A 60,948-nucleotide genomic window follows, 5' to 3' on the forward strand; every position below is an offset into this window, starting at 1 on the left:
GCCCACATGGAAGCCTACAATTTAAAGTGAGTGGCTTTTCATTAAACTTTTGAACTTGCCGTTTGCTTTTGCATGCCATCTCTCATTTGGCCTATTTTGATGTGACGTTACAGGCTATATATATATATATATATATATATATATATGCTTATATCGTTGCAGCATGGCCGACATCTATACGTTAACATTGGGAAACACATTGCTGACAAACTTTACATTTAATGTGGCTCGGCCAACTCCATTCGGTTGTCTCAAATGGAATCACAGCAAACACCACCATTTTACTAATAGCAAGCACAGTCGTCGCAGTAGGAATGATCAAATTTTCTAAGAAAAATTTGATGCAAGGTATTGAAGTGATTTCTCTATACACATGTCTCAATCAGCTGCTAACACCCAATCCTCTTTAATACTTGAGAAAATCAAATACCTCCATCGAATGTGAACTTGGCCTTGTACTTGACTCGTCGAATGGCCTTCCATCTTATTGCTCCCCTTATTTTCTGATGCGTCGGCTGAGGAGCCGAATGGTTAAGAAAAGAATTTATTTATTATATATATATATTTGAACAAATGAAAATAAAAGTGGCCGAACCATAAAGTGGAGGAGGCCAACGATGTTTTATTCCGAGCCGAGATCTTTTTACATCAAAATTCTCAAATTGATTTCGCTCTAGGCCGAAAAAAAAAATTTCTCCAAATATTTTTGACTCGACGGAATATTTTTCATTTTCGGCCGCCGAATGTGTTGAACAATTATTATGCCCCCCAGGCATAATAATTTCGCCCATTTCGGCTTTTAACCCGAACAACTGAGCCGAACGGGATTGCGCCATATCGGCTTTATCACCAATAATCATATCAATTGGCGTGGTTTGTTTGACTGAAACCATGAATTGGTCTTGTTTGTCATTGGAACACTTTTTTGACGAATTATTTTTTGAGTCAATATTTGGCTCAAAAACTTGAACATTTTCTGCTAGGCCTACCACACTTGCAGCCTCAACCGAAAAAATAGGTGGCATAGGTTTTTCTTCTTGGCCGACCATATTTTCAGTCTTGTCCGAAAAAATAGGTGGCCTTTGTTCTTCGTCTAAAGTAACAATTTTCTTAGGTTGATGTCTGATTACGGTCGGAGCAGGAAATTGCCCCCCGGTCTTTTCAACTAACCATTCCTGAAATGGAATCGATTTGTAGTCGAAAACGTAAGGAAAATATTTTCCATCTAGCCAGGTATTAAATCGAGCCCTGTCTTCGTTTACCCATTGCTCTTGCAGGGTAACAGGAGCTTTTATTCTCAACATGTAAGCGAATGACTTTTGCATCTCTGTATGACCACGAAGAATTTTTTCCACTTCCAAAGATCTTTTTCGTTCCTCATTGTCTTTTCTCAATTCCTCTAGGAGCTCGTACGATCGGCTACGTGGACCCGGATTGGAATCTTGATATATCATATGAACTTCGTAGTTTTAGCACTAGGTCCCACTGGGCGTGCCAAAATGTTAACCCTAAAAATTACAAAACCTACGTGGCGCGCAGGCCAAGTAACTAATAAGCTAACTACGTCCTTCGGTCGAATGCGGGGCGTGCCAACTCGTCGGCCGAGCTTGGCCGAGGAGTAAAATTTGTTGATGTAGCTTTGAGCGCGTCGCTGACTTCTCTGTCTTGCGATTGCGACCGAGGAAGGAACACTCTCGGTCTCTGGGTTCTACAGCCTGAAGACAAGGCTGCTAATTCTGCGGAGTTCACAAATCGTCCGAGCCCGATTCGGTCACTGTGATTATATTCGTAAGAGTATAAGCACGTCGAATCGAAACCAAACTATATGGGCACAGGTACTCGAACGTGATGTATGTCTTGATGGTGAACGTAGTTCGGCCGTCAGTATGCCGAACCTTGAAACTTACTTGCGAGTATCCACTGGGCGTGCTGGACACCGAGTAATGCAATTCGTAACACCTAACTATGCCGAGAGGGCTAGTAAGGTGACCTCTGCCAACAAAGGTTTGAAAACCCTTCTCGACCGAGACTTAGATAGATAACCGGTCGACCTCGATGCAGTGCTGTTTATACAAACTGAAGGCGCTTCTTGGTCTGCTGATTCTACGGCAGCAGTGCTGTTTATCCAAACTGAATATGCTCGCCGGGTGCTTCCACAGTGCTGTTTATCCAAACTGAAGGTGTGTCGGCAGGAAAAAGAAAAGGAAAAATCTCAAGGTGTTTGAGAGGTTTAGCGCAGGGCAATTGTATGCTGATTTGAAGGGGTTTTTCTATTGCATGATCTCTCGTATTTATAGTGCCCCATTCCTTGAAACCAATTCTGATTTGGATTGGGAGTCCTTGTCCCATTTCACCTCTAACTCGAACAAACCTACTCCTACTGGGATTCTGAATTTTCCTTCTTTTCGGGACTCCATTCCTTGCCGGTCGAGAATCCTGGTTGCACTAGGACTTCCTCGACCGTTTCTATTCATCCGGACTACTTTGGGATAGGATTTGGCCGACCCTGCCAGCTTGCCCAGGAATCATTATTCGGCCCATAGTATTTATCATCACCTTGGGCCGAGCACATCCTGCTGCTCGGCCCAACAATAATATTTTGGGCCCAAACAACATCACAACCATTCGCGGTATAGAAGCCCACAATGTGGCCAACCCTATGCCTGAGTTCCAGGACACTTTGTTGCTTTAGCATGACTGTTTGGGACATCCTAGATATGACATGATGCGCCGTATCTTCAAATCTTCACACGGGCATAAGTTACACCCCTATGTAGGACTCTCGCCATGCAAAGCATGTTCTTTAGGAAAGTTGAATACTCAACCCTCATATACAAAGATTATTCACGACCCCCCTAAGTTTCTTCAGAGTATTCAAGGGGACATTTATGGACCTATCTAACTAACATGCAAACCATTTAGATACTTTATGGTGTTGGTTGATGCATCGACACGATGGTCACATGTTTGCTTATTGTCCACACGCAACGCTCCGTTTGCTAAACTCCTAGCTCAAATCATTAAGCTAAGAGCTCACCACCTTGATTATCCGATTAAGTCGATTCAACTGGATAACACTGGAGAGTTTACGTCACAGATTTTGGACGATTATTGCATGTCAGTAGGGATTGATGTGGAACATCTTGTGTTCACACCCAAAACGGCCTAGCAGAAGCTTTCATAAAGCACCTTCAATTGATAGCTCGGACTTTGGTTATGAGAACCAAACTACCGATATCTTCCTGGGGCTATGCAATATTGCAGGCAGCTATGTTGGTCCGCCTGAGGCCCACCGCTACGCAACCACATTGATCGTTATAGTTGGTCACTGGATACGAGCCTGACGTCTAGCATTTACAAGTGTTTGGGTGCGCCATTTATGTGCCAATAGCACCGCCGCTACGTACCAAAATGGGTCCTTAGAAAAAAATGGGAATCTATGTTGGTTATGATTCGCCATCAATTGTTCGCTACTTAGAACCCTTGACAGTAGATCTCTTTACCCCACGTTTTGTGGATGGTCACTTTGATGAGACAGTTTTCCCATCGTTAGGGAGAGATAAGCATGCTAACATTCCCATAGAAAGCTGCGAATTGTCATGGTATGTTCCCACTATGTCTCATTTAGATCCCCGCACTGCCCAGTCTAAAACTAAGGTGCGATGAATTATAGATCTTCAGAGCATTGCTCAAAGTATGCCGGATGCTTTTAATGATCTGGCTAAGGTGACAAGATCACATATACCCGCTGCAAACACATCTGCAAAGATAGATGTACTTCACGTACATCCACAACCTGACTGGGAAGGTCGACCTTTCCCTGAAGGTAGGGAGGCCGCACCTTCCACGCAACAAAGGATTCACAACCCCGAAAGAGGAAAATGGCACCAACTAGTGACCCTAGTTTGAATCCGACCATCGCTCACTCATCCGTTCCAACGCATGAGGTTATTCTAGATTACGGTGATGCTCAGACGAAACATGTTGGCCTCTCAAGAATCGTAAGATTTCGGTCCATTACACAGTATTGGATGAGGTTTAGAATAGGAATGAGATGATCATTGACGAGGCATTCGTGTACTCAGTAGCTACTGACATCATTCTTATCGATGACATTGAACCACGTTTCGTCGATGAATACCGACGTAAAACTGATTGGTCAAACTGGAAACAAGCAATCCAGGTTAAACTCGATTTGCTCGCGAAACATAAAGTGTTTAGACCTATAGTTCCTGCACCACCACGCGTGAAGCCTGTTGGCTACAAGTGGGTTTCCGTGAGGAAGCGTAATGAGAAGAATGAAACAGTGCGATACAAAGCACAGCTCGTAGCGCAAGGCTTCTCTCAGTGTCCTGAGATTGATTACGATGAGACGTATTCCCCCGTAATGGATGTTATAACATTCCGTTACCTAATCAGTTTGGTAGTTTCCAAAAAACTGAATATGCAGCTTATAGACGTGGTAACTGCGTATCTCTATGGGGTTCTAGATACAGAAATTTATATGAAAGTTCCAGAAGGACTTGCATTGACTGGTTCAAATAGTTCTAGACCACAAAACACTCTCTCAATTAAGTTAAGGAGGTCACTCTACGGGTTGAAACAATCCGGGCGGATGTGGTATAACCGTCTGAGTGAATATTTGACAAGTCAAGGTTATGTGAACAATGAATTATGCCCATGCGTGTTCATAAAGAAGTCACATTCCATATTTGTAATCGTTGCAGTTTATGTCGATGATATGAACCTCATTAGGATTCCCGCAGAGCTTGAGGAAATTACTGCACACTTGAAATCAGAATTTGAGATGAATGATCTTAGGAAAACTCGATATTGTCTCGACCTGGAGATCGAGCATTGTTCGGATAGAATCCTAGTACATCAATCGAATTACACCCAAAAAGTGTTACATCGTTTTAATGAGGATAAAGCGAAGCCTTCGAGTACATCCATGGTCGTTAGGACTCTAAATGCTAAACGAGATCCTTTTTGTCCAAAGGAGGATGAGGAAGAGATTTTGGAACCCGAAGTTCCTTACCAAAGTGCAATTAGGGCTTTATTGTACTTGGCTCAGTGCACTAGACCTGACACCTCATTCGCTGTGAATCATTTGGCAAGATATAGCAATGCGCCCGCATGCAAGCACTAGAATGGTGTTAAAGATATTTTCCGCTACCTCAAGGGTACTATGGATTTGGGCTTGTTCTATACCCACGAATCTCTAAGTGTTGCCACCCCCTATGGTCCTCGGATTGATTCTCGCCTTGTTGGTTACGCATATGTTAGATATCTATCTGACCCACATAGGGCACGTTCTCAAACGGGCTATGTCTTTACCATTGGAGACACCACTATATCTTGGAGGTCTACCAAGCAAATGCTAGTTATGACATCATCAAACCATGCTGAGATTCTCGCCCTGCATGAAGCATCGCATGAGTGATTTTGGCCAAGAGAAGTTATAGGACATATTCGAAGCACTAGTAGTCTTACATCAGTCATTGACCTTCCTACGATGATCTTTGAAGACAATGAACATGTATCAAGCAGTTGAAGAAGGGATACATCAAGGGAGACAACACCAAGCACATAGCACCAAAGTTCTTTTACTCACACCAGCAGTAGCAGCAGCATCAGAACATTGAAGTCAAGCAAATCCGTTCCCAAGACAACCTAGCTGATCTCTTCACCAAGTCATTGCCCAAGTCTACATTTCAGAAGCTCATCCAAGGAATCGGTATGCGTAAATTATCTGAGTTGGATCGCTTGTAGTTCTTTTATTTAGAAGTTATGTCTAACTCAGGGGGAGTGTCTAGAAGCATACTCACATGATCTTAATGTACTCTTTTTCCTACGATTAGGAGCACTTTTTCCCACTGGGTTTTTGCTACCTAACGAGGTTTTAATGAGGCACACATCCTGGGATGATCATGTTCCTTAAGTTCACTACCTTCATCCAGTTTGACGTTTGTTTTAGACATTATGCATACTTCCCACTTTTCTCCTTAGTCTATAAGTTTTCCCCATGCCTTGGGTTTTACCATAGCGAGGTTTTGTGAGTTTTACTACAAATGTATACTTCACTTAAATTTGAGACTCACGATCACCCGTTGTGCCAATGACTTCATCAACTATTCTACCTTATCTGCTAAAGATTTGATGCAATGGTTTGTTAAGTATATACACACTCAAGGGGAGTGCTGCAGTCATATTTAGAATAGGAATGTGATTGTGTAAATCCTAGTAGATATGGGAATGTATCTTATATTCCTATTAGGAGCAGATTACCTATTAAATGTGTAATCCTAAAGGGAAAGGTTTTTACCTATCCTACTCTATAAATAAAGGCACAATGGAGTGAATCAAACACACCTCACAATTAAATCATTCTCTCTTCTCTCTAACCATAGGTAGCCCCCCTTCTCTCTCTAAACCCTAGATCGTTCAATCAAATAGGCCTACAACATATAGAACATTATATAATACTATTTTGGTACTATATACTATTGGTAATAGTTTTAAATAAAAATACCATACCAAATATGTACGGTTCGATACAAATCCAGCAGCATTACCAATTGGCACAAATTTTTAGTACAAATTAGTATGATACAGTTGATAATTTGGTTAGTATAGTAATTTGGTAGAAAATTTCATCCAAGTTGTGCCATATTCAGAATGACTAGCATCTAACTTATCCAGGTTGATTTTCAATCTGATCATTTTCAAGCCGATCAGATTGAAAATAAAGCTTTTAAGTTTAGTTAAAAAAATTCAGAATTAAAATTTCATTATAGTTTTGGAATATTCAGATTTTATTAAGCCAAGGTCAATTTAGAATTTTGAAATATATGTTGGCACGCATTAATCATTATGTGAAATTCTATGGTACCCTTCAAAAAAAAAAAGGGTAGTGATACTCTTGATTATAAAAAAAGTTATACTATAATAATTTAAGTTTACACAAGGTTAAATAATAATGGTTGTTGATGCATAACCGTAGCGAGACTTTGGAATAACCTAAAGTGTCAAGTTTGTGACATTCGCCCAGTTGCTCCGGTCACCTAGTGATGATAATGTGTGATGAGATAAAGATAGGGAAGCCAGCACAAGATGTACGTGGTTCACCCTAAGTTTGACTACATCCACAGGGTAGAGGAGTTCTCATTAATAGTGAAGGGTTTATGCAAATACATAGTTTCAAGCATAATCATCATTAGTGGATTCTAATAACTAGTTTAAGTATAATTGTAACAACCAGTCCCTAATTTTACAATTTTATTAATTTTAAAGGAGTGAATTGACAAAAATGCCCCTAGAGGCAAGGATTTTGATTTTTGTTGACCATCATTTAGAGAGACGTATGACTAATTTTTTTTTTTTTTTTTTTTTTAGCATATTTGTGTTGTACTCAACGGTATAAACGCGTGGGCGCAAACAGAATTCAATTTGGAGTTATAACGAAGATTTTACGAAACATCGAATACCAAAGGTAAAATGGTAATTTTATATTGGGAAGATATTTTGTGTCCTGTTTTGTGAGCCACATGGGGTTCACACACCACTTCTCCCTTATCCTAGGTCCCATTCTAGAAATTTTTTACAACTCTCTTGCTGCCACGTCATTCCTCTCACTAGTTTTATTATTTTTTTAAAACACTTTGTCTTTCTCTTAGTCTCTCCTGCTATCATATCCCTCATATTCTTTCTCTCTCCACTCTCTCATTCCTTTTATTCCTCTGCAAGTGCAGACATTAAACCATTGTCACCATCCCGGTGAGACTTCAACGTCCACATCCTATCATCACTACCTGTTCGTATGACCAGAAACGAAGGGCCAAGCCTGGTGCTTGCTTCTCTATCTGAAGAGTGACAATCACTGTTCATTGTCTTCCCTAACGAATCATGGTGAATTATCGCTATTCTTGACGGAAGGTAAAGTTTTAGACCATTCAAATTGTCTTCCACTAGCCTTTTGATGAAGATTAACTCATTTCATGAGTGTTTTGGCATGATTAGATGTAGAAAAGACACGGGATTAGCAAACCCAATTTAAGACGAGGGATGCTGCGAGTTGCAGGCCTTTTTTTGGCCAACTCCGACCACAACTAATCCAGGGAAAGGTATAATCCTAATCTACACTCATTTATCTTCATTTTGGTAGGTGGAAAGTGAGAAATGATTGAGTTTTGAGCTCATTTGGAGCTTTGGTTTGCTGCCCAAATTCTAACGATCGGTCCTGCAACGGGGACCGAATTGACCTGACCAAAAAAAAAAAAGGGGCCTAACCCTTTGGGCCAACCCGGTCCAAACCTTTGGGCCGATGTTCCAGCCCAACCCAGTTCCAAAATGGGCTCATAATATTTGGGAATATTCTTTATGTTGACTTTTCAGAATTTTCTCAGAAACCCTCCTAGGCTAATTTTGATGCCCCAAGTTCGTTTTTGACATGCATTTAGTGAAATTCCGAAGATTTATCATAGTTAGCTGGCTCAGTGTCTTGGTTGACTTTTTCGTTGACTTTTTAGAAAATTTACCCGAAACCCCCCTTAAGGCATTTCGACACCCTAATTCCAAATCTGCCATCAATTTCTCCAAATTCAAACATTTTAATTAAGTTTTACTAATGAGTCTCTATTATGTTTAGGTATGATTAACATCGACTATCCATATTTACTCGTCCGAACTACGACTTTGCAAGTATTTGTAAGTAGGTCTTTTCTTTTATATAGTATATATATTATTTGAGTTTCCATACATAGATTAATAATGCATTTTTTAAGTGATGCCATAATTAAATTGACGTTATAAGAATTGTCAAGATGATAAATTATGAGATTATTATGAATCTTATGGGATGCACAAGTATGCATATTATTACAGGATGCCTTATTTATATTTATGGTAGTGAATAGTATTATGTCGACGTAAATTATTGATTTACCATTGTATGATTTTATGTACATTATCTGTTCATCATTGCTACACTAGTGTTGGTACTCGACCAGGCCAGGGCCAGTCTTTTATGTGTATGTTCACATCGCACTGTATGCTCACTTTGGATCCATTGTAAGTGCCAGTCTTATCCTAGATTGCTATAGGCAATTAGGACTTGTATGTGATGTGCATAGCGCCAGTCTTCACGTGATTGTAGTACTAGAGTATATATCATTATTACACCCAATCTGCTCATGTCAGAATATCTCTGCATGAACTAGTGTGTCAGCATATGTCGATGAGCACTCGATATGATATGTTTGTTTATGCGAGATTATGTGATTACCGAACGTTAGATGTTTATTTACGTAATATTGTGATGTATTGAATTGTTGAGATATTGCAGGTTACAGTAAGTATTTTCATACTATACGTAGTATGTATATTTTGAAAACTATACTTGTTTTACGGCGAGGGCTTATTATGTTTTGAAAAGGTATTACAAAGCTTTATTCTTAGGCCCACTCATCTTTTTTTTTTTTTCGGCCCTCCAGGTTTTAGTAGTAGAGCTTTCACGTCGACAAGGACTTTTCTGGTAAAACGTTGTTATGGAAATACTCTCGACGGTATAAATCTTATCCTACCTTACTGTACTTTACTTATGCTCTGACATCACATGTGAAATGGGTTCATTCCTGCTCACATGCACACTCCTACCTTTAGGCACTTTTACGTTTAAATTTATTCACATTTTCCACATCACTACACATTATGGCTTTGTCACCTTCCACTGTTGACCAGCACAGCTCGATTCGGAGTCTAGGTGGACATTAAGGGTCGGGGTGTGTCAACAATAATGACATTATGGATTAATTGTAGAAGAATGGTCTTCTTTTATAGTTGAGGAGAGTCTCCAGCTTTTGTCCACGATCGATGTAGGACTCTATGAGCTTTTATTCCGCTGTTGACATGTATCGTGCTGTAATTGGCCTTCTAGGTGGAGGGAAACTCTTGTGCTTCAATAGGGTGCCTCAGCATGAACCTCTCAATAGGTAGTTGGTATGAAGTTGATTGGTGCTTGGTAGTTTCGAAATTGGGAAAGTATGGTACAAAAATTGGTAAAATTATAATTTTTTTTTAACAAACGATATTAACACAAAATGAAGTTGTTAATAATGTTGGTGTTTACGTTGTGGACGTCCTTAATACACTGTCAAGTAGGTATTATACTTGAATGTGATTGCATTACATTACCAACGTTGATGATTACACCATGAGTAAATTATAGCAATGGTCCCTCAACTTTAATCAAATTGGAGCAATGGTCCCTCAACTAAAAATCCATTACCACTGGTCCCTCAACTCATCAAAATGTGTAGCTATGGTCTTTTTCGTCAACTTCGTCAGAATTTTGTCAAAATGAGTTATGTTGGAATGACCATTGCTACAATTTGGGTCCCTCAACTCATCAAAACGTGTAGCTATGGTCATTTTCATTGACTTCGTCAGAATTTTGTAAAATGAGTTATGTTAGAAGAACCATTGCTACAATTGGGTTAAAGTTGAGGGACCAATGCTCTAATTGGGTTAAAGTTAAGGGACCATTTCTCCAGTTGGATCAAAGTTGAGGGACCAATGGTAATGGATTTTTAGTTAAGGGACCATAGATGCACGTTTTGATGAGTTGAGGGACCAATGGTAATGGATTTTTAGTTAAGGAGCCATTGTCCCAGTTGAGTTAAAGTTAAGGGACCATTGCTACGATTTACTCATACACCATAAACATCTTATTATAGTATAAATGTAGGTTATTACAAGTCCACATCATGACATTACAATATAAATGTAGGTTAGTTTTAGATTTCTATAAATTAATTTAATTCCACAAGCCATGAATGACACCTAATCACATTTCTTGGCTACTCAGATCAGATATATATATACACACACGTGATTAAATCATGAAATAATGTCAAATCAAATGTGAATATTGATGAGTCACTTTCATATTATATATTTTATCCTATTCATAATACATTTAGGTGAGGTGTTGATACTTTATTTTGTATTTCTAATGAAGAACATGTGACCTTCTTCTGAGCAAAAAGTGATCAAATGGATGAATTTTGAAGTAATTCCAATTGAATCATGGTCATGAGTCTTTCAAGTTGTTTGTGTCAAAGTTTCACATTTTTATGACAAGCCGTTGAATTATGGTAAATAAATAAAGGACGAGTGTGCAAAACTACAAAAGTGTTGTTTCATGATTAATTAGGCTTTTTAACAATCAAGATGACGTTTTCTGGAGTTGAGCCCTTCCACAAAGTTGTTCAGGACGTCTGAATCTTTAACAAGACCTTTGGACCAGTTTTGGAGCTGGTTTAACCCATGAACGTGGCAGATCTTTGAAGTGGTTGATTCTCCATGTTTGATTAGGATTTTGTTTCCTAAGTTATCTTAATTTATTTAATTTTTTGGTTTTATTCTAAGACCTTTTCTAGGAAGAATTTTTACTGTAGAATAAATAAGCTTGGCCGACCTCAAGGTTCCTCTCTATGCGATTTGGAGAGAGAATTCAGTTATTGCTTTTAAGATTTGCAGATTTTATACAAGGTGTTTTCAATCCTTTGCTTCTTATTAATATTTTCTTTGGACTTCAATTATGAATATGTGTAACTTTTTTTTGTTTTGCTAGGGCGAGGCCACGAGTCTTAACAAGAATATGTAGTATCTTTTCAATTTGTTTATGACCTTATGCATACATGTTTTGAATTATTAATCATCGTGTTTAAACTATCTATTTACCTTTATGCTTGATCACCATTAGGATGCTTAGACAAGTAATTTAATGCAATTTTGGTTGGAGAGTTTGCCTGAAATTGGCTAAGGCTTCTTGTGCTTAATAATTGTAATTTGACTTAAAGCGAATACCATGTCTTAAGGGTTGCCTAGTTTTTCAAAAGGTTTTCATAAAAATTAATGAGCCTTACATTTTTAGATTTGATCCAAACGTCCGGACAGGTTGCATGTTTGATATATGTTCTAGTTTGGGGCTAGAATTTGCATTAGGAAAAACCTAACCTTCAAAGTATGCATATATAAGTCATAAGCAATTGGGAGAACTACATATGATTGTTAAGCTAACAATGGAACCCTAGTGTCTTTTAAACTTGATTTTTCAAAACGTGTTTTTATTTTATTTTCCATTGTTGCCGATTTTCATAAACTTTTGTTATTTCACTTCACAAATTCAAATCTTTTTCTAAACTATATGTTAAATAATCAATTGAGAATTGTTTATAAATATAAAATGTATTAACAATCCTTGTGGAGAATGGTCTTACTTGAGTTGTTCTACTACAACTAACTTGTACTCTTGTAAGTATATTTATGATTTTAACCCTATTTGCGCAGGTGGTAAAAATCATATCAAATATCTTTAATCACTATTTGAAAATTGAAAACTCATTTGCTAACTATTTTTAGTTCTAAAAATGAAAATTGAAAACTAAAAGCCAAATTTTGAAAACTCAAAATGCCCATTTGAGTTTTTATTTTGTTCAAAACTGAAAACTAAAAAAACTAAAAGTAGTTACCAAACGAGTTTTTCATCTTCTAGTTAAAAAAAAAAAAAAAGTGAAACTGAAAATGAAACAGTCATCAAATGGCACACAATTTTAATTTATTGAGTGTTGCAAATGGTGGATTGATCTGGTGATTAAAGCTTACTCTTCAACCTACGGCATCATGGTTTTAAACCTCCCCCCCCCCCCCCCCCTCTTTTCTAGTGTAAATTAAAGTAGTATAATACTTGTACTAGAAATTTTTTCTATTGATAGTTGGATTTTGCATGAATTTCATGATTTTCCAACTTCTAGGTGTTAAGAACGATATCAAAGGTTTATTTAGCTCGTTAACTAGAACATTTTAATCCATGAAATTTGAACTTCGAGCGTTCTAAAAAAACATACAATTATATATTTGTCATATCACATAACTAATACATAAGTCGAACCCTCAAGCCTCTACCTTTTTAAGGTGGATATTTTGGAGCATACAACATCATGTTATTAGGCTTAAGTTGCATATTATATTATAAGAGAGCTTGACTAACTATCATATATGTAGAATGCATAAGTTGGAGTAAAGTCCTTAGGGGCATTTTGGTCCTCCTCTCTTGGTCTTCCAGTTATTGTAGCAAGGGCAAACTTGTTTGTTTCCATATGTTCCAGGAGGCACACACAAGCACTTGGCGCAACACTTTTGGCAGAAAAACAAACAAGGTTTCTTGTATGCTGTAGCCGAGCACCGACTTGTACATCGCGGTGCGCACTCTGATTAAACACAATTAATTAAACAAAACATTTGGAAAATTAATTAGATTGTGAATTTTTAATAAGATTTAAACTCCATAAAACCAAAATATTATTTACTAGGACTTGTATTAGTTCCTTGCCATTGCCAAAAGTAGAAGATCTATATGAAGGTAACATACAAAAATTTATAACCCACCTTGAGGACGAAGGCTGCCTTGGGTAGTACCATACTGCAATATAATAAAGAATAAATTAGAAATATTAATTAACCATGGAATTAAGGTCCACATAGAGGAGCCCCTTCTTAGCAAATACTCTTTTACTATAGCAAAAACAGACAGCTATAAAACTGTCATGGAGATTATGAATTCACCATATAGAACCTCTTATACATTTAACTATTTCTCTCCATTTTGTCTAGTATGCGAGGGTCCTATACGGTAAAATACATAAACTCTACGGGAGCCTATCGGCTCGTGATTGCTACAGTGAAACGAGATCTCTGCTAATAAAGTGGGATATATTTTATAGAGTGATAGAACCATCGTGGACAATATATTCACCATATATATGTATATAAAATTATAAATAGTCTCACCGGTTGGTAATTCCCTTGGTGCTGTTGTTGAAATGCCGATGTTTCTACGGTGGAGGCGCCCTAGAAATTCAAAGGAAAACACACATTATCGTAAGTACTCAGAAGAGAGAGAGAGAGAGGGACAGATTACCTGGTTTGGTTCAAGTAAAACAAGTATCAAAGCCACACATAACATGAAAATGCTTAGTAATTTAGTAGCCATTTTCTCTGCGCTGAAACTTGGAGATAAAAGTAAAGTTCATACAGCAGCACAGAGAGAGAGGTTGAGGTTATGGGAGATTTGTGGTAGAGTGGAGTGACATATTTATAGGCAGATGCAGTAGGCATTAGAATTTAGCTGTATATATTTTTGAATATATTTTTGCAGTTTTTCACTGTATGATGCTTTTTGAGGACACAGGGCAATGACGAAAGGATAGTTTTCTGCTTCAGTGTCTAACCAACAAGCACATGCGCCTCACATCATCTTATCTATACAACAACAACCCTTCAGCTCTTTGCAGAAACATGAAAAGCCCAAAAATATCCTTGCAATTTGTTTAAGAATGAAGCCCTTCATTCACGGAAATGATAAGTGCTCACCCTTTATTTCTGTTTTCATTTGATTTTTTTTATTTGATATAAATGCCAAAAATCAAATAAGAGGCATGTTAACCGTTCACATAAATGGTTAAAAAAAGAAAAAAAATTGGTTCACATAATGTATCTCTATCAAAAGTGTAATGCTATGAAGACCAGCTATTTAAATCATATGACATAATGTATCTCTACCAAGAAATTAATTGCTTAAGTATTGATGAACGTGTTTATTTCTTATTATTGACACATCACATAGTTCACAAATTTAGTCTAAAAAATTGTTCTACCTAGCAATACTTGTATCAAAAACATTAACTCGTGCAAGGTAATCTCTCAAAATATAATCTCGCTAACATTAATATAGTATCTATACGGATAATGCTATTCACACAATTATCTTTACCTCTTACACACCCTTGTTAATTTTTTGACATTAATCATTTTCCATTCATTCAACCCAACAGCTAAAAATTGAAAAAGGTACGTAAGAAATAAATATGCGTGTGTGGATAACATTACGTTCTTTTCGTAACCGTTGTATTAATTTTGTCACCTTTACGTACGTCTCCGTCTTGTTCTCACAAAATCAGAATTTTCAAGGCTAAAATGGGTAATGCAAAAAATGTGGGGTACATAGTGTCCATGGCCGTGTTATCTCGTCCATGTGAAATAAAAAACAGTTGGGAATTGACAGGCCCCTCAGCATGTGAGAAATGCACATGCTCATATATGCTCACATGGGACTCAAAAGCAACCTTCATCTGCTAAAATTACCGGTGAAAACGACTAATGCAGGTAGACACTTTTTAAGAATGATGCGGACCTTCTTCTTTCTTATTTTCTTTGCTTCAGATGCCGCAAGTTAGCTATTCAATTTTCTTTTTTTCAATCTATAAAAAAAAAGAAATTTTTTCATCTCTCCAGTGTACCACATGTTAATCGTCTATTAAATAGATAGTGCATTGTTGAACACGCGATAAATGTTATTAGACGGTAATGTTATTGAGACTAAATCTTGATTGCATAAGAAAATTTCTCCTATACAAAGGGAGCATGGAGAACTAATATTAACAAACAAGATCTTGAGTACACGGTGAATGCTATTAAGGGCGTGTTCGATACATATCATTAGCTTGGCTTGGACTAATTATAGGGATTGGCTGGTTTGGCTTGGGTTGAGTTGGTTCTGTTTGGGCAGCTCATTTTATCCCACATATAGAAGGTATAATCCCAACTTATCGAAGTTAGATGTTCTTAACCACTTTAGTGTTTTGTTGTTAATTCAAATGTGTGAGTCAAGTGTGGGCAGTGGTGGATCCATGTTTTTAACACAGGGTGGTCCCAATATAAAAGCTCTAAAAAAAATTAGACGAAAATAACATTGAACAAATAAATGGCAAACTACAACTTTTCATTCATAATCTTTGTGTAAACAAACTAGCTAGAAATACAAAATTTGTCCACGACTGGCTTTCATACTTTAAAAACATGTCATGACAGTTTCATTGTCAATACAAGAATAAATATCTTTCTCAATGTAAACAACTAAGCTATCATTTAATTATTATCCCCCATTTTGTTGCGGAGTCGACTCTTGATGATATTCATGGCAGAAAATGTTCTCTCCACTGAAGTAGTTGCAATCGGTAAAACTAAAGTCAATTCAATAAGTAAATACACATTGAAATACTCGATGCAACCCTTTTTCCACCATTTTGTTAGCAAGATCACTAATTCTTCGCAACTGAGAAAAGTCACTTCTCGAACGCGTAGTATGAATATATATGTATTGAGTTGATCTTCAAGTGTTGATAGGTTTTGCTTCGTAAAATATGAGGATGAATTGAGCAAGGCGGAGTAGCTTCTTTGTCAAAAGCTACAAAAGAATCATTTGGACTCAAACTAGCCAAACATGTGAGCTATTCGGTACTTGTCTCATTGAAGCGATCATTTAACTCTGTAAGTTGGGAATCAATGACAACAAAAAAGAGCTCCACTTTGTAACAATGACTGCTGATCTTTTTGTGGGCATTACTGTGTGACCTCCCTTGAGCTACTCATCCATTCTAATATCCTCAACATGATGTTGGCCACAAAAAAATAGAAGAAACACAGACTCAAAAGATTGTATGTCTCTCAATAACCTATTTGTTTCGGCCATACTATCATTGGTGTTATCATCAATAATCATTTCAAGCAGATTGACCATGGACGAGAACCTAGAAATCAAATCAAAATACCATAATGTGAATTTCATCTTGTACCTCTGGTACGTTTTATAAGAGAATCATTTTCTAGAGTTTTCATAAGTTCTTTTTGTTGCATCTCTCTAAATGCATCACGAAGCTTACATGAAACTCCAATATTATTTACCACATTATTAGCCAATAGGAAAAATATGTTACCATCAACATTATCCTTTTGCCGTGATAATAAGAGCTAATTGGAGTTGATGAGCAAAGCAATGAACATATAATGCACAAGGTTGTTCATTCAAAATCTTTATCTAAAGGTCATTGAATTCACATTTCATATTACTGTCACCATCATAACCTTGCCCTCATAAATTAAAGAAGATCAATTCATTAAAATTAAAGAACATATCAATAGACACCTTTAGTGTGTTTGAAGTGGTGTTAGAAACACGTTGAACTCCTACAAACCATTCAATGACTTGCCCATTTTTGTCCACTAACGCAAAACCATCACATTTTGCTCTTTTATGGAAACATCATGTGCCTCATCAACCATTAAAGAAAAGAACCTAGCATTCTTCATATAACTTATGATAGCATTAATGGTTTCAATAGAAAGATATTTTTGAATTGAATGAGCTATTAGCTTGAGATTTCCCAGAGCTTTATCAAACACAACGACATTTATTTTCTCATCATGATTACCTAGGAATTGTAAGGGCTCCAAATAGTTACCTTTGTTGCTTTAAATGTCACTTTAATCATGACTTAGTGCAATCGATTCACATATTCAAGCAAGTGCGGTAACCCATATGAGCTTCTTCTGACTGTTTGACCACAACTATTTCAATGTGTGTCTTTTGATTCATTAGATTACCAGCGGCTTCAACAACTTTATTGTAAAAACTACCAGACATGTTTTTCAAAACATGCTCTTGTGTGCTTCTAATTTTGAAAGCCTACCTATTGTTTTATAAATAGCAATAAAAGCAAAATGCAGCGTCTTTAAATATACTATATTTCAACTAATGAAATTCCTTTAATCAATTATCAACAAACCGTAACTTTTTATTCGAATGCAAAGTGAGAATGGAAAATCATGATCTTTAGCTCTAAAAGGCTCCATCAATATATATGCTCTTCGAACCTCATCTCAAATATTGGAGGATAATCCTTTATTGGAATTTTGTTTCCGGGGTCTCTCTCAAGATTATCCAAATAACTTTTAACTCATTTTGTTGTAGAGTGCAATTATCAGAAATTGGACTAGAACTATTTTCAATTGGAGGTGAACTATCCAGAATAGGATTGAAACTATCCAAATGTGAAGAACTATTTGGAATAGGATTGTCCGAACTAATTGATGATGATTTTCCCTTGCAATATTGTTCCCAATTTGGTTGTACTTTTGTTTATTGAGGATGTGTAGTCTGGTTTTGTATGTCCTGCGAACCTCTAAATTTGAGTTTTTGAATGGTTTAATTAGTGTTTTGATTGTTTGGGCTTTTATTAAATACCATTATCAAAGACCCTTATATGTATTCACTGTTTGGCCCTTTTTTTTAAGTAGTGTTTTTCAGAAGGAAAAAAAAAAACTAAACTAAAAATCTTAATAAATTAACAATAAATATGTATGAACTCACACTAAATCTTACATAAATTCTGAAGTTGTTGTTGGTTACCTTCGTGATTGGTTTGGGTGGAATGGGGAACAGGAATGGCAAAGACAGTTAGATATTATAAATTGTAATTGGTAAAGTGAATTGGATTGAAAGTGGTCAGACTAATGAAAAGCCATTTGGCTTTTATTAAATTTTAAATGGTTTGACTTTTCTATAAAAGATATTACTACTAGCTTAAGTGCTTCATCACGTGAGTTTTTTAATATATTTTAATGACTTAGCTCAAAACGACGTCGTTTTAGCCAAGTCATTTGAAAAAATAATTGGCTTTCTTCTTCCTCCTTCTGTTTTGCATTGTAGCAACTATGGCTGCTGTTCTTTTCCACCACTGCCCAAACTTGGGTGGTCCTCGGAGATCCAAACAACCATTTATCTGAGCTTTCAAATGTTCTGAGACCACCCTGGCCCCTTAATAGATCTGCCCCTGAGTGTGGGTAGATATAAGGCCCTTTAGAATATAACAAGTATTCATAATGAATACTTGTTTTGTGAAATACTATTATGAGATTTCACTTTTTATAGTGGTATTTTAATTTTGAGATTTTATTTTATTTTCATTGGAACAAAACCCAATCTTTATAGTTTGATTTGCATTCTTTTCTTTTAATAGAGCTCTATCCCATGATTGTTTAGGCAAAAATTGTCGCAAATCAGAGTTGAAATGAAGAAGTTATGAGTGTTGACAATGAAAGGCAATTTAGCTTTTTGCACTTATTATAAATACTAATTTATGTTAAGGGATACATGGAATGTTCCAAAAAATGAAAACTTTCAATTTCTAAAAGTCAACCCAAAAACCCCAACCTCTCGACCAATCCTGTTTTCTTCGTGATATTTCTAAGCAAAATCCGACCATCTCTGGCAGAATTAAACCGCAACACCACCACCAACTTGAAGCTCTTATTTCCCTTAATAAAACCCACTCAAGAACCACCTTGATAGACCATCATGTGGAGGTGATGTGAGACCATGAATTTTCTAGGGTTTCAGCAAAACCTTTTCTTTTTTTTTTTGGCAAATTTGCCAAGCGTCGACTGGTGCTGCGACCTAAAGTTGTAGCCTATTATCTCTAACCAACCTTGACCTCATTGGACCATCGTAGACGACGAATTGACACTGTGAAGATTAAGACACCTGCAAACTTTACAGGCGAAATTGACCATCTTTTTAATGCTATAGATAATTGCTCCTACTCTCTGCCTGCAATCTTCGTTTGCATCAAAATGAAAATAGTATTCTCCCGCTTTCTTACTTTTCCATCTCGAAATATTCGCCCTCTTAGAGGCTTATCCATCATCACAGGATTTTGGTTGAAAATCCATCTACACAGGGTTTTGTTCCATCAAATGTGCCTGTGGCGGAATTTTGGTTGAAAAGTCGAAGTTTCATCTGCATCGGATTGCTTCTGGTTTTGTTGCATCAAAATTCTCAAGGTGAAGTTTTAGTTTGATCTCTAGTTCACACTTCAAATTTCGTTTTTAGTTTTGTTTTACCATTGTTGCACAATTATAAATGTTGGTTCGATCTCTGCCCTAAACAGTGGTTTTTGTTTGGTAGGGTTTGATTTTCATTGCTAGTGGTCTAAGCTATAATATGACATTGTTTTTTAATTACTTAAAATGTGATTACAACTAGTGCTCTGAGCTATGATATATTTTGGGTTGTTTGTTTCTTTGGTTTATGTTGTGTTGCCGAAAGAGTTTTGTCTACTTCAAAATTCACTTTAACTTAAAATCCGATTTTCAAACTCCAATTTGCTTCAATCACAATGAACATTCTTGTGGCTTATTTCTTAGGTGTTATCTTTGGGTGTTTCAGTGCATTTATAGTGCTTTTGCTTGGGAAGTTCTACAAGAAAAAGCTACACATAGTCGATTATTTGCTAAACACATGCATTCCAAACCCATTCCACAAAAAGCCTACAAGATATGATATAGGAAGAAACTAAGTCTTAATCACCTTAAGATTTGAAGTTGTCCTACATATGTCAAAAAACTTGATATAGGTAAGCTTGAAATAAGGTCTGTTAAATGCTACTTTAAAGGGTAACCTAACAAACTCAAGGATACGAATTATATCACAATGACGATCAAAAGTTTTGTCTCCAGAACTGTTGTATTCCTTGAAAATAAATTTGTTCTCAAAAGAATGATAGAACTAAAGGAAATTCCTGATGAGCCACAAATAAGCACCCAACAGACAAACAACTTTATTCTTGAACCCCAAGTTCCATGCAGATCTGAAAATGTCAGCAAGTTACTTTAGAGGTATGATATAGCTAATGACTTTGGGAAATTACACTTTATTGGTAACAATGATACAAAGGACCCTACAAACTACACTGAAGCAATGTTAAACATTGATTAAAAAAAATGGCAAGAAGCCATGAAATCTTAAATGGATTCCATGTGTGAAAATCAAGTCTGGACTCTTGTAGACCGTTTAGTGGGTATAATAACAATTGGAAACAAATGAGTCTTCAAATGGAAATTAGGCGCTGATGGAAACATGGAAACTTATCTAGCTAGATTCGTAGCCAAAGGTTACAAACAACGAGAAAATATTGACTACGAAGAAGTCTTCTCTCTTGTAGCTATAATTAAATCCATTCGGATATTCCTTGTTATAACTGCATACTATGATATGAGATCTGACAAATGAATGTAAAGACAACTTTTCTGAACGGCCACCTAGTAGAAATCTCTATATGACTCAAACTAAAGGCTTCGTGTCCAAATCTGAAAAAGTACGCAAGCTTCAGATATCCATTTATGGACTCAAGCAAACTTCTAGAGTTGGAATATTCATTTTGACACTAAAATCAAATTGTTTGGTTTCATACAAAATAAAGATGACAATTGTGTTTATCAAAAGGTCGTCAGTAGTGTAGTCATGTTCCTTGTGTAGATGGCATACTACTATTTGGGAATGAAAATAAAATGCTTTCTTCTGTAGAAGTGTAGCTATGCAAAACCTTCCACATGAAACTTTCTTATGTACTTGGGATACAACTCTATTGTGATGGATCTAGAACATTCATTGGATTATCTCAATATATACATAGATAAAGTGCCAAGGGTTTAATAAGGAAGAATCTAATAAAGGTTATATTCCTGTGAGACTTGAAATTCACCTTTGCAAGTCTATGAGACCTAAGATTCCTGAAGAAGTGCAACAAATGAGTAAGATTCCTTATGCTTCTGTAATAGACAGTCCCATGTATGCTATGGTATGCACAAGGCCAAATATCGCTTCTAATGTCCAGCATTACTAGTCGAAATTAACCTAACCCAAAATTAGAACATAGGGTAGAAGTCAAGAATGTCTCAAAGTATCTAAAAAGAACTAAAGACATGTTCCTCGTTTATGAAGGAGATTCTGAGTTGTGACTTTCTAGTGAAAGCTTATACAGATGCAGTTTCCAATCTAACATTGATGATAGAAGTTCCAACTCCAGATTTCTGTTCACTTTGAATGGTTGGGTGTTGGAAGAGTAAGAAATGGGATGTCATTGTTGATTCCACGCTTAAGGCAGAATATTTTGTTGTAAATGAAGTAGGCAAAGAGACATTATGGATGAAGAAGTTCATTACTAAATTTTGAAGGGTTCCCACCATATAATGACCAGTAACTTTAAACTGTGATAACAATGGGGCTATATGTAATACCCTAGAAATATTTAAAATATATGATTATGTGGAAATTTTTTCGAAAAGTGGAAAAGACGAAAATGCCCTAGTTGGCTAAATTGAACTATACGAGAACGCATTTTATCCTTATATATTTTATCATATTTCTTGGTATATTTGGATAAAGCTCCATCTCACGAACACGTAGGTGTAAACCGTTCGTGAAATGGAGTAATAACGAAAATGATGTTAACGATTGAAGTTGAGGACAAAATGGTCAATTTACCATTTCTGGAAGGCTCCAGATATTTGGAGCCAAATCTGGGATGCCACGTGTGCAGTTGTGATGAAGAAGGAATGAGAGAAAGAAGGGAAAAGAGAGGGGGAACCAGCCAATCAAGGAGAAAAGAGAGGAGAGAAATGAGGGAAGGGAGGAGAAAGAAAACCAGATCCTTCATTGATCCGTCGACCCGACCCGATCGGATCTTCTGAGCTCGGCCACCGTTGACGACAGGATTAGTGTCAAAATGATCTTTACTTCGAACCCAATCGTTCCCCTTCCCATTTCCATCACAAAATTTGATAAAGTTGGTGGATTTCGAGAGAAACCGTACAGAGGGGGCGCATGGGTTTGGCTTCGATTCGCCAAAACCTGAAGCTAACTCCTACCATTACTACCACCAATAGTCTCCCCTTAATGTCAGGAACAAAGCCCAAGCAATGGTTGGGGCGTCGGAATGTGTTTTGAGGTTGAATCGTGAACACCTATTTTAAGGGTTTCCGGCGATCCAAGGCTGATTTCAGGCGTTTCCCAACCGAATTGGACTTAACTCAGGTATAAAAATTACTCCTCTAATTGAGATCTTCGTGCTTGTAAATTTTGATAATTTTGGGAATTAGTCGGAAAATTGGGTTTCCGTTCACCGGAAATCGCCATCTGTGGCGGTTCGGGCAGCTGCGCGTGGCCAATGGGCCGATGTTGCCATTTTGTGCATATTTTGATATTCTAAATATGAATTTGGTACCAAATTGATGTGTTTCGATTCTTAAACCCAAAGTTGGTTATTTCGGTTATTTGCATATTATCGGATATGGTTTGGAAAATGAAATGTGAACTACGAATGACTTTATCCCTTAGTAGGATATGTAGGCAGTCTAATGAGAAGGTTAGATGAAGCCATAATAAAATAACTGAGATTAATAATTTAGGCCTATCTTAGTAATTAGCTTCCGAATTAGAAATTTTGGGTCGTTACACTATAGCTCAAGCCAGGGAAACTAGGGCTCATCAAAAGAACAAGTATTTCGACAAATGCTTCAATATCATTAAATGATATGCTGCCAAAAGTAAAGTCAACATCCTGAAGTTTGCATCAGCAGATAATATAGTCGATCGAATGACCAAACCAATGTCTCCAGCTTGATCGTCACATGGAAAACATAGGCATTATATACATGGGAAGATGGCTTTGAGTGCAAGTAGGAGATCGTTAAAAGTATGTCGTTAAAGCAAGGTTGGGGCTTAGCGCCTATACGCCTAAGTGAGGGCCCAGGCAAATTTAAGTAATTTATTAAATATCATATAAAAAATGTCTAATTGACTACTTACACTTCAAAAAAAAAAAAAAAAAAAAAAAAAAAAAAAAAAAAACCTACTTGTATTTGAAACATAAAATTCAAAAATTAGACATTGTTATGCCAAAAGAGCATCCAACATAATGGAAAACACAAATTAATTTATAACTAAATGGGTCCACTTCATAAACTCATCAACTATATATGTATGTATTAATTGTTTTATTATAAAAATTTTAATTTTGGGTTTTTATATTGATTACTTAATTAACTAAATAGGCCCATGATAGATAAATCTATCAACAAAAGAACCAATATTTCAGATCTGGGTTCTGAAACACTTCGTCTCGACTTAGACTTTTTGGGGGTGGTAGTCATCTAATTGACTCACGAGTTGCCTAGGCTCTGCCTAGACCGCCCAACAGCTACCTAACTCCACCTAATCTCTTCCCATTTCTAGCTTAATCTTGGCGATTGACCATCGCTTAGGCGGCCGCATAAGTCAGTTTTTAGAAAAATGCCTTAAAGTCGCTCATTTGATGTAATAGCTTTTGAAATACTTATGTTAAACTTTTATTTAGTTCAGTGGAAGGGCATGTTTATTGTTAATCATTATTGTAGGGTAAATGTGTTTAATCAATAACAGAAGCCAATGAATGTAACCAACTTAAGAAAGAAGTGATCTAAGTAAGTTAGATCAACAATACTGTTTCTAATGTTCATTTCTAAAATGTTCTTAGCCATAAGATTGTCAATTGGGCATTAACACACGGCTAAGGCTAGTATGTGCTATGTCAACTCAGTTAGGAGTATGACTAGTCTCAAGTCATTAATGTTCGACACTAATATAAATACATAGTTGTTCCAAAGGTTGATGAGTACACTAAACAACAATCAAGAGAGAGTTCTGACATACCTATCATGTAAGAACTTATTAGTTGTAATTATGCAAAGTAGTCATTTGACCTGAACACCATAGATGCCTTGCGGATACGTCTTTATCATTTGACAATGTAACAACATGGAGATACGTGAATAAATAACAAGGGATCTGTAACCTTCTAGGTAGATTAATATTCCATGAGCCCTTGACGATCTATCTTCTGAAGTCCTTGGCCAAAGCAACGTACATGAGATACATCAACGCGATCATATTCATACTTAGATTTTGACAAATCTTCCGAGCTCTAAAGTATATGATCGGAATATAGTAGATAGAGGAGCGAATTGCAGAGTAACCTTATCTAAATATGTGTATTCAAGCATATTATGACTAATTTGGGAAGCCGAAAGCTATTGCTAGATGTTATTTTTAGGTTTGTGGATACTACTACAGGATTGAATAGAATTTTTTCTACTTATGTAAAATTAGATTAATCAAATGATCTATTGTTAGCTTTAGTTGAAACCTACAAGGTCACACACAATAGAATGATATCAAAGGATAAAATTGGTGAATGTTGAATTTGATATAAATTGTTTTTTTTTTTTTAAATTTAATATTTGATTTGGTTTGGGCCTTATATTTATTGTAAGTTACTTGAACTAAAATAAAATAAGGAAGCTCATTTCGAAAGAAAAAAACTGATTTGATTAAATAAATATAATAGAAGTGAACCAGACTAAATGATAGTGACAAAAAGGGTGTGTGGCAAGCTCAAAAGAATTATCTCCTTGGACATGTGGCACACCTGTGTGGTGGAGAATTAATTTGTAACCCTACTCGTTTATGGAATTGTTCTATATATGCAAACCTAAAGGGTCTTTTGACCTAGAGTAGATTTTACACATTGTGGTATCAAAATTTTAGAGAGAAGGGAATTAAGATTTCCAATTCAGAGAAATTAAAAAACAAAACACCACACACCATGCAGTCTCCATAATGGAAGAGAAGAACCTACCAGTTCGTCGTCTTTCTTCTTCACTAAACAAAGATTTATTTATGTGGATACTAGTAGAAGGCTAACACTTAGGAATCGTAACAACGAATTCATCCTCATATGGAATCTAAAGGTTGGAATTCTAAACTTAATTTAAGTATATTCACGTGTTCTAAACAATTGTTTTACATGAACAATAGAACTTAGATTATTATGTAGATTAATTCAATAAGATTAAAGGGAATTCGCTAACCATGCATATAAATTGAAGGTTTTTTTTAGATAAAATGGTCTCTGAGATTTGTATAACTCCTCACTTTAGTCCATGAGATTTGAAATCAATAGATTTGGTTTCTGAGTTTGTCCACCATCAATTATTTTGGTCGTTATGTGAAAGTTCTTCATTAAATAAGAATAAAATAACCAAAATACTCTTACTTTTTGTCAAATTATTTTGGCCTATTGTTTATTAAATTGAGTAAATATTTGTCATTTTGGTCCTTATTTAACATAATTTTGCATTGAAGGACTAAAATGATTGATGGTGGACAATCCAAAGACCATTTCTATTGATTTCAAATCTCAAGGACCAAAATGATGTGTTACGTAAATCTCAGGGGCTATTTTGGCTAAAAAGCCTAAATATTGAATTATATATGCTTACATCACCTTACTACACTACGCACACTGAATATGTATGTCATCAATTATATGTTTATTTCAAGAAAAAAAGATTAAGAAATTGTAATTTGATTCCACCAAATTCCTGAAACCATGAGAGTTGTTATTCAAGATGGAAAAAACATCTTCATCCAAGTTTGAATAAATGACATCAAGTAGTGTTAAAGGCCGGAAGCAAACATGAAAATGGAACCAATTACTATGACAAAGTAAGTGGTTTCACAATTTATTTTAAATATTTAATTATATTACATTTAATTTCATAAATCAATTTCCTTTAATTTTTGTAATTATATTTTATAGGTACGCCATGCTGAGAAATTGTAAATGTAGGATAACTCGAAACCCTTTAGTCATCATAGTTGTTGGGAAAAACAAATACAAGAAGAGATGGATGATAGGAACATGCAAAGAAAACTTCAGATTACACTCCAATGAGTGAGGCATATTTTGATAAGAAAAGAGGGAAATTATGGCCCAACGGAAATTGTTTACATCCGACTATACTGTGACATCCCGTCCCGAAAATATCGGAAACGTGCTTAGGAAATGATCCTTTTACCCCTAGTTGGTTTTCGTATTATTGTTTTTGGTTACCTTGTGTGGTGTTGGCAAGCTTAGAGCCACACACACACACACTGCCTCTCTCTGTCACTCTCCCTCTCCTTCTGTCTCTGTCCCGTGTCTCTCTCTCTCCCTTTCTTCTTCTTCTTCTTCTCCCTTCGACGTACGGACAAACATCAAAAGCACCCAAACCACCACAGATCGAAGGAACCAACTACACCATTCGACTCGTGAGGTCGAGACGAGCTCAGCCATACCATTTTCAGGTGAGAAACACTTCGTTTTCACGTCGTTTCATCAATGGCCGAATTGAGTACTGTTCATGCAAAGTTTATACATTGAGTTTTTGGACTTTTAAAGCTTGTAGATGTGTTCGTGAAGTCCTAAGGAGCGTCGGAGTAGCTCGTTGGACAAATTTGGACGTCGGGAAGGCCTGGTTCGAAGTTAGCCGAACTTGGAGTTTTTGGACAGGTATAATCTCTTAGTTTTAGCCCTTAAAACTTGTTGGGTTATGTTCTACTAGTCTAGGGCTTTCATTTGGTCCAAGAATCACGAAAAACGGTTGAAAAATGAGCGAGAAAACCTAAGTTGTAGGTTTTCCCAGTTTCCGGCGCCGGCGACGTCGCCGGCGATCGAATGAAGAAGGCGACGGAATATTCCGTCAATTCTGACGGAATATTCCTAACGCCGTTAACGGATCCGGTTAGATTTAACGGAATATTCCGTCAGTTTGACGGAATATTCCTGACGGCGTCTGTTGACACCGTCAGTGTGCCTGGCACGTGGCCGCGCGTGGGGGGCGCGTAGGTCCGTGCCTATGCTGGCGCGTGGGGGCGCGTGCGGGGTCCAAAAATTTTTCTAAAAATATGGTTGTGATCCTGAGGTTGTGTAGAGCACGTGGGTATATTCATTTGTCCATTTTGAGCAATGTATGAGAAGTTATTACGAGAAACGGGTTATGTGCTTTAAAGTTAACGTTTTTATAGTTGTTTCGCATCTAGGTGACACGTACCCAAAGGACGAGCGTGCACACGCGAGACAGGGGGGCTACGACCCTTCTACATACCAGTGAGTGGGCTTTTGTTTTCCGTATATACCTATATACATTTATATTCCCAGAAATTGAATTAAAAAGGGTTATTTGCCTTATGCCATGCATGTTATTGTTATCGTTTATGCATCATTGCACGCATTAGTAGTGGCATACATATATATGCATATTGGGTGCTGTGGACGCACAGGTAAGTGCCAGGTAAGTGGTAAGCATATTTACTTTCAGCAGTAGTTTGAGAGACTTAGAGAGCTCATAACCTGCACCCCCGGTGTTAGTGCTCCCGCCCAGAGTAGGGCACAGTCCTTCACGTGATGTTCACCTCCCGCACCACACGCTCAGCTTGGATCCAAGTTAGGTGCATAGGCCTGTCGTACAGACCACATTAGGTGGTTCCGACTCGTAGGTGACCCGCGATTATTCGCACAGCCTTCACGTGATCGTAGCACTAGAGCGTATATATGTATTACACCCAGGCCTGTCGTACAGACCACCTAGAGTGGTTCCGACTCGTGGGCAGGTTCAGTTGTTAAGTTTGAGATTGAGCTCTATATGCAGCCGTACAGGTCACGTTAGGTGACTCCGGCTGCCAGATGTTATGTTATTGATATGATTCATACCTGAGCACATACATTTCATTACGAGGTTTTGACATGGCATATCTTGAGCATGATTGGCATACCCTTGAGCATGTTGGGCATATCTATACATACGTACATATGTTTATATCCTGGGAAGTATACAGGTTTTACGGTGAGGGGTTAGAATGTATTTTATGAAATGGTTTTCAAAGAGCTTTGTTTTTGCCCACTCACGCTTTTGTTTTGCGCCCCTCCAGGTTCTAGTTGCTTAGCCGTTGCGGTGGTTTCCCTTGAGAGCTTTCCGGCGTTCTGACAGACACTCCACATTGTAGGGTCGCCTTCGGGCGTACTACTGTTGTCGTTTTATTTGGACTGCTATAGACCTGCTCTGAATTTGTATCGCACTAACTAGCACTTATTCTAGTACTTGTATGCTAGTTTTTAATATTTCGTACCTTTATATTACTACTTTATTAGCTTCCGCACGTGCACATGGCTACGTCACCTTCGTGTGACGGCCAGCACGCTCCGATCTCGGTCGGGGTGTGTCAGTTTGGTATCAGAGCCTAGGTTTGGCAGTCCTGTGTCTGTGTGAGTATTCTAATAATTTTGGTGTCTTCTGTCAGAACTATGCCGCCTCGTCGGGAACCCCGTCGCTCTTCTGAGCCTAGTTTCCCCGATATTACTCAGTTGGGGGAAGCTTTTGCTACAGCCCTTCAGGCAGTGATGCGCCCTCCCCAGAGGACTCCTCTGGAGACTATGTACAATTTGAAGCTGGATAAGTTTAAGGGAGTGAGGGACCCGAGAGCGCAGAGCGCTGGTTAGAACACATAGAGAAGACTTTCCGGGTGCTGCATAATCAGGGGAACTTGCCTATGGAGAGGTGGGTCGAGACGACCGCTTGGTTTCTAGATACGGAGTCGGCCGCTTGGTGGGAGCAGGAGCTTCGTAGGTTGACTCCGGATCAGAGGGTTGATTGGAATGTTTTTACGAGGTTGTTTAGGAGAAGGTATGTCCCCCCTGAGTACATTGACCGTAAGAAACAGGAGTTTTCCGAACTGAAATAGCGGAAGATGTCAGCGAATGAGTACTACCGTAAGTTTACGGACTTGTCCCGTTATCACCCTGATGTCGCTGGTAATCCGGCGGAGATGCTCCGTCTTTTCCGTCTAGGCACCAGGAAGAAGTGGCGTTCTATGGCGTCTACGGTCCACAGCGAGACTTACCGGGACTTTTATGAGATACTGTTGAGGATCGAGGATTCCAAGAATATGTCGAGCGATACTGATGAAGAGAAGGACGGCAACCAGAAGAAAGATGACAAAGGCAAAGGTCAGGCATCGCTCGGGCCCCGTCAGACTCAGAACTTCAAGAGAGGTGGAGTTAGTTCTAGTTCTTCGAGTGGTGGCTTCAGTGCCACTGGACAGGGTCGTGGAGGTAGATTTGCTGGTGGCGCTAGAGGCCAGAGGCAGGGCGATGGTGGGCGAGGCAGAGCCCCAGTTTGTCGTAGGTGTAACAACCGGCATTTCGGCGAGTGTAAACGTGGCAGCAACGGGTGCTTCACATGTGGACAGGTGGGACATAGAACGGCGAATTATCCCCAGGGTCAGCAGCAGCAGAAACCACAGCAGACCTTTATGCCACCGCCTGCACCACTCCAGCAGATCCAGGGTCCTAGTAGCTACGGCCAGACGGGTCGAGGTGGTGCTTACCACTACCAGGGTGATGCTGTCCCTTATGCTCCGGGGCAGTATCAGTACCCTCAGGATCCCTATTCCCTGGGTGGCTATCCCCAGTATTCGGGCGGCTATATGCCGTATCCTCCAGCTCCAGCGGGTGGTTCACAGTGGTATCAGGGAGGACAATATCAGCAGGGGGAGATTGCCACTAGCAGTGCAGGGTCTTCGAGACAGTCAGGCCAGCCCAGTCAGGGGCGTGGTGCTCAGGGACGCGGTGTTCAGGCGAGCAGAGGCCGCGGTGGGCGTCAGCAGGGATAGGGGCGTCTTCACAATATTTCTCTGCAGGACGCTCAGAACAACCCAGACTTGATTATGGGTACGTTGAACATTCTTGGTTGTTTTGCTAGAGTCTTAATTGATTGTGGAGCTACACATTCCGTAATTTCTCATACTTTTGCTCAAGTGACGCAACCTCGCCCCACACCTCTAGGGTATGATTTAGAGTTTGTTATGCCTAGAGGAGAGAGTTGTGTCGTAGATTGTGTGTACCCAGGATGTCCAGTGATCGTAGAGGGAGTTGCTTTGTCAGCCGATCTTATCCCGTTAGATATTGTGGACTTTGATGTGATTCTGGGCACGGATTGGTTGCACTTCTATCGTGCCAACATTGACTGTTACGGAAAGGTAGTTACGTTTCACCGACCTGGACTACCTGTGGTTACTTTCGTGGGTGAACAGAGTGGGGTGAGATATGGCGTTATTTCGGCGCTTCGAGCGAAAAAGTTGTTAACTAAGGGTTGTCAGGGGTATCTGGCTCATGTGATGCTGGATGAGGCTGTTACTAGCAGAGTGGAGGATGTGAGAGTGGTCAGACACTTCCCTGATGTATTCCCCGAGGATTTACCTGGTTTACCCCCAGATCGAGACGTAGAGTTCACCATTGAGTTGCTTCCAGGTACTAATCCTATTTCTTTAACTCCTTATCGTATGGCTCCCGCGGAGTTAAGGGAATTGAAAGTTCAGCTGCAGAAGTTAGTAAATAAGGGATTTATCCAGCCTAGTACTTCGCCTTGGGGCGCTCCAGTGTTGTTTGTGAGGAAGAAGGATGGAACTTTGAGGCTGTGCATCGACTACAGGCAACTCAATCGGGTGACGATTAAAAACCGTTATCCATTGCCTCGTATCGATGATTTGTTCGATCAGCTGAGAGGTGTTTGTGTGTTCTCTAAAATAGACTTGAGGTCTGGTTACTATCAGCTGAAGATCAGTAGGGATGATGTCCCTAAGACGGCGTTCAGGACTCGTTATGGTCATTACGAGTTTCTGGTTATGCCATTTGGGTTGACGAATGCACCAGCCGCCTTTATGGATTTGATGAACCGAGTATTCCAGCCTTACTTGGATAGATTTGTCATTGTCTTCATTGACGATATTCTGGTGTATTCTAAGTCGAAAGCGGAGCATGTTCGACATCTTACTTTGGTGTTGAAAAGGTTGAGGGAACACCAGTTATATGCTAAGTTTAGCAAGTGCCAGTTCTGGTTAGATCAAGTTGCATTCTTGGGGCACGTCATTTCTGCTCAGGGTATTTTGGTTGACCCTCAGAAGGTTGCAGCGGTAGAGAGTTGGGAGCAACCGCGAACCGTCACCGAGGTGAGAAGTTTCCTTGGATTGGCAGGGTATTATCGGAGATTCGTTAAGGATTTTTCGGTGATTGCCTTACCACTGACGAGGTTAACGAGAAAGGATGTTAAATTTGAGTGGGATAATAGGTGTGAGCAGAGTTTCCAGCGGTTAAAGCATTGTCTCACTCATGCACCTGTTTTGGCACTCCCAGACGATAGTGGTAATTTCGAGGTTTACAGTGATGCTTCCTTAAATGGTTTGGGATGTGTATTGATGCAGCATGGTAGGGTGATTGCTTATGCTTCGCGACAGTCGAAACCTCATGAGATGAATTACCCTACACATGATTTGGAGTTGGCTGCTATCATCTTTGCGTTGAAGTTGTGGAGACACTATCTTTACGGGGAAAAGTGCAGGATCTTTACAGATCACAAGAGTCTCCAGTATCTCTTTACTCAGAAAGAACTTAATCTTCGTCAGCGGAGGTGGTTGGAGTTGCTCAGCGATTACGATTGCACGATTGATTATCATCCTGGTCGTGCGAACGTAGTGGCTGATGCACTTAGCAGGAAGTCACAGGGCCGTATTAACGCGTTGTACGCTAGTCGTGCTCCTCTTTTGGTGGACTTGCGTACTACGGGAGTAAGGCTAGAAGCCGAAGATCGAGATGTGGCATTACTTGCTAATTTTCAAGTTAGGCCGATACTTGTTGATCGGGTGCTTGAAGCCCAAGTAGCTGATCAGGAAACTCAAGAACTTATTCAAGCTCGAGATCAAGGAAAGAGGCGAGACCTCAGAGTTCGTGATTCGGATGGCATGTTGATGCAAGAAGGTAGAATGTTCGTGCCTAAGAGTGTGGAGTTGAAGAAAGAAATTCTCGATGAAGCACATATCTCGGCTTACGCTATGCATCCAGGAGCTACGAAAATGTATCATACCATTCGACCATTTTATTATTGGCCGGGTATGAAGAGGGAGATAGCCGAGTATGTGAGCAGATGTGCTGTTTGTCAGCAAGTTAAAGCAGAGAGGAAGAAGCCGTTTGGGTTGTTGCAGCCACTTCCCGTTCCGGAGTGGAAATGGGAAAATATCACCATGGATTTTGTGTACAAACTCCCGCGTACACGTAATGGCTTTGACGGCATTTGGGTGATCGTTGATCGATTCACTAAGTCGGCTCATTTTATTCCAGTGAGAGAGAAGTATTCTTTGAGCCGTTTAGCGGAGCTATTCATCTCAAAGGTTGTGAAGTACCACGGTGTCCCTGTGAGCATTATTTCGGATCGAGATCCACGATTTACATCGAAGTTTTGGGTAGCTTTCCAGGAAGCTTTAGGCACGAGATTACTTTATAGTACGGCATATCATCCACAGACCGACGGGCAGTCAGAGAGAACTATTCAGACCTTGGAGGATATGCTGCGAGCTTCGGTGTTGCAGTTTGGTGACGCTTGGCACCAGCGGTTAGATTTGATGGAATTTGCTTACAACAACAGTTTTCATTCAAGCATTGGCATGGCGCCATTTGAGGCCTTGTATGGCAGAGCTTGTCGCACATCGTTGTGTTGGTCAGAGGTTGGCGAGAGAGTTTTAGTAGGTCCAGAGATTGTTGAGGAGACTACTCAGAACGTTCAGGTGATCAAGTCTAACCTGAAAGCAGCTCAGGACAGGCAGAAGAGTCTAGCGGATCGGCATGCTACGGACAGAGCATATGAGGTCGGAGATTGGGTATTTCTGAAGCTTTCACCGTGGAGAGGTGTTGTGCGGTTCGGAAAGAAAGGGAAGTTGAGCCCCAGGTACATCGGACCATACGTAGTCACAGAACGAGTTGGTGAGGTAGCTTACAGGTTGGAGTTGCCTCCGGAGTTGGCTAGAGTGCATAATATTTTTCACGTGTCCATGCTCCGACACTATGTTGCTGATCCATCTCATGTGATACCTCCTCAACCGCTTGAGATTAACCCAGATTTGACGTACGATGAGGAACCGGTGACGATCATTGATTGGAAAGAGAGGGTTCTGAGAAGCAAGACAGTAAATTTAGTGAAAGTTCTATGGAGGAATCATTCAGTTGAGGAAGCAACGTGGGAGACAGAAGATCGGATGAGGGATTTGTATCCTCGTTTGTTCTTTGACCACTAGGGGTTGTTATGTGGTTACTTGAATTTCGGGACGAAATTCTATTAAGGTGGGAAGGTTGTGACATCCCGTCCCGAAAATATCGGAAACGTGCTTAGGAAATGATCCTTTTACCCCTAGTTGGTTTTCGTATTATTGTTTTTGGTTACCTTGTGTGGTGTTGGCAAGCTTAGAGCCACACACACACACACTGCCTCTCTCTGTCACTCTCCCTCTGTCTCTGTCCCGTGTCTCTCTCTCTCCCTTTCTTCTTCTTCTTCTTCTCCCTTCGACGTACGGACAAACATCAAAAGCACCCAAACCACCACAGATCGAAGGAACCAACTACACCATTCGACTCGTGAGGTCGAGACGAGCTCAGCCATACCATTTTCAGGTGAGAAACACTTCGTTTTCACGTCGTTTCATCAATGGCCGAATTGAGTACTGTTCATGCAAAGTTTATACATTGAGTTTTTGGACTTTTAAAGCTTGTAGATGTGTTCGTGAAGTCCTAAGGAGCGTCGGAGTAGCTCGTTGGACAAATTTGGACGTCGGGAAGGCCTGGTTCGAAGTTAGCCGAACTTGGAGTTTTTGGACAGGTATAATCTCTTAGTTTTAGCCCTTAAAACTTGTTGGGTTATGTTCTACTAGTCTAGGGCTTTCATTTGGTCCAAGAATCACGAAAAACGGTTGAAAAATGAGCGAGAAAACCTAAGTTGTAGGTTTTCCCAGTTTCCGGCGCCGGCGACGTCGCCGGCGATCGAATGAAGAAGGCGACGGAATATTCCGTCAATTCTGACGGAATATTCCTAACGCCGTTAACGGATCCGGTTAGATTTAACGGAATATTCCGTCAGTTTGACGGAATATTCCTGACGGCGTCTGTTGACACCGTCAGTGTGCCTGGCATGTGGCCGCGCGTGGGGGGCGCGTAGGTCCGTGCCTATGCTGGCGCGTGGGGGCGCGTGCGGGGTCCAAAATTTTTTCTAAAAATATGGTTGTGATCCTGAGATTGTGTAGAGCACGTGGGTATATTCATTTGTCCATTTTGAGCAATGTATGAGAAGTTATTACGAGAAACGGGTTATGTGCTTTAAAGTTAACGTTTTTATAGTTGTTTCGCATCTAGGTGACACGTACCCAGAGGACGAGCGTGCACACGCGAGACAGGGGGGCTACGACCCTTCTACATACCAGTGAGTGGGCTTTTGTTTTCCGTATATACCTATATACATTTATATTCCCAGAAATTGAATTAAAAAGGGTTATTTGCCTTATGCCATGCATGTTATTGTTATCGTTTATGCATCATTGCACGCATTAGTAGTGGCATACATATATATGCATATTGGGTGCTGTGGACGCACAGGTAAGTGCCAGGTAAGTGGTAAGCATATTTACTTTCAGCAGTAGTTTGAGAGACTTAGAGAGCTCATAACCTGCACCCCCGGTGTTAGTGCTCCCGCCCAGAGTAGGGCACAGTCCTTCACGTGATGTTCACCTCCCGCACCACACGCTCAGCTTGGATCCAAGTTAGGTGCATAGGCCTGTCGTACAGACCACATTAGGTGGTTCCGACTCGTAGGTGACCCGCGATTATTCGCACAGCCTTCACGTGATCGTAGCACTAGAGCGTATATATGTATTACACCCAGGCCTGTCGTACAGACCACCTAGAGTGGTTCCGACTCGTGGGCAGGTTCAGTTGTTGAGTTTGAGATTGAGCTCTATATGCAGCCGTACAGGTCACGTTAGGTGACTCCGGCTGCCAGATGTTATGTTATTGATATGATTCATACCTGAGCACATACATTTCATTACGAGGTTTTGACATGGCATATCTTGAGCATGATTGGCATACCCTTGAGCATGTTGGGCATATCTATACATACGTACATATGTTTATATCCTGGGAAGTATACAGGTTTTACGGTGAGGGGTTAGAATGTATTTTATGAAATGGTTTTCAAAGAGCTTTGTTTTTGCCCACTCACGCTTTTGTTTTGCGCCCCTCCAGGTTCTAGTTGCTTAGCCGTTGCGGTGGTTTCCCTTGAGAGCTTTCCGGCGTTCTGACAGACACTCCACATTGTAGGGTCGCCTTCGGGCGTACTACTGTTGTCGTTTTATTTGGACTGCTATAGACCTGCTCTGAATTTGTATCGCACTAACTAGCACTTATTCTAGTACTTGTATGCTAGTTTTTAATATTTCGTACCTTTATATTACTACTTTATTAGCTTCCGCACGTGCACATGGCTACGTCACCTTCGTGTGACGGCCAGCACGCTCCGATCTCGGTCGGGGTGTGTCAATACTCCTACAAGGGCAGATGAAGATGATGATTATAGTCTTTAAATTGAAGTTGTTGTAGTCTTTAATATTAAAGTTGTAGTTTTTAAATTTAAGTTGTTGTAGTCTTTAAATTTAAGTTGTAATTTTTAAAATGAAGTAGTTGAATCTTTAAATTGAAGTTGTAGTTTTTAATATGTCTGAAAATCTTATTTTAATAAGATAGTTTAATTTAAGTAACCATATTAATTCAGTTAAAATAATAAATTATATTTGATCTATGACCCTTTGACCCTCTCGGTTGTAGATGATTTTTTGTCATAGGAGTATGTTTGGCCCTTTGACCTCCTCGGTTAAAAATTGTATGAAATATAATCGGTTACTTTTTATTAAAATATAATTTCTTGGAAAAAAAAAAGCTAAAGAGAGCCACCTGACCTGTTCGATTGGACGACCTTAAGGTACCGTTTGGTACGCAAACGGGACGGGACGAGACCGAACAGAGGTTTCATGTATGTTTGGTATGCGCAGGACAAAACAGGACGGTTGTTCCGTTCTGCGTTTGGTACATGTTGGACGGAACTAAACGACTGTGGAGCCGTAGCCGAAGGTGCAAAGACTGTGAGGCTTCCAGAAGCTGAGCTGCTACTGCAACATACATAAATGTATCCCTCAAGCTCATCCTTCTTGCTCCAAAAGCCCATAGGCCCAAGACCAAGCACGACCGGTCTGACCCGCTACTGCTCCACCCCGGGCTCCCTCCTAAACTCAGCTGTCAATTCCGTTATCGGAACCGCAGCCGACTTCGACTTCTCATCCCTCCGATCGCAGCCCTGATCGGCCACTACTTCTTCGGAAACGGTCACGGCGACTCTTCCTCCCTCATTAGCTCCAATTCAACTTTTAAGGGAACTCATCCAATGGCAGCTATAGGGACGCCAGCACCACCAAGCCATTGCTTCAATCGTACGACCTGAATGAGATTGAATCTTCTAATTCTTCTTCTGGTTCGTCATCGTCGGTGGCTCTGGTTTGCCAGCAAAGCTCACCAGCTAGCTTCCCCAGCCATCTCACATATTCTCAGATTTCTTGCCTTTGGATGGCTTCCCCATTTTTTGAATATTGAGAGATGCCATAGAAAACTAGGGCTCAGATGGAAGTAAGGAGGAAGAAGAAGAAGACGGAGAGGTTGAGATCTGACGAAGGAGACAATGGGAGAGGGGCATTTTTGTCTTAAAATATTATAATTTTGTGTTCCACGGATGTGAAACGAGTCGTTCCAAGGGGTGAGGCGGAACAAAAATTCACTCAAAACTTGTCCCGTGGATCAAGGCGTTGCACCCGTTTTGAGTGTACCAAACGTGTGACGGAACGCCTCGTCTTACACTGTTACATCCCATTCCACATACCGTACGGAACCTAAGATAGTAGCTGGGTACAAGCCCCAAATAAACGCCTTCCCCCCACTTCTCCCCCCTCTCCCCTCTCGGTGAAGCTCCAGTTCGCTTCGCTTGTTCAGTTGGTAGCTAAGCAGTCTCTCTGTCTGTTTTCAATTTTGTTCTCTGTCTTTCTCTCAAGTAAGAGAAGAAGGGAGAGAGAGAGGGAGAATGAGCAGTTGGAAGAGTCTTCTTCTTCGAATTGGCGAGAAATCTCCCGACTATGGCACCTCCTCCGACGTCAAAGAACACATTGTTCGTACCTCCCTCTCTCTCTGTTGTGAATTTCAAAACCCTAATTTGCTTCGTCTTCTCATCCTCTCCTTTTTTCTATCTAGTCTGGTTTATTGATTGATTAATTCTCTTGGATTTGCAGGAAACTTGCTATGGCGTGCTTCGCCGAGAATTGGAGCACTCTCCTGACGACGTTTCGCAAGTAAAGCCAATTTCTTTTTTGTTTTTCCTTCTTTCAGTGCCCATTTACAATTCGTTTACTCAGTGGAAGACTGTTGATGAAAAGGCAAAGAAATAAAAAGGTCTTAAATTTTTTGTATGAGTTTGTGAAAATTGGAATTATAAGCTAAGGATATGTTTCGGGTCGAGAGTTTAGATGTTGCTGGATATCTTTTGTATACGATGTCTAAGCATCTCGTACCAAAAACTAAAATTCTAAAGCACCCGATAATTTATGACCTTTTTGTTTCTCCAGCCAAATGGGTCAGTGATAATATGTTTGGTTTACGGCCAGGGAAGATAAAATAAGGGCAAATTTTTACATTGTCTTGTTTTTCACCATTTTCACTTACGATTATGGAATGGAAAAGACAAGGAGGGTGGAGAGGACATGGGGACGATTACTTTTCCTTTCAAACACACTAAAACTCTCTCTTTAATATAGAAATTTGGGAAGGAAAAGAATTCCATACTCATAGATACTTCTTGTTCTGCTGTTATATACATTAACTTTGTTCTTTTTCTTCTGACAGTACCTTATCCAGTGTGCTGAACAGTTGCCTCACAAGAGTCCTTTATATGGGACAGTGGTAGGGTGTATAAATACATTGCTGACTTTATTTGTGTAGTTTTTCCGATTCTTCAGTTCTTCCAGTGTTTCTACTTTCATCCCTATATATAGTATTCATAAAAATCTTTGCTGAACTTGGAAGTGTATATAAACCTTCAAACTGACCATGACTAAGCTAATAGCTTCCATTTTCTTCAAACTGACTGAGTTTGACCTAAACTAAACTGTTCTCTTCTGTTTAAGCGAGATTCACATGTTATAGTCACTGGAAATGCTCATCTAGGGCACCATTAGGGTTCTACACAGTTTTCAGACCAAAAATTATATTAGCACAATCACATTGTTAGTATAAAGTGAAACAAACCAAGCATTTAGAAAAATGCTTTGGAATTTGGTGATGAAGTATTTGAAATTACTGCCTGTTGAATAGTTGACTTTAAAGTTCTTTAGTGTTTCATAATTAATTATTTTATGAGGTGCATTTTGAAGGTTTTTTATTTTTATTTTTATTTTTTTATTAATTGAATTGCATTCAGTTATTTTTATGAGAAAAAAAAAAGGGGAAAGCTTGACCATTACATGAAGCTGCACAAGTCTAAATGAATGGTTTTAGCTCCATCAGATGTATGTTTGTTGGATGGTAAAATGTACCATACATGGTGGATTCATATATGTTTAACAAACAATTGAAGAGTTTGTTCGAAAAAAATAAAAAATAAAAAAATAATAAAAAATCATATTACACCACCTGTGTTACAAGTTGTAATTTCTATTAACAATAATCCTAGAGTCTACTGTATGCATATTTTCTTACTTCTTGAGCTGTAATTTCTTCAATAACCATATTTCTTGTGTACTGCTTCAGGCTCTTTGGGATTCGTTTACTCACACCCTCTCTCTCTCTCTCTTCCCAGATTGGCTTGTTAAATTTGGAGAACGAGGAATTTATTAGGAAAGTAGTTAAGAACACTCAAACTAATTTCCAGGTGAATGATTCTATGGTTGAAACAAGCTTCATATATGTTTGCCTATCATAATTTTGTCTCCGATGAGTAAAAAATTTACCAAATATGGACTGCTGCTTTGTAATTTGTAATAAACAAAAAACCAAAGTAAAAAAAAAATTAGCAAATTGGAGCATTTGCCAAGAGTCTAGTATTTTTTAGTTGATGCTCTGCAACCTGGAATGCCATACACCTTGCATATTTTTCATGTGCTGTTTGTATTCATTTGAATTTCAATTTTGCTGCTGCCATGACTGATGATTTCAGAAGACTTGATTCTTTTGTCTCTCAATAGATTGCCAAAAGGGTTAATTACTTTGAATTTGGTTTTGTCTTTGACTCTGATAAAAACAGGTCAGGCATGCCAGTGTTGGATTAAATGGTAGTGTGAATGAAATGACATTCTTAGTTCATGGATCTGCTCTTGAATTATAATATAAGAGATGTGAAAAATGAATTGGAATAGTGGGATAAGAACAAGTGAACATATTGTGGACATCTTGTTCTTGTAAGTTGTACTTTTGGTTCTTATTAATAAAAAGAGATCTCATAAATAAAAACAGAAAGAGAGATGAATGAGTGAACAGGAATTGTGGGATTTGAGCTGCCCATTTACCTTTTAGGTTAATTGTGGGATGTCCGACAGTCTGAGTATTTGATGTTTAAATATCTGGTGCATGCAAGTTATGTGGTTGAAGTTGGTTCTGTTGTTAGTTTTTTCATTAACTCTTTTATAAGGCTATGTTTGAAAGATTAAAACTATTGGATGATTATTCTCTATTTTGATGTATCCATCATTCTTTTTAGTGAGGATTTTAGAATTGATATTCTTCTTTTTCTTTTTTTGTGCTTGATTTTCAGGATGCTTTAGATTCCGGAAATTGTAACAAGATTCGTATTTTGATGAGGTTCCTGACTGTTATGGTATGTAAGATGTTCCTATTGGTGACTGATGAAATTCAGGAACAGATTGAGAACACAAGAATACAATCACATTTATTCGTTATAAGCCTTAATTCGCTCAAATTTACCAAGGAAATTTTTTTGTTAATGGGTTCTGGGAATGTAATGTTGTCATCCATATGCTATCAACTTAAACTTTAGGCCATATCTTACCACATTTGGCTGCTCATATGAATACATTTTGTATCTCCGCTGCAATTTCTAGAAGCTTTTCATTTAGACCATGTACAATCTACAAAGTTCTTAAGTTTCATCTCCTACTCGCTGGAGTACAATTTAAAGGAAATGCATGTCATTAATATAAAGAACATTAACTTCTATGTTTACCAGTGTAATATTGGACTACTACCCAGGTATAATATACAATGAAAAGTACTAATACTACCCGTATTATGTTATCCAAAACACTGTCATATCTTCCCCAGTTGTCCCTACCCATATTAGCTTTTGGTTTTCCCCTTCCTCTTGATACCATAGGCTAATATCGCGAAATAACCTTCAATACTCATGGAAACAACTTTTCTTATCCATATACATATGTATGTGTGTGTATGCATAGAGTAATGTTCTCTTGTCCCACTTAGGTTGCCAGATGAATGCATCTGTTTCAAAACTGTGAATCTGGAGTACACATTCTGACAAAAACCAACTTGATCAGTGTTTCAGATTCCCAGTCTTGGCAAAAGAACATTACCCTATATTTATATACTATGTACATATCTTTCTGCATGAGTGCGTGCATTTTACTAAGATATAATTTTTTTCCCTTATGGTAACTTTCTCATTCTATAGATGTGCAGTAAAGTTATCCATCCCAGTTCTCTTGTGGTTGTGTTTGAAACATTATTATCATCAGCTGCAACAACAGTTGATGAGGAGAAAGGCAATCCGTCCTGGCAATCGCGAGCTGACTTTTACATAACATGCATTTTATCTTGTCTCCCTTGGGGAGGAGCGGAACTCATTGAGGTACTGTTATTAATGGTGCTTGATAGAAAGAAAAAGTCTCTTTTATGGTACCAATATTTAATTTGTTTCAGTATTCTTTTTCAAAATATTCCTATATTCTATGTCTGCTTATGGACCTCATAAAACTTTTAGTCTTTGGTCTGTTTATAAACTAAAAGTATGATACTGAACGGTTCCCGTGGATTCTATGTTTTTTGTTTAGAACTTGTTACATAAAAGGCATAATTTGTTGCATTCTTGCTATAAGCAATTTAGGCCTTCACAATTTGTGTCTCACTTCTGTTCCAGCCACTAACTGTTTAAAAATAAAAACTTATTGCCCGGCTTTAAGCGGTGTCTCTCAGATGTTTCTGTTCCATGTCTGGGTCTGAGAGTTGAATAGATGCACGCCATCACATGTTGTAGCTATGTCAGAGGGCTTTCTGTGTCTGACACAGATGTAGTGGCCCTTTTGGTTGTGGTGAAGCTTCATGGGAGTATGGTTGGAGGCACGAGTCATTGTATTTTTCCCTTACTGTTTACTGTTTGATTCAACTATGGCTTATGTTTCCAGTTTTCTGTTTCATTATGAGTATAAATGCTCCAATCATGATTGTCTCACTGCAGCAAGTTCCTGAGGAAATTGAGAGAGTTATGGTTGGTGTTGAAGCTTATTTGAGCATAAGAAAACGTGCTTCTGACACTGGGTTGTCCTTTTTTGAGGATGATGATGAGAATGAGAGAGAACCTAGCGATAAGGTATAACTTATTTGAACATCATACTCGCTTTCCCCTTTAGATTAAAATATCATTTGGTGATTTGCGTATGTTGTAGTCTACCAGAAATATTGGTATTTTAATTTCATAGATTCCAGTGATTGTTTGAGGTGGTAGCTGGTTTAGTCATTGTTGCTTGTCTGTGTTTCTCTCTGTTTGTTTTCTGTGCTAGTGACTTTTTAGTGTTGTCCGTCAAAACTATGTCATCCAGAAATAGCATTCACCATGAATTTCTTCTTTAATATCCACAATGTTTCATTTTACAACTCTACTCTTAACAGATTAGGACTTAGTATTGATGCTTGGAATGATCCTTTTTAAAGTCTCCGGTTTCTCCACATGTGTTGAACTCTAGTGTTATTATATATCTCAGATCAATTTGTTATAATGAATTGGAAACATTTTCTTCGTAGCCCCCCTTAAGTATATCCCTTGATCCTTTATCATAGGCCTTTTCTAAGTTATTGAATATCATGTTCGTCTTGAATTATCTTAGTGAGTTGATTGTCTACATAGGATTTACCTCACAAAATTTGGAATGGATATTTGACACTTTCTTTTCTTACTATTTGTTCTATGACCTAATTATTAGGGAGAATGACAAGTCATCCATTTCAGTTACTATTAAATAGTTTGTTACAACTAAATATAATTAGATGTGCTAATGGTTGTGATCAGTTGGGGTATTATAAGGTTAGTTAAGGCAGTTAGGTAGTTAAGGGCTATCTATGTAAATAGCCAAAGGCTATATAAATACCTACACAGTGTACAAATATTAATAAAGTAAATATAATTGAAAACTTACAGAGGAAGTTGTCTGTTTCTATATGGTACCACGCCATTTTGCTTACCAGCATCGATCCATCCTTCCGCTCAACTATATCGATTGATCGATCGATTCTTGATCAATTTTTTGTTCTTCTTCTCCTCTGATTCTTCAATTCCTCTTCTCCGATCTTTCTTGCATCTTGATTTCTACAAGATATGGCGGTGCAATCATCTTTGCCACCGACTTAATCGTCTTCTCCGTCAATTCAAAACCCTAATTTCTTTGGTAATCCAAGTCTTCTGAGTTCCTACACCTCTCTTACAATTCACAACATCGGCAGCATGGTGCCGATTAAGCTGAAAAGATCAAACCATTTGCCATGGCGCGCACTGTTTGGCCCAATCCTCAAGCGATACAAGCTTCTTGGAATCATTGATGGAACTGAAGCATGTCCATCGCCATTCCAGCTTGATCGCAGCATCAATCCTGCCTTTGAGGAATGGTATGAAAAAGATCAAAATCTTTTGATCTGGTTCAATTCCACACTTTCTGAGGAAATCATCCCCTTCACGGTTGGGGTTTCATCTTCTCGAGAACTCTAGGTGAAGCTTGAATAGAGATTTGGTGGAATTTCAGAGGCTCACGTTCATCAATTGCGGTCGCGTCTTCAATCGGTTCAGAAAGGATCCCACTCCATCTCCGAGAATCTTCAAGAAATTAAGGAAATCTTAGATTCCTTGCAAGCTGTGTCTTCGTATCTGATCGAGATCTTATTGCAGCCACACTTCATGGCTTGCCTGATGAATTTGAGTCTTTCATCAACTCAATCATGCTTCGATTGTCCTCTACATCCATTGATGAGCTCCATGGCCTTCTTCTCACTAAAGAATTGTCTATGGCTCGACGCAAAAATGTCAGTTCATCTTCTGCAGCTGAGCCTTTTCAAGCTTTCTCGGTGCAATCTCAGCCCGCTCTCCTACCCACTACATCTGTGTTTGCTGCTCAGCACCAACTCCAATCATGGCACCAACCAAAATCTAACAATCGTGGAAAGAACAATAGGGGCAATTCCTTCTCTCATAGAGGCAATCGCAACTTCCATAACAATCATGGTAATTACTCCAACAATCATGGCAATCGCAGTTATCAAAGCCCCCGCCATGCTCAAGGTTCCTCCACCTTTAAAGTTCCTTGTCAAATCTGTGGATCTACCAGTCATGAGGCTATTGACTGCTTTGATTGCATGAATCCAGACATCTATGGTCGGATTCCTCTAGCCAAACTTGCTGTTATGTGTGTCAATCACTTTGCCAAACCATCTCAGTCTTGGTTGATTGACTCGGGTGCCACCTCTCACATTACCAATGATGTTGCAAATATTTCTTCTCCTACTCTGAACAAAACGGTTGTGCTGAGAGAAAGCACAGGCACCTTGTTGAGACAGCTCGTACTTTGCTTGTTGCTTCTCATGTTCCTCATATATTCTGGGTAGAAGCTTTATCCATTTCAATTACTGCAGCCTCACCGTTCCAACCAAGATACATCATCTCCAGAAGGTTCTTCATCTCTAGATCTTCACTTTGATCAATATATTCCCAATCTCTCCACTAGCAGTGCATCACCTCCCCCATATGTTTCTGCCCCTGTCTCAAATCCTCCCAAGTTCATCTTCTCCTAAAACCATCTCAGTACCTCTTTCTTCTAGTTCTGTTTCTGTTTCAGAACCCTCATCTTTGCCACCAAGTCAGACAAGTCATCCTTCTATCCCTATTAATTCTCATCCAATGATTACAACATCCAAAGCTGGCATATGCAAATCTAAGTCTCAGGTTTATGCAGCAACCAAGCATCCTCTTCCTGTTGATCTTGATTATGTTCCCAGTACCTACTTGCAAGCTTCTAAGCATGCTCACTGGCAAGCTGCAATGCAAGATGAATACAATGCCTTGATATCTACTGGTACTTGGTCACTAGTCTCCTCTCATCCTTCCCAAAATATAGTTGGATGCAAGTGGGTGTTTCGAGGTAAGAAAAAGGCTGATGGTACTATTGATAGGTATAAAGCCGGCCTTGTGGCAAAGGGCTTCCATCAACAAGAGGGTATTGACTTCCAAGAGACTTTTAGTCCAGTTGCCAAGCCGGTTACAATTCGAATCCTACTCACTCTTGCTGTCCAATATAATTGGTTTCTCAATCAATTGGACATAAGCAATGCCTTTCTTCATGGAGACTTAAAGGAGGATGTCTACATGCAACAATCTCCAGGGTTTGTTGCTCCTAATTCTCCTAGTCATGTTTGCAAGTTGAGAAAATTTCTATATGGATTCAAACAAGCTCCTCGAGCTTGGTTTGATAAACTATTTCAAGCCCTCATTCTCTTGGGCTCACACAATCTTCCTCTGATGCCTCATTGTTTGTTCTAAATATTCCTCATTTGGTTATTGTTCTGGTGTATGTACGATATTCTAGTAACTGGTCCAAACTCTCAACTCTGTCAACAGTTTATTAAACAACTCGGTTCTCAGTTCCTAGTGAAGGATCTTGATCCTTTACACTACTTCTTGGGCTTAGAAGTACGCAGATCCTCACAAGGCATCTTTCTACATCAAACCAAGTACTTACTTGATCTTCTCAAGAACACAAACATGGAGGGTGCAAAACCGTGCTGCACACCTCTTAGTTCCAAGAAACTAGATTACAGTGGGCCTCTCTTGTCCAATCCCACTGAATATCGTTCTATTGTAGGAGGTTTACAATATCTAACTTGGACTAGACCAGACCTTGCATTTGATGTGAACCAGATCTGCCAGTTCATGCATGCTCCTAGGGAACAACATCTTCAAGCAGCTAAAAGAGTTCTCAGATTTCTTAAAGGTTCTCTTTCACATGGTTTGTGGTTCACAAAGGGTCTTGTCCATCTTTCTGCATACTCTGATGCTGATTGGGCTGGCTGTACATTTGATAGACGTTCTACAAGTGGCTACTGTGTGTTCTTAGGCTCCAATCTCATTAGCTGGAGTGCCAAGAAACAAAGTACTGTTGCTAGGTCATCTACAGAAGCTGAATATCGCTCCTTAGCTCACATAGCTGCAGAAATCATTTGGGCCTGCAAAATTCTCAGAGATCTCCACTTTCCTCTACCTACACTGCCTAAACTTTGGTGTGACAACATCTCAGCAATATCCTTAGCATCTAATCCTGTCTTTCATGCTCGCACAAAGCATGTTGAGATAGACTACCACTATATTCGAGAATTGGTTCTGGCTAATCTTCTTAAAATGTAGTTTGTTTGCAGTGAAGACCAATTGGCTGATCTCCACACCAAGTCCCTATCTAAAAGTCGATTTAACTATCTGTGCTCCAAGCTTCCAATTGGAATCTGTTCTGATTTCCCTTCTAGCTTGTGGGGGTGTATTAGGGAGAATGACAAGTCATCCATTTCAGTTACTATTAAATAGTTTGTTACAACTAAATGGAATTTGCTGTGCTAATGGTTGTGATTAGTTAGGGTTATTATAAGGTTAGTTGAGGCAGTTAGGTAGTTAAGGGGTATCTATGTAAATAGCCAAAGTCTATATATATACCTACACAGTGTACAATTATTAATAAAGTAAATATAAGTGAAAACTTACAGAGGAAGTTTTCTGTTTCTATATTAATCCCATACTTCCATAATGTGACTCATCAATTTAATTCTCTTGTAATTTCCTCAGCTGGTCTCATTTACCATTATACCTGAAATTAAAGTTTTGTTAAATAATTTTGTTAGTCACTGAATTCTTGAGTTTTTAAACTTCTACAGCTATTTTATGCGGCCCTAGAACTTTATATATTCCATCTTTTAAGTAACTTACTTACCTCTGTAGATTGAGCATATCAACCATATATTAAGTTCTTCCCCTATACATTTAATTTGCTTCATATCTCTGTTATCTAGTCAAACTATTATCCTATTCATTGTTTTACACTGCCTTGTAATATTATCCTAACCACTGTTTATTCTTTATTTTTTTGAACTTTCTGGTAGGATTTCTTGGAAGATTTGTGGGGCCGAATACAAGTTTTATCTAGCAATGGATGGAAACTTGATAGTGGTAATGATCAAGTTTCCCAGAGTTCGTTTAAACTTAAACATTATATTTAGATTGGCAATTTTTTTATTCTATTTTTTCTCATGACTTTTATTTCACTGTTTGATCAAATTCTATGGACTCACTTGGTAGTTCCGAGACCTCACCTATCATTTGAAGCACAGCTAGTTGCTGGAAAGTCTCATGAGTTTGGACCCATCGGCTGTCCTGACCAACCTGCTATGCCTTCAACAATGTCTAATATAACTTATGGTAAACAAAAGCATGATGCAGAGTTTATCTATCCGCAAAGGATACGAAGGCTGAATATATTTCCTGAAAGTAAAACTGAGGTAGTTTGCTATCTAAGAACTAAATTCATATGTCTAAACCAACTTTCTCATTCTTAAGTTTGTTAATTTTAAGCTCACTAGTGATTTCTTATTACATTTTTTTATTTTTTTTCAATATTTTCTCTACAACTTCAGTGCCACATTACTGTGACCAGCTTAAAATATCCAAAATCCTCCAAAGTTTAAAGTTTTTGAAGTTTGTAACTCTCTATTGTGATGGCTTGAAAGCTTCTCTTTTTTCAGGTATCTGCTTCTAGATATGCTTTTCAATCCAAAGCAGTATTTTCTAGGATTTGAATCCTCCTGGGATTATTTATGGAATTGTATTAATAAATTAAAGACTATTAAAGAGTGAAAAGAAATTTCTTCGTGCAATCACTCTCGACTTTTTTATGGAATGAAGCTCCAGTTCAAGTCAGTTGTGTTTGTAAAACTAGTTTGTAACCCATTTGCATGATGTGTGCTTTATATCAAATTATACAAACTACAAGGGCAAAAGGTAAATTTTATTCTTAAGAGTTTTTACTGTAGTCTGTGTGCTCAGTATGTAGTCCAATTATGTCAAGCATTTTTGAAATACTGCACAGTTAAGAAGAGAAAAATAATATGGGATAAATTAATGAATATGTATCCTCTAGAGGCAACAAAAGTAAGAATTTGGTTGCATCTGGTACTGGTACCGTTTTCCACAGTTCTGTTTTCAATATAAACTTAATGGAATTACTTTCCGACATATGTTGTCCTTTTTACTTTATTATTTATTTGACCTGTTTTGAGTTACTAGCTTATATCATGTTCATTACATACTTGTGTTTCTGCTTGTTTGAGTGCATTTCTGCAATAAATTCTACGCATCGATTTTATTGGTGATTGGTTGTAAAATCTGTTCTTTTATTTATTCATGACATGAAATCTTGTCTTTGTTGATGACAGGACGTGCAACCCATGGATCGCTTCATCGTGGAAGAGTATCTGCTAGATGTGCTATTTTACTTAAATGGCTGGTTTGTGCCTCTCAATGACCTCCTAATAGAAGACATAACTAAATTTCTTATAGCTTCTCACTTTAATTAGTTTGTTGACTTTCTGATGATCACTTTGTTTTATGCTTTTTACTTTTTCTTTTTGGAATTGAGAATATGCTACCTGTTCAAACCAATCAGACCAACTCCTTTTTCTCTTGAAGAGATTCTGTTAGGTGTCTTGTGTTTTTGTAGTTTCAAAAGGGTTTTATAATGTATAGTGATAGCAAAATTGTGTGATGGTTAACTGCTTAATTTATGCATTTCTTGGAAAGGATGAACTTCATTTTAAAATGTTGGATAGTAAAGTCAGATGCTACATAAAGTCAAACTCTTTTGAGGCATTTAAACATCTGAACGTAAATGTCAAGTTTGCATGTCGTATTGCTTAATTTGTGTTCGTGTCTTTGCAACATAATCTATAACTGTGGGTTGAGCAGAGGTTGTGATTTTGGATATTCTGTTGGAGGCTTGCAGCAATATATTTGTTGTGTTTGTTTGTTCAGGAGAACAAACTATTTTGTTGCTTTTTAAGTCATACCCTGCTAATGGTGTCAAGGCATTGATTGGGGGCAGAAAAGCATAATTTGTGTGTTCCCTTTTAGTAGTTTTAGTTGTAACATTTTTTATAGCTAGATGTGTTGAAGAGAAAAACAAGCAGATACCTAGTTGAAATTTTACTTGTGTTCTGAAATCTGGATTACTTGGTGTTATCTTACCGTCTTGTATTCATTAATATGTGTGCAGGCGAATTGATATTGAACACTGCAGTTGTACTTTCTGATTCCTTGTACTTAAACTTCTTCCTTGTTTCTTTTTTTATTTGATTTTTGGCCTTAATAATATTTATTCTGTTTGTTCTTCCTTCATGCAAAGCTAGTCGAAAGGAATGTGCTTCATATATGGCTGGCCTACCTGTGCCCTTTAGATATGAGTATCTTATGGCAGAGACAATTTTCTCCCAGGTAAGTTGTTAACCATTGTATTTTTGCCGTCTTTTAGTTCCTATTTTGATGAGCTATTTTTATTCTCTTTCCAATCATTACTTTATCCAACTGTGAAAGATATATGATTTGTTAATCGTATGAGTTAATCGTATGAGTTTAACACATTGTAGCAATATTTGGTGGCTTAGTTATGAGCCAAGATAAATGGGCTGTATGGCTGGAGTTGTTTCTTCAGTTTGGTTTCTATGGTTTTTCCAGTGTTATTTGCAAGTAATCCTTTTGTAGGATGATTCTCCAAAGCTGCATATGGTTTGCCTAGGTTTTAGGTTTTGGAACAATCGGTTTATATTTGTTTCAATGGAAATATTTGGAGAGTTTTTCCTTTTATTTGGAGAAATAATGGTAAAATATTTGCTTCATTCTAGTTTTCAGATTTTCCTTAACTATCTGTATATGGAAATAAAACATTGGCAGTCTAAATTTAATTTTTGATCCCAATTTGCTAGTTCATTAGTGCTCTTGAAGATTTTTTTTTCATCGAACATTACGGAATTGTTTCCTAAATTAATATGGGTGCCTTTTGTTTAAATTTATCTTGATTTATTGTTCAAATCTGTAAGGATATTTTTGGTGGAGTACCATGTTATAGGCTTATAAAGATTGTATATGAATTTACTGCTAATGAAATAGCTTAAAATGCATACTATTCTTTTAAAATGATATGTTAATTACGAATTTTTGTCACAAAGTATATAATAGTCTAACATGGATCTTAATTGGTTTTAACCTAATGGATTTGAGATGCTTGGAATTGGAGTTTGAGAACGAGATTCTTATAGAATTCAATATATTTAATCGAGAAGGGTAACAATTTAACTTCTCAAAGTAGAAAAAGTTTATAAATTTTTCTTTTGACTACAGAATTCATTAACTTTTAACTCTGCTGAACCAGCAGGCTTAACAGAATAAGATAGGATTAGATCCATATTCTTCCCTGCTTATTCTTGGACATTATTCTTTTTATTAACAGATTCATTCCTTGACTATGTCATTGTAAAATTTTATAGTTTAAACTTTCTCATGTAAAACAAAATGATGTGTTTTATATTTGCGCAGTTGCTTATGCTACCACAACCCCCTTTCAGGACAATATATTACACGCTAGTTATTATCGACCTCTGTAAGGTAATATGAATACAATTATTTTGTCTATGTCTTGGTCTTTTGTCTGATTGAATTGAAGTAGACATCAATTTTAAAGCAATCTGACTATGAATTTTAATTCTTAGGCACTTCCTGGAGCCTTTCCTGCGGTAGTTGCTGGTGCTGTACGAGCTCTTTTCGACAAAATGGCTGATTTAGATATGGAATGTCGAACACGACTCATCCTTTGGTTTTCACACCACTTGTAAGTTCCAGTATAAGTAGTACCACTAAATTTTCTATGTGATGTACAAATCTCCCTTCTAACTTTCCATTTTGCGACGTTGCTACATTATCTTGTTAAGTATATTACTTTAACGGGAAAGACTGCTTGAAAAGTCAGTAGACTCATTGCTGTACGCATGTTTGGACCTTGGGCTACAGAAGTAGCATCTTTTTTGTAAACTCCTATCTCATGTGAAGGTGGGATTCTATCCTAGGTCCCATAACTGCCAAGGACATTACTGACATTTTTGTAGGGAAATTACTACCAAGCTATGAAGCACAGATACTCCAAAAAAATAGATATTTTATTTCCCTGTTTTATACGATACTTGGTGGATAACTCTGAGATAGATAGTATACATAGCTGATACTTCAAGTCTGCATCCATCGACTTTTTGGCAACTTTAACTTTGGGATACCTGTATACGCATGATGGACACATATGCCAAATTCAACGTAATGATTATTTGCAATTATTTTAAAAGAAGTTTGGGCTATTGTAATTTCTGGAAGTGATAAGTGATATATAACCGGAAATAAGAGGAGACGATCTTTTTTACTCTGGTGTGACAGAACAAATTAAGGGGCTAGGACTTTATATTTTGCAACATAGAGGAAGAGAAGAAGAGCTGAAGAAAGATATGAATGCTCTAAGCTCGTTTTATTACTGTTGTATTGATGCTTTGCCCATACCCTAGCTTTGGACATTTTTTGTTCCGTATCCTGCTATATCGTGTCCCGCAACGGGTATCCGTATGCATGCAACATAGCTGCCGAGCAATGTAGACATGGATATAATCTGGATTTTTAGTTAATATACTGAATATGTTAACATGTATGATTCCTAATATACTATGCCTACCTGACCATGCAGATCAAACTTTCAGTTCATCTGGCCATGGGAAGAGTGGGCTCATGTCTTAGACCTTCCAAAATGGGCCCCACAACGTGTTTTTGTTCAGGAGGTTCTGGAGAGAGAAGTCCGTTTATCTTACTGGGATAAAGTGAAGCAGGTACTTAATCATTCAAAAAGATATTGGTAACTAGAATTGAGGTTTTTACAGCACAAGGCTTCACATCTTGAGGTTTTATAGGATATTACACAACCACATATGTGCTCCATGGTTATACTTTTTCTAATATAGTTCTTTAATTATTTTCCCTTTAGAGTATTGAGCATGCCCCTGGTCTGGAAGAGTTGCTTCCTCCCAAGGGAGCACCGAATTTCAAATTTAGTGTTCAAGAAACCAGCGAAGAAGATGGGCTACATGCACTTTCTTCTGACCTCAGAAACATGGTGAAAGCTAGGGCATCTGCCCGTGAAATGATAGTATGGATAGAGGAAAGTGTGTTTCCTGTTCATGGGATGGAAGTTACCCTCAATGTGGTTGTGCAAACTCTCCTCGATATTGGATCTAAAAGTTTCACTCATTTGATTACTGTATTGGAGAGATACGGCCAAGTCATTGCAAAACTATGTGCTGACCAGGATAAGCAGGTCATGCTGATAAATGAGATTGATTCTTATTGGAGGAATAATTCTCAAATGACTGCTATTGCAATAGATAGGATGATGGGCTACCGAATTTTGTCTAATCTGGCCATTGTCAGATGGGTCTTTTTACCACCAAACATTGAGCAGTTTCACATATCAGATCGTCCATGGGAGGTATGCTTACAGCATTTTTATAGCATTAAAGTTAAACTTGTCTTTTCTGCTGTTATAACTGTTTACGTTACGAATGCTTGGTTGAGTTTTGGTGTTTTTCCTTGCTTGGCATCAACCTTGAAAACAACATGAACAGAACACTTCAAAGTTGTACAAATCTATGCAACTGCTTCAAACATGAGATAGTAAAATTAATTTGGCATCTACCTTGTTCACACAAATGGAAACTGAATTATTATAAGCTTTAAATTTGGTCTAATCCAAAATCATCATGCGAAGATAGGCAATTCAAGATAATGCCACTCTAGTGGAAAATATGGATGATTGTTAAAACAGGAGACTTATCAAGATGAAAAACAAAAAAACAAAAAAAACAAAAGGAAATAGCGCCTTTGTTGGTTTTCTCTGGTTAGCCTGCATTCTTATATTCTTGAATGTTTTATGTTAATTTACTTTGTGTGACATCTTCCAAATTTTAGAGCTTTCCAGATTCTTGCTTGCATGATGTTGGTATGGTTGTTATTACAACTAATACATTTCAATTGTTTTCTCTTAATGTGGCCTTCATGAATTGTGCAATGATTTGGTCAACCAGATTGAAATCATCTTTGATATACTTTCAAACTTTACCCTTCTTACCATTTTTATTGTATACTTGGCCTTCATTTCCATAACAGAAATTTACCCTGCTAAGGGTCAAATCAATGAACATACGTGTTAATCATCTTAGTTTCAAGAATAATGGTTAATGTTTCTGGCATCAATGAGAACTCAAAACCAACCTACATTTACTGGTTAATGTGTAAACAATGTTGAACAAAGTAAACATTTACTGGTTGTGGCCATCTTGTCCAGTCCTTATGTAAATTTTGTGTTTATTACAATTCAGTTTGTTTCTTTTAAAACAAAATACGATCTATTTGTACTATCATTTGTACCATCTCTCTCATATAGGTAGGGGCCACCAACACATGTGGGTCTCATTTCTATTACAGAGATGGTACAATTAGAATGTAAAAATAGCATTATATATATATCAGGGATATATAGGGTAGCATTCTTTTATCCAATTTATGAAATGTTCTTTGCCACTTGATGCAACACAATTCCCCATGATCAATGGTCGACAGAGTGGCAACATGACATGCCAGATATTTGGTAAGAGAACATTTTTTCACATAGATTTTCGTCTAAGGTTTTCAAATGGGGTTTTGTTTCTCAGTTCGGTCAAGATGCGATGGTTGAGATGCCAATTATTTCACTGAATCGTCTACAGAATAAAATATAGACATTTCAGATCGTTGAAATACACACACACACACACACACACACACATATATATATGTATATGTGTGTGTTGTGTATTGATCATTTGCTTCTTCTCTGCTCGGTAGCTTTTATTCTATGGTTGAAGTTGTTTAGGGAGTTTGGTATCAGCTGCGTTTTACCCAGGGATTGTTATTCTTTTATGGTAGAGAAGCTACCAGGAAAGGGGAAGAAAGCCAAGGTCTTATGGGGTTGTATAGTTTTTGCTATCGTCTGGGCCATTTGGGTGGAAAGAAACAAGCTGATTTTTTTAGGACTACTCAGTCAGTAGAAGGGAGGATCTTGGGATAAAACTCGGTTATTGTCATCTCTATGGGCATCGTTTACTTCAGAATTTAGAGATTTTTCTTTTTCAGAAGTTTGGCGTAATTGAAATGCTGCTATTAGTTAGTTTTGTGGTATTGCCGTAGTTTTTAAGTGTCAGGGTGATGTTGCTATTTACCCTGTTTTTGTTTGTGCTTTTGCGGACTTCTTGTCCGCTCTTGTATTTTTATTGTTTCTTTGCAATAAAAATTTGTTTTTCCTTCAAGAAAAGTTTGTTGTGTATATTTTAACTGGGTATGTAATCACTTCAATGTTGTACTGCTAACATGGCTTGTTGTCAGTTGAGCACTCTTCATATGCTCTGCTCCATTCCCATCTCCCCCTTCCATAAGAATTTCAAATTAATTTTTAATTTATTTGTTTACTAATTTATTTATTCTTCTTGACCTGGAGCTGTTACCATATGAACTATCCTTTCTGTACTTAAATATAATCTCTAAATATGTTTTTCTTGATTGCTTATACGTTTTTGTCCTTATCATCCAAACAGATACTAAGAAATGCAGTTAGCAAGACATATAACCGTGTATGTGATCTACGGAAGGAGATTTCTTCTTTCAAAAAGAGTGTTGTATCAGCTGAAGAAGCTGCAGCAACGGTGAAAGCAGAGTTAGTAGCTTCTGAATCAAAGCTTTCACTCGTGGATGGCGAAGCTGTTACTGGGGAAAATCCTGTGTGGCTGAAGCGTTTGAAATCACGTGCTGAAAAGGCTGAGGAGGAGGTGGTGTCTGTACGTGAATCTTTAGAGGCTAAGCGGGCTCTTCTATACCGATCCCTTGATGAATTTGAGGTACAGAATAGTTGGGGAAAAGAAGCGCCAACATATTTCCCCCTTTACATCTGTTGAATCATTTTCCCACAATAGATGTAAAATTATGTATATATTTCCGTCTTGTAGGTGCATGTCATAATTACTGAACTTTTAATTAATCTGGCCGTTGGCACTCTTCATCTTTTCCTTGTATTAACCATGGCGTTCACATGCAGGCATTATTCTACTCCATGTACAAAAGCTTCCTTAATGTGTTAACGGAACGGCTGCCAGAATCGTCCAAATGTGTCACATTGCAGGGATTAAAGGGGATTCATGCAGATTCTATGGCAGTTGACCTTGAAGAATCATCCACAATGGATGTAGACAATGAGAATGGAATACCTAAGAAAAGGTATTTCTTTCCCTCACTAAAATACAAAATCCTATATTCATGTAAATGAAAAACATGTTGACTACAAGGTTAGAGCAGATGAAGGATGTTATGGAGGGGAGAGATTGGGATACGGATTACTTTATTGTTGTCCTTCGTAATTGACTAGCTTTATTTTCGTGTAGTCTCCTCTGTTTTCCTAAATATCTTGTTTTTGTTATCATAAATTAATAAATTGTTTCGACATTGTGTGACATGCTATTCGAATGTATTTAACTTGTCTTCTTAACTTTTGCAGTGAACTGAATGGTGGGAGGACAAGTAATGTTTATAATGTAGGTGAAAAAGAGCAATGGTGTCTTTCAACTTTAGGCTATCTCAAGGCGTTCTCGAGGCAATATGCTTCTGAGGTAAATACAGTGTCGCTTCTCTTGTTCTTTTTGCGACTTCCCTCCTTTGTTCGTTTTCCTTTCGACCCTCCCCCTCCCGTTTCCGGTATCATTTTTGTTTTCTTTGGATTTTTGGGTGAAGTTTTACAGACATGCTTAATATTCTTTACTACGGAATCCCTGACCTTATATATTATGTACCTGTCAGATTTGGCCTCACATGGAGAAGTTGGATGCCGAGGTTCTAACCGAAGACGTGCATCCTCTTATTCGGAAATCAGTTTATTGTGGTCTTCGTCGAGAAACTGATGGGTTGTGAAACTTCAAACTTATCACCCCCCCCCCCCCGTTCCCCCTTTTCTTTTTTTCCAAGCAAACAGCAACACATGTACGTTGATGAGGTAACCTTATAAGATTTGAAGGAGATGAGGCTAGCTACGGCATGTATACCGAGCGTTAGGCGATTTGTATGTCTAACTGCAGATGTGTACTAGGTGATATGTAACCAAAACAACTAATTAGAGGCTAGTACTGTGAAAATTCTTATGGATGGAGGCACTTTGTTACAATTCCGCTGCTTCTCCCATTGTTTTGGGGTTTTGCATATATGAAATGGACTCTCGTTGCCTCCTGTAACTCGCCGTTAGGCATGTGGTTATGTTGGTCGTCTCGTTGCCAACGAATGGGAACGGCACCATTTTATTGGACTTGTACCACGTTCAAGTGTTGGTGCTTAGAATCTTAGTGTTGTGTTGTAGTGTAATGTGCCATTCCGACCATGTGAAAAGCGTCGTATTGACGAAAAACATCTGACGCGACCCCTTATTCTGTTGTGAATGTTAGTTGCTAGGAGACTAAATTTGCAAACTAAATGATGTTTCACCAATAAGAATCAAGCACTTTAAGCGACACTTTAAGTAATAATCCAGTTCAGGAACACCACTTGCTACCGAAACGTGAGCAACTTTTTTCTAAATGTTAGTTAAAAATATAGGGCATTGCTATTTGCTAGTGTAGCATCTCTAATCTCTAATATTAGAAAGCCTGAAGCACACTTGTGTGTCTTAAGGCATCACAAAAAAATAATTGGACCGAAAAGCCCCTAAAACAAAAAAATAAAAAACTGACCGAATTGATACATGAAAATGTGCAAGGTTTTTTTTTTTTTTTTTTTTTTTTTTTGAACAAACGATATTATCTACACTAAAGGGGAAGAGGTGGGCTTAACATCACAATAGATTAGTAATAATGTGGTTTAAATTCGCCTTTCACAAAGGCAATTGTGTAAAGAAAAAAAAATTAAAGTTTTTTTATTAGAAGAAAAAAAGAAAAAATTAAAAAAAAGGGGAAAGACGTGCAGGTTAAGGAGAGTTTAACCCCCACTCTTCCATTTAAAACGTGCCATTTAAGGAGAGATTAACCCCACTCCTCCATTTTAGGAGAGAGATTAATATCCCATAAAAATAAGAAAATACAATAAAAAAAGTAAAAATTCGTTTTATTGGAAAAATGAAAATAAAAGGACGTGATGAACCCCTCAAATGAAAAAGAAAAAAAAATGAACGTGGAAAATGGGAAAACTGCACCCACATTCAACAAAAAGCAGTTTCTATCAAACTGAATTGCCAATATATCATTCCACAAATCTCATTTCAATCCCAAAATTAGAAAAGAGAAATGTGCATAGAGTCTCTATCTTACAAAATTTTCAATGTCTTGTCAACGAGGTTTGCTACATATTATCTTATTACACAAATAGATTTTTTTTTTTTTAAATAGCAAATTCTCTCTCTAAGTTTATGCCTCCATAAGTTTATTGTGTAAATTGGGTTATGATTTTTGTGCTTGTAGGGTTTTGTTGTGAAGCCGGAAACTTTACCTGATGGGACGGTTAATTTGATGGTGTTGAATTGCATGATTCCTGGCAAGACTGAAGTAAGCGAATTTGATTAAAGTGGGACTTTGGTGCATTCAGGATACACTGTCATTGCGTCCTTTTGTGAATAAGGTTTTACCCATGCTTGAAGGAACTGTAGACATCCCCAATCCCTCCCCGTCCGAATTCTTTTCTCACCACCAACTAAATTCGAGTGAGTGATACGTACTTGAGTGATCAAAAAACTAATCAAACCTGAGAGTTCTACTGTTTCCAGATTTCTTTACAAACTAATTGATTTGGTTTGTATCCTTGTTAGTTTTAATAGGCAGAAGACACCTATGACTGGCGTTCTACCTTTTTTTTAATGACTTTAATGATGCTTTTATGCGTATAATATAATATGAAATGAAAAAGAATGAGAAAAATGTTGTCAGTAGAAAAATAGAAATTACACAATTATAAATTAATTTGAAGTAAAAAGAATAGAGGGAGTTAGATCAAGATTACACACAGTAATCACTACTCACTTTAATTGACCGAGATTTCATAGTAGAGGTTAAGAACAAGCAACTAAAAAAATACACACAAAAGAAAACAAGTGAAACAATCTTGCATAAATAAACGCAATAAAAATTTGTAAGTAGCGTGATTGTTTGGAAAAAGGCCACCATCCATACGAAATTAAGAATAAATCTATCCGCCACTTAGTACTACGATCTAGTGATATTCTTTTTCAATTGTAAGTGAGAGGTCATAGGTTCGATTCTCACCAAAGGCAAATTTGAAACACATTATTGCTAATCCATTATGAGGCTAAGCTCATCTCTCCCCCTTAGTGTAGATGATATCATTTGTTCAAATAAATAAACCCATCAGTCAAGTTAGGCAAACTAGATATTTGGTTAGTAAATATTAATTCTAGATTTGCATTTGATCTGCATATAAATTAACGTTATTTTCTATATAAAATATTTTTAGAGGCACACATTGAAATTGGTACCAGATAGAATATCCTGCAAAATAAAAATTTAACTTTGCACAATAGACTAGTCAAATGAACTAGTAAACTAGTTACAGGTTAGTCAGTGATATAAATAGCAGTTGCAATAACAAATCCTAACTGATCAATGCGTCTAACTAATCTGAGTCTGCCTAGATTAATTTCACAACAATAATTTATAAACTTGAACACATTTACATATCAATTCATTATGCAAACAGTAATGACAAAGTAATTATGAAACAAAGTATGCTTGATTGACTAGTCAAGCTCATCAGTCAACTAAGTACAGATTCTTCAATTAATTAAAAGCAAATATACGAATAAAACTTAGTTCACTACAAGTTATCATTGTCAATGACAATTCAATTCATTGCTCATAATATGCAGTGTAAACTTAGTCATAAATACATATCAAATAACAACTCATAGGATGAATGAAACATATGCTAGTAAATAAGATATGCGAACAAGTTTAAGAGACAAAGAACACAAGAGTTTTTGGCTGAAAAAAACCCACATCTGGTTTAAAAAACTGGGGACTCTCCACTGAGTCCAATCCATTAGTGTAAACAAGGTTCATATAAAGACCACACAAGCTCAATTCTTGGTTCCCTATCTACGAAGCAACTTTACCTTTGTCCAACCTTGTCTTACACGAGATGAACTCCTTCAGTCTTCACGAAGTAGTAGCTCCTCCTGAACTCTTCACCTTGTGGCACCGATATCAATTCAAATCACGAAATGATATGATGTTATGATATGCATATAAAATCTGGATTCAACAACCAGTCAGTTTAACCAGTTAAACAGTTGAAAGAAGAAATTGCGAGAATACAAAATAGGTCAGTTTAAAGATTTGAAACTTGAAACTTGAAGAACTTGATCACAAAAATAAAATAAAACCAAGAAGAACAATGCAACCTTATTCTACAATGAATGGGTGTTTAATGCATGAACATGGTTTTGTGGCTAGGGTTTCTAATGAAGAACACAAGAGGTAACCCAAGGTTTTAAAACACTCTTTGAAAATGTAAAATTTCCTAGCTAAAACAAATGAGCAAATACGAAGATTATAAACAAGCATTTACAAAGAAGGATTTATAAATATTTAAAGAAGAATATTACCCAGAAGAATGTTTGATGCTCCTAGGGAGTTCTGAGATGGAGAGGAAAAACAAACCCTCTCAAAATTATAAACTTTCTCTCTAAAGAGGAAATGAAATCCTCTAACCTTATTAAAACAAAATCTTTGATTGCTGCAAACAAGGTACAAAGTGATACTTATCAAATGTATAAGCAATATGAGCATATCAATGGTGAAAAGCTCAATCCCATCTAAAAGGTGTCAGACATCCTATGTGGGCTATCTTAAATTGTGTGCTCAACTAGTTCGACAACAGCGAGAAAAACTGACTAGACAATTGGACTAGACAGAATGCAACACGAATATAGAAATGAAATGCACATGTATGAACAAACCCTTTAAGGTGAAATGTGCCACATCTTGAACATTTGCTCCAGCATCAACAACCCACAATTCAGAGTAAAGCCTAAAACTAATTGAGCGTTTGTGTGGTTCAATTACAATATTTGACAAGGAAAGCCAAACCTAAAGGTCTTGTCTTCACACACAACACCCGTGATAAATAAAAGACTTTCGCACACACGTATGTGCGTGTAGAAATGCTAGTTAATAAGTAAAATGACTGAATGCATTTCATTGAACTTCGTGTGAGAACTTTATTCAACATTTATGCTACAATTAAGCTGTTAAGTTAATAAACATAAATAACAAACATTTTGATCGTATTTCTTTAGTCATTGACTAATTTCTTTCCAACACTTCCCCTCTAGTCGGAGAGTGAAGATTGAGATCTCCCAACTTGTGCAACAAGAGTAAGAAGACATCTTTACCAAGGGGCTTAGAGAACATGTTGTTCAATTGGGAAGAAGAAGGAACATATTTCAATGACAACTAAACCATCCTGTATTTTGTCTCGAAAGAAATAAAAGTTTATCTCAACATGACACGTTTGTTTGGGAAAGACTAGATTAACAACTATGTGTTGACCGGCTTTGTTGTCACAATAAATTTATGTATCTTCTGGATGTGGAAGTTGGAGAAGCATAGCAAACTATGGAGGCAAGTGTGTTCAACATTAAAAAATTAAATGAGATTTTGCACAAGTACCACTTGAACTAGTAGATTGTGTACAATTACCTCCCAGACTTTTTATTTTGGCAAATACCATTACCACCTAAACTTCATGTTTGGTGCAAATCTATCACCTAGATCAGTTACCATCCATACTGTCATTAAATCAAGTTATAGTGCCAAGCATGTGAATTAATATGAGGACAATTTAGTAAATTTGATCTACATTGATTTGAAGAAAACCAAATTACAAAAGGCAAAAGAATTAACAAATTAAGAAACTAAACACCCGCACCAACTCCCCAGCTCCCACACTCTCTCAACAAAATTCATT

General features: G+C 37.9%; 2 protein-coding genes across 2 annotated transcripts; one reads left to right on the forward strand and one right to left on the reverse strand.

The window, feature by feature from the left end:
• Positions 1-12,896: 12,896 nt before the first annotated feature.
• On the reverse strand, positions 12,897-14,155 carry LOC137715806 (protein GAST1-like). The gene is made up of 4 exons (XM_068455155.1): positions 13,982-14,155; positions 13,852-13,911; positions 13,450-13,483; positions 12,897-13,271 (listed from the first exon to the last, which is right to left on the reverse strand). The coding sequence occupies exons 1-4, from the start codon at positions 14,051-14,053 to the stop codon at positions 13,090-13,092; spliced, it is 348 nt and encodes a 115-aa protein (XP_068311256.1). The 5' UTR covers positions 14,054-14,155; the 3' UTR covers positions 12,897-13,089.
• A 23,295-nt stretch (positions 14,156-37,450) lies between these two features.
• On the forward strand, positions 37,451-56,258 carry LOC137715342 (nuclear cap-binding protein subunit 1). Its single transcript, XM_068454633.1, has 19 exons — positions 37,451-37,674; positions 37,796-37,855; positions 38,406-38,462; positions 39,358-39,429; positions 40,309-40,371; positions 41,203-41,379; positions 41,986-42,117; positions 46,932-46,998; positions 47,128-47,327; positions 48,261-48,331; positions 49,230-49,314; positions 50,413-50,481; positions 50,586-50,704; positions 51,599-51,737; positions 51,893-52,393; positions 54,534-54,833; positions 55,031-55,209; positions 55,487-55,598; positions 55,786-56,258. The coding sequence occupies exons 1-19, from the start codon at positions 37,591-37,593 to the stop codon at positions 55,894-55,896; spliced, it is 2,598 nt and encodes an 865-aa protein (XP_068310734.1). The 5' UTR covers positions 37,451-37,590; the 3' UTR covers positions 55,897-56,258.
• Positions 56,259-60,948: the final 4,690 nt, after the last annotated feature.

This window comes from Pyrus communis, chromosome 14 (genome assembly GCF_963583255.1).
Source record: "Pyrus communis chromosome 14, drPyrComm1.1, whole genome shotgun sequence".
NCBI classification, from domain to species: domain Eukaryota; kingdom Viridiplantae; phylum Streptophyta; class Magnoliopsida; order Rosales; family Rosaceae; genus Pyrus; species Pyrus communis.

Coding starts and splice junctions, on each gene's coding strand:
- LOC137715342 (XM_068454633.1), top strand. CDS start 37,591: ATGAGCAGTTGGAAGAGTCTTCTTCTTCGAATTGGCGAGAAATCTCCC. Junction 39,430..40,308: donor ACACTCAAACTAATTTCCAG/GTGAATGATTCT, acceptor CTTGATTTTCAG/GATGCTTTAGATTCCGGAAA. Junction 48,332..49,229: donor CTATTTTACTTAAATGGCTG/GTTTGTGCCTCT, acceptor ATGCAAAGCTAG/TCGAAAGGAATGTGCTTCAT.
- LOC137715806 (XM_068455155.1), bottom strand. CDS start 14,053: ATGGCTACTAAATTACTAAGCATTTTCATGTTATGTGTGGCTTTGATA. Junction 13,912..13,981: donor TTTTACTTGAACCAAACCAG/GTAATCTGTCCC, acceptor TTGAATTTCTAG/GGCGCCTCCACCGTAGAAAC. Junction 13,272..13,449: donor AGGCAGCCTTCGTCCTCAAG/GTGGGTTATAAA, acceptor GTGTTTAATCAG/AGTGCGCACCGCGATGTACA.